Below are 72,089 nucleotides of genomic sequence, written 5' to 3'. Positions count from 1 at the left end.
CAGTAGGTAGGTTAATCAGTTCAGTTCAGTCGCTCAGTCGTGTCCGACTCTTTGCGACCCCATGGACCACAGCACGCCAGGCCACCCTGTCCTTCACCAACTCCTAGAGTTTGCTCAGACTCATGTCCATTGAGTCAGTGATGCCATCCAACCATCTCATCCTCTGTCATCCCCTTCTCCTCCTGCCTTCAATCTTTCCCAGCATCAGGGTCTTTTCCAATGAGTCAGTTCTTCCCATCAGGTGGCCAAAGTATTGGAGTTTCAGCTTCAGCATCAGTCCTTCCAATGAATATTGGTTAATATGAACCATATATTTTAATATTAATGGATTTTATTAGTCACTGGCAAATCTTAGAACAAAGATAAAGAAAATTTTGGAAAAACTATGATAAAATAATACCTATAAACCTATGATAATACTAATAATACTCTGATAAAATAAAATAATGACAAATGTAAAAAGCAAGTACAAAAGATTGAATGGGAGATTTGTAGTTTACCCTGACCGATAGTACAATACCTATGTAGACAACCAAGCTGGCAGGCAGTGACGTCATTTAAAAGAATATATTTTCTCTTATTGAATTTAGAAGAGCAAAAATTGAAACATTTTGCCCCAAAAGTCTGTTTTTCTACATACTTCTCTTTATTAAAAAAAAAAAAAAGGCAGGATAGTGCCTGATCAAAAGAAATCATGAATGGGAAACTCATACTCTGAATTCTTATTTTAATAAAATGTATATGTGAGACTAGCTGGTTCATGCAAGAGATGTGAGTAAACCTGTTCTCAGAGTAATTTGTACTCTTCCTTTTACAAATGAAGCCCATTATCTGGAAAAGTTGTTAATTTTACATTTCCCCTCTTATTAGCATGTTTCCAGGAAAACAGTGGTATTCATGAAAGCATGTCCTATCACACTCTGTTTTCACTTATTCATAACTTTCCCACAAAAAGCTCTCTTTTAGATTAACTTTCTAGGCTTGGTTTCAACACAAAGCTAAATTACTCCAGAGAAGCAACATTCTTTCCAAGCTCAACTGTTCACTTTAGCAGGTGGGTAAGGACAAAAAAGTTTCAGCCCTTAGTACACATCTTCCATCCAGCCTTTTGGATTAGATTTAAGCCTCAGTGACTTGAGAGCTGAAAGCCAGCTACTCTAGGGGCCATTTTCAGGAGAGAATGGGGTTTCATGGACCAAATAATTCTGCTCAAAAAAAAAAAAAATGAAATAGAGCAGTGAAATGGCGAGAAGACCCATTGCCTCATTTCTGTGTAAAACTCACAGGCATTAGCTGTGAGTTATTATCCAGTTATGAAATGAGTTATTATCCAGTTAGGATAGGTTGCATTATGCTGTGATGACCCCCAGCAATCCCAAAAGGGTTTTGCTATTGTTGCTCATTTGTTTGGCTGACTGTTGGCCCTTCTTTGTCTCTCTAGCCCACTACTGCGGATCACCTGGGGTCTCTGGTTCCCCTCATCTTCACTTTAGCACCAAAGTTGATGGAACGGCTTGTCTGGGATGTTGCTGTCCGTGGGCCAAGGAAAGAGAGGTGGTAATTCACAACACTGATAGCCTCTGCCAAGCTTGTGCATCCATTCCATTGGCCAAAGAAGTGAGAACACCAAGCCTCACATCAACAGGAAGAAGAAACATAGCCATCCCCTTGATGAGGTAATTTTCTTCAACAATAATGCAGTCTGCCGCATCGATGTTGCTGAAATAGACAATGTGTGAATCTCTTCAGAGGTATCAAAGGGAATACAAATACCACTCTTAGACAAGTAGAGCCCTTCCTCCAAAATTCAGAGATCCCCTAATCTGGGATCTGTCCTGACGAGGCAAAGAATTCAGAGGGCCAAAGAGAAAATTAATAAATCTGAATGCTGTTTCAGTAAAAAAAAAAAAAAAAAAAGAACACAGTTTTTAAAAACTGAGACACTGTTAGCAGTATTGAAGAAGAATGAGAGAAAACACTAATAATAATATCAGAATACAAAGAGAAAATGGCGACAGATCCTAGAGACATTAAAATGATAATACGGAAGCATAACCAACTTGCCATTCAATATGTAACACAGATAAAGAACAGATTCCTTTAAGGACAAATCTTATCACAATTGACAAATGAAGAAACAGAAAATCTAAATAAATGGAGAAATACTCTATGTTCCTGGGTTGAAGACTCAGTATTAATGTGCCAACTCTCCCCAAATAAATTTGTAGAGTCAATGCAATTCCAATCAAAATGCCAACTGTTTTTTAAGAAGAAAAAAAAAAGTTTACTGTAAAATACAAAGAAAAGCAAGAGATCTATATCAGCCTAAACAATCCTAGACTTAGGAGAACACAATTGGAAGACTCACAGATAAAATTGTTTCTACGACTTACTATAAAGCTTCACTAATCAAAAGAGAATGGTATTTTGGCAAGGATAAAGAAATAGATCAATGGAACAGAATAGATACGAAACAGAACATATACAAAAATATGTTCGCTTGATTGTCATCAAAGGCACCAAGAGTACTCAAGAGGGAAAAAGTATTTTCCTAAAATAACGGGATAAATGGATTTTTGCTTGCTTTATTTTGTTTTGGATAGATGCATGTTAAGAAATGGGTCTCAGCTCCTAAACTAGCATCAATACAAATAATAGTTTGAAATAGGTCAGGAACTTAAATGTAAAAATTAAACGTGTAACACTAAGAAGAAAACAGTAAATCATGTGCAAATCTTCCTGGTAGGCAACATTTTCTCAAAGAATACACAAAACATATTTTAAATGTTTTTATGCTTGTGTATTGTTTCTCCATTTAAATGTTTTATGCTTTTAAACATGCAGAAAAATATCGATATATTGAACATCAAAATAAAGAGAATACCTCTGTTTATAAATGGAAGACATTAGGAAAATGTAAAAGCAAGTCACTGAGTCACAGAAAATATCTTGTATGGTCATGGTGGTGGTTTCATAGCTAAACTGTGTCCAGCTCTTGCGATCCCATGGACTATAGCCTGCCAGGCCCTTCTTTTCATGGGATTCTGAGGCAAGAATACTGGAGTGGGTTGCCATTTCATTCTCCAACACATTTTATATATACATATATGCACATATCTGACATAGGACTTGCATCCAAAATAGAAAATGATCTAAAATTTAATAGTGAAAGATAAATAACTCAATAAAAAATTGGCAAAAGACGAGCAGTTACTTTTAAAAAACAGAGAGAGATGTACAAAAAGCACATAAAGCGCTCAAGTCATCAGGGAAATTCATGCGAAATCCACAACGAGGTATCATTTCTCACCTACTAGAGTTGCTAAGACAAAATAGAAAAACACATGCACACATTAACGTTGTGAGGATACAGAGCTAATGGAACTCTCATGCATTTCCTTGTGGGAGCATAAAATAGTACAATAACTTCAGAAGAATGTTTGGCAGAGCCTTGTGAAATTAAGATGCACCTACACTCTGAATCAGCAAGTTCTCTTCTTTCCATTTATCCCAGAGAAATAAAAATGGGTGTGTATGAAAGATGTGTACAAGTATGTTTCTGTCAGCTCTAGTCACAAAGCACCAAAAAATAGCAAGAGAATGGACAGGCAAACTGTGGTAAGTTCAGTGAAAAACTTCCCAACAAGAAAAAGAAATAAAATAGTGATTCACATGCCAATATGGAGGAATCTCAAAAACATTGAGTGACAAAAAGGCCAGGCACAAGAGTGTATACATTATGAGCTCATATATTTAAGGCACATAAGCAAGCACAACTGAAATATGGTGTTAATAGCAGAAATCAGGGGCTTCCCAGGTGGCGCTAGTGGTAAAAATTCCACCTGCCAAAGGAGGAGACATAAGAGACATAGGTTCAATCCTTAGGTCTGGAAGATCTCCTGGAGGAAGGCATGGCAACCCACTCCAGTACTCAACTGGAGAATCCCACGGACAGAGGAGCCTGGCAGGCCACAGTCCATGGGGTTGCAAAGAGTTGGACATGACTGAAGCACACAGTAGAAATCAGAATGAGGATTACCTATCAATGGTACATTTGTCCCAGAAGAAAATACGAGGAAACTTTCAGAGTTGATGGTATATCTTGATTTAGGTGATTGTTACTCAAGTGTGTGCATTTATCAAAATGTATTGAAATATATACTCGAGATTTGGACACTTCATCATTTTACTATATAAAAATTTGTCTCAAATTGTACACACATCATCTCAGTGCACATGAAACATTCTCCAGGATAGACTACATGCTAAATTATATAAAAAATCTCTAAAATTTGAAAGGATTGAAATCACACAAAGTACATTCACTGACCACAATGGAATGAGATTAAAAATCAATATAAAAAGAAAATTGGAAAATTCACAAATGTGAAAATCAAACAACATTTTACTCCTAAATAACCAAAAACTTTAAAGGGAAAATTAGAAAATACTTTGAGATGAACAAAAATGAAGACCCAACATACCATATGTTTAAGATACAGCACTTTGCCAACAAAGGTCTGTCTAGTCAAGGCTATGGTTTTTCCAGTGATCATGTATGGATGTGAGAGTTGGACTGTGAAGAAGGCTGAGCACCAAAGAATTGATGCTTTTGGACTGTGGTGTTGGAGAAGACTCTTGAGAGTCCCTTGGACTGCAAGATCCAACCAGTCCATCCTAAAGGAGATCAGCCCTGGGATTTCTTTGGAGGAAATGATGCTAAAGCTGAAGCTCCAGTATTTTGGCCACCTTATGCGAAGAGTTGACTCATTGGAAACAACTCTGATGCTGGGAGGGATTGGGGGCGGGAGGAGAAGGGGACAACAGAGGATGAGATGGCTGGATGGCATCACTGACTCAGTGGACGTGGGTCTGAGGGAACTTGGGTAGTTGGTGATGAACAGGGAGGCCTGGCATGCTGCGATTCATGGGGTTACAAAGAGTCGGACCGACTGAGCAACTGAACTGAACTGAAGTAGTATTTAGCTGTAAACATCTACATTTAAATTTTTGTATAAGCATTATTCATAGTAGCCACAAGGCAGCAAAACTGCAAATAGCAAGCAGGTAATGTAAGGATAATTAAGAAGTGACATAGTCATAGGATGGACTATTACTCAGCAATTAAAAGGAATGAAGTACAGATACATAGCATAGCATGGATGAACCTTGAAAACATGCTAAGTGAAAGAAGCCACTCACGAAAGATTAGATATTATATTATTCCTTTTATATGAAATGTCCAGAGCAAACACTGATGCAGAGGCAGAAAACAGATTAATCATCACCAAGGCTGCAGGGGAGAAGCATGGAAAATAACTGATGTGTGTGTGAGTTTCTTTGAGGGATGATAAAATACCCTAAAGTTAACTGTGATGGTGGCACACCATTAGCGAATATATTGTACCAGAAAGCACTGACGTGTACGCTTAAAACGGGTGAATTGTATGGAATGTGAATTACATCTCGATAAGAGTTTTGCACATGCATGTGCAGATATGTAGGCACAAATAGCAAAAGCAAAATTACTGTTCCAAACTCGGTTAAGTAGAAATTCCCTGATTGGGAGTGAACGTTTTCTGAGATAACAGTGTTGTGTAGATCTGCGTTACTCAGGGTGTTACCACGTAGCACAGAAAAATCAGTCGGAATGAGAACGATGACGGAAAACACAACAGAGCCAGGAGTCTTGGTTTGCAGTAGTGTTTAGCTATCAGCTCCTCCGGTGGCTCAGATGGTAAAGAATCAGCCTGCAAAATGGGAGAACCAATTTCTATCCCTGGGTTGGGAAGATCCCCCAGAGAAGGGAATGGAAACCCACTCCAATATTCCTGCCTGGGTACAATCTGTGGGGTGGCAAAGAGTTGGACACAAGTGAGCAACTAACACTTTCACTTTCCACTTGGGAAAGTTGTCTAACATCTATAAACTATGATGATCTCACCTGTAATATGAGGGTCCAAATCACAAAACCTCTGAACTTCCGTCTCCAAAACTGTGCAATTTTTTGTGGTTCTTGAATAACTGGATTTACACTTTCCCTACCAAAATAGTATCTTTCTGTTCAACATGTCTCCTAAATTTTTTTTCCATTTAATACCAAGCTATCTGAAGCCTTTTTCCTAAACTGATATAGATGATGTCTTGCTTCTGAATCAGGACAAACAGTGATCTGTTATTTGAATGCCCACTCTGGCTATTTGCTCTCTACCAATTTTCTTGGAATGGTGTCCAGTTAGAAAGAAAACACTGAGGGGATGAAATGTACATAAGGCTTCGTTTTTACAGCCATAGAGGTGTTAATTTTGGATTTAGCTCTGTTTTGGAGAAATCAATCCCAAAGCATATGATATTTGCTCAGATTTTAAAACATCTGAATACCAGTTGGCCAGTAACAGAGAGATTTGTTATTCACGCTCTTCTTGACACATAATGCATTTCCAAACATAAAATAGCAACCTCCAACCATGCAGAATAAAGTGGTTCCAATGCATTACTAAGAAATTGAATACTGCATCAGTGGGGTAGAGAATGGACTTCGAATGGAGGGTACATTAAATTGTGCGTAGTTGTCCATAATATTGAGTCTCAGGGAAGGATGGGGCCAAACTGTTTAAAATCTTCTCACTCCAGCAAAGGTCAGTGCCTCCATAAAGTGGGAGAAGATGCATTTCAAACCCTTTATTACTAATAGGAGAGTCCATTATTATGTGAGTTATTGATGCTTACGGTGGAAAGTCTGGAAATTGAATTCCTACGTTTCACACATAACCACAGAAACTCACACCAGATATTTTTGTATATTGGTTTTTAAAAAGTTTCTTTTAGAATTATGTCTAAACTCTTTACATTTCTTTTCTTTTCCAATTATTGAATGGCAACAAGAATAGCTAGTATTTTACTTAAGGATCCTTCTTTGCCCAGTGCAAATTTCTCAGTAATGACGTGTGTTTTACCTGCGAAGCACGTATTATCAATTCTTCTGCAGAACAGTTCCTTTCTGAAATATCTGACTATATGACCTGCAAGGGAGAGGTCAGGCTGCCATAATCATGAGAGAGAGAAACACTCTGAAGTTCCCTAAGGGCTGACAATAAAGATATCCTCAGTAGGGAATGAGTTGTCCTTTGGGAGCCCAGGACACTTGAAGACATCACACTATGAGTTCTTTCTGCCTCACCCTCCAGTCTGAATAATTACATACAAATCAAACCAAATCAGAAGGCCTAGGTGGAGAAATGTTATAAGAGGAAGCCTTATCCATTCATCTGCTGATGGACATCTAGGTTGTTTCCATATCCTGGCTATTATAAACAGTGCTGTGATGAACATTGGGGTACATGTGTCTCTTTCAATTCTGGTTTCCTCGGTGTGTATGCCCAGCAGTGGGATTGCTGGGTCATATGGCAGTTCTATTTGCAATTTTTTAAGGAATCTCCACACTGTTCTCCATAGTGGCTGTACTAGTTTGCATTCCCACCAACAGTGTAGGAGGGTTCCCTTTTCTCCACACCCTCTCCAGCATTTATTGCTTGCAAATTTTTGGATCGCAGACATTCTGACTGGTGTGAAGTGGTACCTCATTATGGTTTTGATTTGCATTTCTCTAATAATAAGTGATGTTGAGCATCTTCTCATGTGTTTGTTAGCCATCCATATGAATGGATAAGAAAGCTGTGGTACATATACACAATGGAGTATTACTCAGCTGTTAAAAAGAATACATTTGAATCAGTTCTGTTGAGATGGATGAAACTGGAGCCGATTATACAGAGTGAAGTAAGCCAGAAAGAAAAACACCAATACAGTATACTAACACATATATATGGAATTTAGAAAGATGGCAATGATGACCCTGTGTGCAAGACAGCAAAAAAGGCACAGATGTGTATAGTGGACTTTTGGACTCAGAGGGAGAGGGAGAGGGTGGGATGATTTGGGAGAATGGCATTGAAACATGTATACTATCTGGTAAGAATCGAATCACCAGTCTATGTCCGATGCAGGATACAGCATGCTTGGGGCTGGTGCATGGGGATGACCCAGAGGGATGTTGTGGGGAGGGAGGTGGGAGCGGGGTTCATGTTTGTGATCGCATGTACACCCGTGATGGATTCACGTCAATGCATGGCAAAACCAATACAGTATTGTAAAGTAAAATAAAGTAAAAATAAAAATTAAAAATTAAATAAAATAAATTTTTTTTTAAAAAAAGAGGAAGCCTGACTCTTGAGGCAAGAAAAGTAGGAGGAGAGACCTGGACTCTCCTTTAGACAATGTTTACGAGCTGATTGCAAACGGTTTTTTCTTCTCCACCAGGAAAACTTGCTTGAATGAAACTCTCTCTCTTTGCCTCTCTTCCTTCTTTCTTCCCTACCTCTCTCTCATTTCTATCTTGTGTATGTGTGTGTGTGTGTGTGTGCTCAGTCATGTCTGACTCCTTGCACCCCCGTGGACCGTGGCCCACCAGTCTCCTCTGTCCATGGGATTTCCCAGGCAAGAAGACTGGAGTGGGTAGCCCTCCCTCCTCCAAAGGATCTTCCCGACCCAGGGATCAAACCCACATCTCTTGCATGTCCTGCAGTGGCCGGCGGATTCCTTACCACTGTGCCACCTGGAAAGCCCCTTGAGCATTCCATCTTTTGTACCAAAACACACACAAAATCAATTTAATCCTAAAGAACACTTCAATTATTTGAAGACAAACATCATATCTATTAAGGATTGAACTGTGTCCCCATAAAATGTATATGTTAAAATCCTCAACCACCCCCATCCAGTGCCTCAGAATCTGATGTTTTCGGAAAGAGGGCCATTGCAGATGCATTCTGTTTGTGGTTTACAATAGTGTCTGTATGCTAAGTAGCTTCAGTCGTGTCCGACTCTCTGTGATCCCATGGACTGTAGCCCACCAGGCTCCTCTGTCCATGGGATCTCCAGGCAAGCACACTGGAGTGGTAGTCATTACCTTCTCCAGAGCATCTTTTCAACTCAGAGACTAGACCCAGGTCTCCTGCACTGCAGGCAGATTCTTTACCATCTGAGCCACCAGAGAGTGTTAGTGTTATTTGCTCAGTCCTGTCTGACTCTTTGTGACCCCATGGACTGTAGCCCATCACGCTCCTCTGTCCACGGAATTCTCCAGGGCAAGTACACTGGCTTGAGTTGCCATTCCCTTCTCCCGGGGATTTTCCCAATCCAGGGGTCGAACCTGGGTCTCCTGCATTGCAGGCAGATTCTTTACCACATGAGCCACCAGGGAAGCCCAGTATTTTCACCTGTCCCTCCCCCTATCTCACATATGCCCCATGCCTCCTCTTCTTCCAATGGCAGAGATTCTAGAACCTTCTCTGCACCTAGAAACTACGGAAATGGTTTGCATTCTTCCTCAATTAAGAAAGGAAACAACGCATCTTGCCCTTTGCAGTTGTCTCATCTTCTCAGCCCCAACACACAGATCACCTCATCTCATGACTGAGCTCATCGCGTTTTTCATAAGAAACATCTCATGAAGTAATTTGATAATTTATGACTGGGTGCAAATATTTAGTGTTACTTATGCCAGATTTTGTATGCCGTGTTGAAACTTCAAACTTAATGACAGGCTTTAATTAGAACAATCTAGGGTTCACACAGCTTAAATTAAAGTGAGGTATAAGAAGCATACCAGCTAAACTATTTTTGCTATTTCAGAGAGAAAATATTTTCCTAAAATCATTTTCTCGAGCAGACACTTAGATCACCTGCCTTTAAAGCCTTTCAAGATTGCTTTTCTCATAACCCAGTTCCCTAGTTACAAATCACCATTGTCAGTGGTTTGCAAGGAGTTCAGGGCCTTGGGGTTTAGCAGTTTTATGCTCGGGAACTGTTTTGTCTGGGCCTCCCAGCCCTCCAGGGGTTAAGGCAGCACTGACCTGTTCTGACTCATTTCTACTCTCTCTTCTGAATCTCTCTTGCCAACCCACAGATTTTGCCAAACGTCAGTGTGTTTTGTGAGGAAGCATCAGCTCTGTCCCTTTTATGCTGAAACACCCACCTTCCCGTGAATTAAGTACCTGCTTGTTGTAGTTTGGGCTTCCCTGGTGGCTCATCTGGTAAAGAGTCCACCCGGAATACGGAAGACCTGGGTTCGATCCCTGGTTAGGAGGATCCCCTGGAGAAGGTAATGGCTACCCACTCCAGTATTCTGGCCTGGAGAATTCCATGGACTGTATCATTCATGGGGTCGCAAAGAGTCCGACACGACTAAGCGACTTTCACACTTGTTGTTTAGTCCCTAAGTCATGTCTGGCTCCTTGTGATCCCATGGACTGTAGCCTGCCAGGCTCCCCTGTCCATGGGATTCTCCATTTTAAGTATTATTATTCCTCTCCATTTATCAGAGAAGGCAATGGCACCCCACTCCAGTCCTCTTGCCTGGAAAATCCCATGGGCAGAGGAGCCTGGTGGGCTGCAGTCCATGGGGTCTCAGAGAGACGGACACGACTGAGCGACTTCACTTTCACTTTTCACTTTCCTGCATTGGAGAAGGCAATGGCAACCCAGTCCAGTGTTCTTGCCTGGAGAATCCCAGGGACAGAGGAGCCTGATGGGCTGCCATCTATGGGGTCGCACAGAGTCGGACACGACTGAAGCGACTTAGCAGCAGCAGCAGCAGCAGCAGCAGCAGCATTCCTCTCCGTTTATAGTGTGAAATCTTCAGCTTGAAAAGCTAGATTGTTTGCACATTCGTGTTCATAGCAATATTTTATAACTATTATTCATAATAGTTAAAATGTAGAGGTGAGCCAAGTGTCCACTGACAGATAAATGGATAAGTAAAATGTACTCTATGCATACCATGGACTATTATTCAACCTTTCAAAGGGAGGGAATTCTGACATACGCTGCAGCAAGGATAAACCTTGAGGATATTTTGCTAAGTAAAATAAGCCAGTCAAAACAAGACAGATAGTGAAAACAGCAAGGAGGGCTTACTGTGTACCACAGGGCAGGGAGGTTCCCCTGCAGGAGGGCACGGCAGCCCACTCCAGGATTCTTGCCTGGAGAATCCCCATGGACAGAGGAGCCTGGTGGGCTGTTGTCCATGGGGTCACAAAGAGTCAGACACTCTCAGTCGGACACTGAGAGACCAAGCACATATACACACACATACATACATATATATACACACCTGAATCGCTTTGCTGTGTATCTGAAAACTAACACAGCGCTGCAGAGTAACTATACATCGATCAATCAATCAGTCAATCGCCTTATCTATGTAAGGTAATAAAACTATATCACCTTTCAAAACAATGTTTACCTAAAAGCTTTTAGAAATTGAAAAACAAAATCACTTGGCATTAAAGAAAAAAAATCTTGGGCGTAATAGGGCTGCTTGACAGAAGCTGAGACTCTGCTGCAAACCACTTCCTTAAGAAACAGCTTAAACTGTTTAAATTATTTTACGGAGAATACCTATGACATATATTCTATCTTTAGAATTAGAAAATCTAATTTATATATTAAATGAGTCATAGTTTATAGTAATCTGTGTATTTTTATATGAAATAGTGCTTCCCATTTTTAATAGACGTAAAAGAGTTTTAAACCACTTTGATAAATAGGCTTTTGACCCTCTATCTTTAAATAACTCTTTAAAAAAAAAGGTTAGCTCTTAGGCCAGGTCCAGCTGGGCAGAGCGTAAAATGCAGTGAGCAAATCCATAAATATCCTGTGGATTGAAGCTGTGGAACTGGGCGGCCAAGGTGATTCAGACCCTAGTCGTCCGCATGTTCCCCAACCAACCGGGTAATTGAAAGAAGATTTAAAATGGGCAAAAGGAGATAAAGCGGTGACTCCACTGTCATGAGTGGATGGCAAGCAGAGGTTAGAAAGCATAGACATGGCATTTCTTCTCCTGGATGTGCAAAAACACATGTCAACACTCAGCCTGTATCTGTGAGCAACCCTTCTGCCTCTGGGAGAAACAAAGGTAAATATGGGTGTGGGTAACAAGATATTTCAGGAATACATTGTTCAAACTCGTCTGTTCACCAGCTGCGAGGTGAGGCCACAGCTTATCTTCTAGATGCGCCTGATAACTCTTATGTCAACAATACTTTGACCTAGAGAGAAAAAAAGAAAAACTACTGATTTATAAAAACTGCCTTCACAAAATTATGAGGCTTTTGGTTCCTTAGTCTGATTTTCAATCATCTTCTTTTTAAAAATCTTCTTTAAAAAAAAAAATTTATTTCTTTGGCTGTTCCAGGTCTTAGTTGCCGGGTGCAGATTCTAGTTCCCTGATCAGGGATCGAATCAGAGCCCCCACTTGCACTGGCAGCACGGAGTCTTAGCCACTAGACCTCCAGGGACGTCCCTGTTACTCAGCCTTCTGATCGTATCTATAAGGAAAAGCAATGAGACCAGGCCACGAGAGGGTGGAGATTGGGTACAAAGACCTCAGGGAAAGGAGGACGTGGGTGACCTATGAGGCAAACATGTACAGCATCTGTCGCCTCCCTTGCTCAAGCTCCTCCAATTCATAATACATCTGCTAATTTACTCAGCTAATACATTGTGGTACCTTCTATAGCTAGTGAGGGATTTCCCAGGTAGCTCAGAGGCAAAGAATACACCCATCAATGCAGCTTCACTCTCTGAGTCAGGAAGATCCCTTGGAGAAGGAAATGGCAACCCACTCCAATATCCTTGCCTGGGAAATCCCATGGACAGAGGAGCCTGGTGGGCTACAGTCCATGTTAAGTCGCTTCAGTGACGTCATGACTCCACGACCCCGTGAACTGTAGTCCCTGCAGGCTCCTCTATCCATGGGCTACAGTCCATGGGGTTGCAAAAGAGTTGGACATGACTTAGTGACTCAACAGCAGCATAGCCAGGGGACAGATGAGTCAAGATATTGTCTCTACTTGATCAGTTCCAGAATACAGACTCTCAGGATAGGAAAGCACATTCTTGCTCAGTGATCCAGCTAAGATGAAGCCCTTCTATGAATACAAACTCTCTGCCAAAGCTTAGATCTTTGCCTAAATCTTTGCCACCCCAGAGACAGCCTTCATAGTTAAGATGAATTTGTCTTTTGACAAATCCTGCTGCTAAGCCACATTTTTCCTTGTCATATTTATGTAGTAGATGTTATTTGCTTGTGTGAAATTAAGTGCACTATCCTACATCTATCCCCATTAAATACCAACTTGGGGAAAAAAAAAATCGTTGCATTGTTCTAGCTTATTAAGAACTCCTTAAAGCCAGAAGCGTTCATTAACTCTCCCAACATCGGGTTGTTAGCATACATATGACAAGCAGGGCTGCCATAATTTCACCTGACTTGTCATAAAAATGTTGACCAAGGCAGAGTCATATTCCTGAAACACAAGTTAGCCCGCCAGGCCAAGCCTCTGATGGAAGCATCTGGAGTTGACTCTGCAGGCTTCACCACCAGGGCTTTACTTGCAAGCCATTCTAGTAATTGATTCATTGCCAATCAAATTGTAGGATAAAGGGCTGTAAGAATCCCCACTGATGAAATAGTGGTGAATTTCATAGAAAATAAATTGTTTCTTTAGTCCCCAAATATACACTGGGTCTTAATAGGGATTAATTGTGCTTGCTGACTTACCAAAGACTCTCAGTTCACACCTGGTACCCTGGATGAATCTTGAAGCATCCTGGAATGGATGGCAAGCTAAATGTTCATGGTCCCTGTGTTATCGGCAATGGAGCGGATGGGCCATATTTCTACAACTATGCCCCTTCCATAGTAAAATTCCCTGGACCACTTCTCAAGCAGGTTCAGGAAGGCAGATTTCTCCCCTCCTTGGAACATCTGCTGAGTTCTTTGGCACTTTTGCCACCACAGAATGATAAATACTGGAGGGCCACCATCAGTCATTACCTTATTCTTAGCAGCTAATCAGGTGACTAAAACTTACAGGCACTCAGTTCATATTTACCGAGTGAAAACTGTTTATCAGTGATCTAATGTGTCCAGTGTCGTTCTGTGACTCTGTGAAAGTATTCTCAGGACAGGGAGGACATGTGGATGGAAATGTGAGTTCTTGCATCTCTGGGCTTTATTTGTCCCTTGGTGAAACCTATTTTAAGGATTTTATTTGCTTTGTTCTTTCAAGTTTTCAGCCTCCCATCTTGGCCTTCTAGGTAACAAATAGCATCTTACCTTCTAGCATGAGGCCTCTTTAGGCTTTCATTAAGTGATGGCTCCCCTTGCCATGACTGACTGCAGGCATGAAATTAAAAGACGCTTCTTCCTTGGAAGGAAAACTATGACCAACCTAGACAGCGAATTAAAATACAGAGACATCACTTTGCCAACAAAGGTCCATCTAGTCAAAGTTATGGTTTTTCTAATAGTCATGTACAGATCTGAGAGTTGGACCATAAAGAAGGCTGAACACTGAAGAATCGATGCTTTTGAACTGTGGTGTTGGAGAAGACTCTTGAGAGTCCCTTGGACTGTAAAAAGATCAAGCTAGTCAATCCTAAAGGAAGTCAGTCCTGAATATTCATTGGAAAGATTGATGCTGAAGCTGAAGCTCCAATACTTTGGCCACCTGATTCAAAGAACTGACTCACTGAAAATGACCTTGATGCTGGGTAAGACTGAAGGCAAAAGGAGAAGGGAGTGGTAGAGGAGGAGATGGTTGGATAGCGTCAGTGACTCAATGGACATGACTTTGAGCAAACTCTGGGAGACAGTGAAGGACGGGGGAGCACGGTGTGCTGTAGTCTGGGGGGCCAAAAAGAGTCGGACACAACTTGATGACTGAAAAATAACAAACCCCTTGCAAAGATCACAGGCATATGCAACTGATCAGAAACGTGACTTCGGTCCCTCCTGGCTGCTCTATCCATATAAACAACTAAAGCATTAAGATTTAATGACCAGATCTATGGATGGGAATTTCTGGGCAGAGACCATGGTCTTTCATTTCTATTCACTCATATTTGTCTGCTCAAATCTGGACGATCACATAGCATGCCATTTTGTTTGTTTCCCATGACATCGATTAAAAAATAATCTGCACAAAAAGGAAAAACAAGTGTAAACACAACTCATTCTAACTTCGAAGAAAAATCCTATATTTAGTCTCTTTAACTATGGCCTGTTGTTGGGAAAGGGAAATCGAAAGTCGCTCAGTCACGTCCGATTCTTTGTGACCCCATGGACTATACAATCCATGGAAATCTCTGGGTCAGAATACTGGAGTGGGTAGTCATTCCCTTCTCCAGAGGATCTTCCCAACCCAGGGACTGAACCCAGGTCTCCCACATTGTAGGTGGGTTCTTTACCAGCTGAACCACCAGGGATGCCCCTGTTGTTGGGAGGCAATCCTCAAATAACCATCTCATGCCTTTCAAGACATTTTGTTTAATTTAATTAAAAACTCATTATTGATTCCCTACTGTGTGTGTCACATATATTTCCCTATACTTTCTGAACAACGGGAAAAATGAAACATTCAAATGGTACAGCCTTTTTCTCTAAAAGGAAAAACCTTCTGAGATGAAATCTTGGTGCCTTGGCTAGCAGATGCCGGGGATGCAACTTATTTTTAGAATAATTTTAGGCTCACTACAGAAAACAGTTGAGTGCAATTTCATGAAGTCCTCTGGTTTCCATGGCAAATGGGGCCATTATTTCTTCTGAAACGGAAGGCTTTTACTTACACTTTCCAAATGCTTTTCATATTGTGCCAAAAACTCAAGTCAATCCAGAAACAAGTACACTAGTGGCTTATTGTTAAAAGCAGTTCTTAAGTAAAAATGTGCAGCAGGTCAAAGTGACCTTCTATTCAGGCCCGTGGAGAACACTGAATAATACACTCCAGTCAAAAGGCATGCGTGTATGCAGACAGCGGGACATAGGAAGAGTTTTAATGATCTGAAGCCCTTCATTGTGTTGTGTTATAAAAACAATAAGTTAGACATTCTCCATGAAAGCAGTAATGATTATGTCCTAAGACACAAGATGCAGGCTCTGAGCATCACGTATATGCAAATCCATTTAATACTTAATATGCACTCTGCATATTAAAACATAAACCATAAAAACTATGTGATTTTGTAAGCTCTGCTTAATTTCATGATAGGCGATGATATTTCTTCCTTAGAGGATCCTGGAATTTTTAATATTGAATATTAAATGGATGTTGGAAATGCAACTAATTAGACTAATAAATATCAACATGGTGCTTACATGGCTTACTGGGTGTTTTTCTTGTTAAAAAAAAAATGACACTGTTGCTATGGGAAATTACAAATTAAGACCTCTGGATAAAAAATGGAGTTGAATCACCTTTTCCTTTCGGCATAGACTGTAGTCTACAGTGTCAATTTTAAAATTAATGGAGGTAAACCTAAAATCATGTTAATACTAAATTATAGTCTTCGATTAATATCTATGTTTATGAGTCATCTTTCTGACTGCCTGTTTAACTATACTGACTGCAGCATCTATGGGAACTGTATAGCGACTAACTGGACGACATTTATATGTGGCTAATATGTTTGTGTGTGTGCGTATTCGTCACACAGTCATATCTGATCCTTTGTGACCCCATGGACTGTTACCTGCCAGGCTCCTTTGTCAGCGGAATTCTCCAGGCAAGAATACTGGAGTGGGTTGCCATTTCTTTCCCCATGGGATCTTCCTGACCTAGGAATTGAACTCCGATCTTCTGTATTAGCAGGCACTTTTTTTTTTTTTTTTCTGTCTGAGCCACTAGGGAAGCCCATGCAACTAATTAATATATAACTACTCAAAGAGGGGTTAAAATTATACAAATACTAAATCTATCTTTGATATGTGTCTTGGAAGAACTTATTGGGTTAAGTGAGACGAGCAAGCTCTGTCTGGCTGCTGACCACTGACCAACAGAATCTAGATTTCAATATAGATTGTCAGCGTTAGTTCAACCAGCCATTAATCCTTATTCTATATCCTAAGCTTTGAAGCCAGCTTGCTACTTCCCCTTTCAGGTTCTCTTTTCTATATCAACATAAGAAGCTCTATTTTCATTCTTTCAAGATCTCAAATCACATTGATTGATATAGTAACCCTAAGCTTCTCTTGATCGTTTTCATTTTTCCATCAATAGAATCATTTGGGAGGTAGTTTTAAACCATGGCCCATCCAACACGATCCAGCACCAGCCTAGCTGGGACTCTATGTTACGAAATAAACATAAATCATAAAGAATTGGCAATTCACTCCAAAAACGTGATTCACAAATATATGCTATCTACTCCAGCACCCAGGATGAGCAGATACTAGAACTGACGTGGTTGCAGATAAGAATCATACAGGCGTCAGCGTCATGAAATGGTTTTACTTTTCTGATGGATGTTCTCTTTTTTGCTACACTCTGCATCTCTTTTGCAAAATAATGCCTTTGGGTCAAACTACAGACTGTTAGCCACTTTGAGTAATTTGAATAGCTTTATTTGAGCATTGGACACTTGTTTACTTAATTGGATGGTCTTATTTGATTCAAAACACTTTTGCTCCCCTTTCCCCAAACAAGAAAGGATAAAACCCATAGGACCTGCCAGGTCTGGTGAGGAGCTGGCCATCTCTCCTGCTTCTAACTGGTCTAGATGTTCCAGCCACAGAGAGGCGAGGACAGAGAGACAGAGCGAAAGTCTCCTTCACTTCCTGGGCTCTCTCTGCTGCTACTTTTCTAACATCCGTGAGTCTGTAATGTGGTTTATATATACAATCGAGTATTTATTACTGAGTTGTAAAGAAGAACGAAGTGATGTCATTTGCAGCAAATGGATGGACCTAGAGATGATGATACTAAGTGAAGTAAGCCGGGCGAAGGCAAATATCGTATGATAATCCGTTATATGTGGAATCTGAAAAAAGATACAAATGAACTTATTTCAAAATAAAAATAGGCCCACAGACACAGAAAACAAATTAACGGTTACAAAAGAGGAAGGAGGGTAGGGATAAATTAGGGGTTTGGGACTAACATAGATACACTGCTATGTATAAAACACATAATCTGCAAGGACCTACTGTACAGCATAGGGAACTATACTCAGTATCTTGTAAAACCCAATAATGGAAAAAAATCAGAAAAAGAGTATATATAGGGGGCTTCCTACATGGCTCAGTGGTAAAGAATTCACCTATAGTGCAGGAGATTCAGGAGACATGGGTTCAATCCCTGGTCAGGAAGATCCCCTGGAGAAGGAAATGGCAACCCACTCCAGTATTCTTGCCTGGAGAATCCCAAGGACAGAGTAGGCTAGTGGGCTAGTCTATAGAGGGAGCAAAGAGTCTGACACAACTTAGTGACTAAACAACCACCCCCACCATGTATATATGAGACATTACTTTGCCAGCAAAGGTCCATCTAGTCAAGGCTATGGTTTTTCCAGTAGTCATGTATGGATTTGAGGGTTGGACTATAAAGAAATCTGAGCACCAAAGAATTGATGCTTTTGAGCTGTGGTGTTGGAGAAGCCTCTTGAGAGTCCCTTGGACTGCAAGGAGATCCAACCAGTCCATCCTAAAGGAGACCAGTCCTGGGTGTTCACTGGAAGGACTGATGTTGAAGCTGAAACTCCAATACTTTGGCCACTAGATGCAAAGAGCTGACTCATTGGAAAAGACCTTGATGCTGGGAAATTTGAGGGCGGGAGGAGAAGGGGACGACAGAGGATGAGATGGTTGGAAGGCATCACCGACTCGATGGACATGAGTTTGAGTAAGCTCCAAGCATTGGTGACGGCCAGGGAAGCCTGGCATGCTACAGTCCATGGGGTCACAAAGAGTCGGACATGACTGAACTGAGCTGATAAATATGTGTGTGTGTGTGTGTGTGTATGTATATATACACACACATGAATCACTTTGTTGTACACCTGAGATGAGCTCAGCATTGTAAACCAACTATACTCCGATTGAAAAACATGCTGCCCATCTCTTCAGAGCTCAGGTGTGTCTCACAGGCTCCTATGGGAACCTCTATGCTGCCCATTTTTCTAACACGGGAAGTCTGTCTCTTGCTACATTTCCCTTAGTTCTTTCAGCTTTTCCTCAGTTTCCACCAGAAACTAAGGAGAATCAACCTGAAGCCTGTGACTATCTTTTTGTGGGGAGGTGGGGGAATGTCCACACCATACGGATCTAGCCCAGCCTTCTTGAATCTGAAAGTGAAGTCACTCAGTCGTGTCCGACTCTTTGCGACCCGTGGACTGTAGCCCAGCAAGCTCCTCCACCCATGGGATTCTCCAGGCAAGAATACTGAGCTGGGTTGCCATTTCCTTCTCCAAGTGGGTTGCCATTTCCTTCTTCAGATTTCCTTTTCTTGAATCTGAAGACATCTGTAAAAATGACACTCTGGCTGACTGGTTTGAGGAGCGAGGTGGAGATGGACAAGCTTCCTGATGTCCAGGACAGGGAGTTCAGCCTTGTACAGGGTGAGCTTCCCCTCCTTTCCTTTCTGTACACCCATGTCTCCATGAGGCCTCATCAAAACCTTTCCAAAGAACAAGACAAAAATCACAGTCTGACTTGATTTAGTCCACAGTTTCCCTTCAGTTTCTTTTAATAACTTCCTCATCTCTCATTTTAGAAAATATAATAATAATTCAAAACAGTTTCTAGCCAAGGCATTGTTTAATTTAGGAAGCTGAGTAAATAGATGACCCATTAGGGCACAAAGTCTCAAGTGCAAGAGTCTGGTTGAAAAAAAATAGGAAACATCAGGATTTATGAACTGCTTTGATGGTAAAAATTCAGGGCTGGACAGCATGACAACACATCCCAATGTGCAGAAGGAGGAAGACAGTCCAGGGCAGCCCCGCCTTCCACGCTTCTACCTAGAAGGAACCTTGGGGCAGAAATAAACTGGAGGATGGAAAGAGAAGTAGGTAACTCTTCTTGAAACTCATGAGCTTAGCAAACTCAGTGTTTTCACCAAGATCAAGTGTTTATTTGGGGTGCTGGAGCAGATAAGAGGCAATTCCAAGAGGGGCAAAATGTCTGTCCAACCAGCCGTGGGAAGCAAACCAAACCAAGTGCTCCTCTCAGTCCCCAGGAACCAGGTGAGCACGCAGTGGGGCGAAGGTGGCGGCAGGACCAGGGCTCACCTGCACAGAAGGCTGAGAACAGCGAGAGAGCGGAGTAGAGCAAGCAGGGGGCTCTGGGGCGTGAAGACGAACCAGCCACACTGGCTTCAGCAGACGTTACTGATGTCTGAATCACCTAGAAGGTTCACCAGAGGGGGAGGAGGCAGCAGGCTGAAGGAGGCCTAGAATCCTGACACAAAAAACGGGAAAAATAATATTGGCTACTTCAGTTCTCTTTTAATAAATGTCCTCTATATTGTTGTTTTCCCAACTTGAGAAATGAGACTGGTTTTTAAAACCGTGATGGCTTTTTAAAAATGAGAATACAGAGACTTCCTAGGTGGGCCAGTGGTTAACATCCCTCATGGCCAAAAAAAAGAAAAAAAACCAGAATACATAGGTCTGAATGTGTATATTATGTATGGAATATTTACAGAAGAATACGTAAAAAAACACATTTTCATTCACCTTACAGATGAAATTTGGAGTGTGTAAACACATTATCTTTGGGTTAAGAATTAAATGGTCAAAGTGGGGCATTCAACTTTCACAGGTCATAATGTTATTATTTGGATAAAGGAAAGTTTGTACCATTTGTTTGGAAGCCAGTTTTTAATGAAAGCTTACTGATGTTTATTGCTTTTAGTCCTCATTCACTTCTTGCAGTATAAGAATTTTTTCGAATTTCTGCTCTTTAACCTTCTAACTCTTGTTTTCTCCTGCAAACTTATTATCTAACTCCTTATGCTTCAGTTCAGTTTAGTTCAGTCGCTCAGTCGTGTCCAACTCTTTCCGACCCCATGAATCGCAGCATGCCAGGCCTCCCCATCCATCACCAACTCCCGGAGTTCACTCAGACTCACGTCCATCGAGTCAGTGATGCCATCCAGCCATCTCATCCTCGGTCGTCCCCTTCTCCACCTGCCCCCAATCCCTCCCAGCATCAGAGTCTTTTCCAATGAGTCAACTCTTTGCATGAGGTGGCCAAAGTACTGGAGTTTCAGCTTTAGCATCATTCCTTCCAAAGAAATCCCAGGGCTGATCTCCTTTGGAATGGACTGGTTGGATCTCCTTGCAGTCCAAGGGACTCTCAAGAGTCTTCTCCAACACCGCAGTTCAAAAGCATCACAGTCGAACTCTCACATCCATACATGACCACAGGAAAAACCATAGCCTTGACTAGATGGACCTTCAGTTAGTTTTCAATAAAATTAAGACAACAGTGCTTGCTGGTCAAGGGTTTTGTGCGTGTGGGCTAAGTTGCTTCAGTCATGTCCGACTCTTTGCGACCCCATGATGTGTGGCCCACAAGGCTCCTCTGTCCCAGGGATTCTCCAGGCAAGAAGACTGGAGTGGGTTGCTATGCCTTCCTCCAGGGAAGGATTTTATAAGGATTTAATAAATATCCTTGATAAATGCTTAGTAGAACTTCTGGTGACTGATAAAATTGGATTATTAAATGTATACATTCATAGTGCTAGCTGACTTAACTGCCCAAGTTCTTATAGAGCTCAGTTGGTAACACTGTATTTGGAATTCTCTAGCAGAAAGAATACTTTGGCTCTTCATTGAGGACAAAATAAATTCAGAAACTAGTACAGACTCTGAAAGAAGAGATATGCAAGTGACTGACTATGTACATAAACTAAGATTGTGAACTGTGAGCGGACTGTAAGTAGAGTCAGTAAGAAAGCTGAAGGAAACATGTTTAGGAAGTATTGAAACCAAATGATTAAGAGTATAGACCCTTGCTATTTGCACATAAAAAACATATATATACGTATATATACATGGGGCTTCCCAAGTGGCGCTAGTGGGAAAGAAGCCACCTGCCAATATAGGAGACGTAAGAGACAGGAGGTCGATCCCTTGGTTGAGATGATCCCCTGGAGCAGGGCATGGCAATCTCCTCCAATATTCTAATTCTTGTTGGAAAATTCCATGGACAGAGGAGCCTGGCAGGCTCCATAGGGTCCATAGGGTGGCACAGAGTCAGACACAGCTGAAGCGACTTAGGAGGTACGTATGCATACATACATATGTATAAACAGATAATTTAATGATTCAAGTATATATGATGATGGATACATTTTTGAAAAGAATTCTATTACTTCCTTTTTCCATGTCATAAATGAAAGTATGATCCTCTCACCCCATTATTCCCAACACGAGGTTAATTACATGTTTCTGTTGCCAGACACAAGATTTATTACTACTTTTGGAAGCTATCAAAGATCCAAAAACTAGATGGTTCAGTTTAAGGCAAACGGTGCAGAATATCTTGGATGAAACAGGTTTCTGCTATTTTTTTCATTATTTTGCCAGTACATTATGATTTGTTGAGTATCTATTCTCCACGGCGTTGAGTTTCTAAGAGAAAAATTCTGCGAGGACATGTACACAAGCACACGCTGCTCTCGTTCAGCCTCTAAGTCGTGTTCAGCTCTTTGGGATCCCGTGGACTAGAGCCCAGCAGGCTTCCTTGCCCTTTACCATCTACAGGAGTATGACCAAACTCATGGTCATTGAACTGGTGACACCATACAACTGTCCCACCCCGTTGCCTCCTTCTCTCCCTGCCTTCAGTCTTTCGCAGCATCAAGGCATTTATTTTCACTTAAAATTTCACCCATGATTTTCTTGAAAAGCACTAAAGTTTCCATAGCCTCTATAGAGAACCAAACTGGCAGATAATGACCTCATTGCTTTTTCTGTGTTCCTTTGCTCTCTCCTCCTTTCACTGACACGTGTGCACACACACAAACATGTGTGCATATGCAAACACATACACGCAGCTGCGAGACACCCACTGGCCAAAAAAGTGAAGGAATGTTGTAACCATTACCCATCCCTTCCTGGGGCTCTTTACTGTGCCTAAAATTAGAGAAATCCACACTAAATTTGGAACAGGCTTCTCATTACAACTGTAGTTGATGACCACAGCTGGTGACTTAAAGGGGAAAAAAACATGTTCTGAAGCATTATTGGGCTCCGCCATAGAAGCCAGTCTGGACAGAGGCGTCAGCGACCACCCAGGGTCATTGGCTGGACAACTACTTCCAGTAACTGACACCGGTCAATGTCTTTAAGCATTGCCCTTCTGGGGAACAGAAAAGCCCTGGTTATACACACTTCTCTTTTTTATTTCTAGCTTCTCTGAAGTACAAAGACCACAAATTCATTCTCTAGGAATAATTCCATCCTTCTTTGGGGAGGGAGACTTTTCTTGTCGGCAAGTATTGTTTCGCTCAGTTGCCTCCTGGAGCTCCGATAGACAAATCTGAGTGCTGTGTGAATGAATCCCCTCGTGCGCTTGCATAGAGTGAGCCTGGCTCTGAGAATTCTGGCTCTGAGCATGTCTATTGTCCAAATCATCGAAGCACTGGAGGATTCTGGAAGGCCCCCATTGGGCAAAATCATTCCGAGTCTCAAGTCTCCACAGCACCTTGCAGTTACCTGGCTGAACAAAGACATACTGTGTTTCCAAATGTCTTTCAGTTAATCAATCCATGTTTCAAAGCTCTGCAAATATAAACATGGGCCACTCTTCCAAAGAGATACACTTTAGTATTGCGCTGTCCAAGGAAATTCCTGCAGACCAATGATAACGGTTATAATGTTGTTCTTTAGTTGTTTGGTCGTGTCAGACTCTTTAGCAACCCCAGGGACAGTAGCCCGCCAGGCTCCTCTGTCCATGGGATTCTCCAGGCAAGAACACTGGAGTGGGGTGCCATTTCCTTCTCCAGGGGATCTTCCTGACCCAGGGATGGAACCCAGGTCTCCTGCCTTAGCACATGGATTCTTTTCCACTGAGCCAGGGGAAGTCAGGGATATAAAATAGGCAGGGGTATATTTAAAGTAGTCAGCTAATCGTGTTGCATAGGGAGCAGGCTGTGTCATCTTCACCTGAGTCCCATGCCTGTGCTAAACTTTTACAGCTAAGAGGTCATGGTTTATACCGCAGGAGTCATGGGAATCCCTGGTTCTGTTGAGGATGACGCAACTCCTGTCACATGAGGTTGAACAGCAAGAGAGAAGGAGGACTCAAGGCCCAAAGAAACTGGGAATCAGAAAACCTGAGTTCTAGAATCTGGGACTTGTGGCATGTAATTTTAAGCCAGTTAGATTTCGGAATTTCAGCTCTCCACCTGTTGCAGAGGTGTTACCAATCTTGTTCTACCTACCTTACCCCATTGCTATAAAAACTAAAGGAGACATGTGGTGTGAAGCCATCCTGAAATTTATAAATAATTATAGAAACACCATTTAGGGTAATTCACTCATGCTTGCAAAGTTAAGGCATTCATTCATTTGGCAAACTGTCACAGAGAGCCTGTCATGTTCCCGGCTACACGTGGACTGTTGGAAGGATCTCCACTTAAATGATGCCAACTTCAAAGCCTCTTTGAGTGAACCCCAAATCTGCCATTTCTCAGGGCTGGAAGCCATGCATCTTAAATGTTTCCTCGAGCCAGGCTCCCCACAGGAAAGCTCCATATATATATTTTTGTTCATATTGTTTTATAACTTTCTTTCTGTTACAGAAAAATAAATTCACAAGAGGGATGGATGATATCCATAAGCTTGTTAGGTCTTGAGAGAATAGAATAATGGGTATTAAACCCAGAGAGAAAGGAATGGGACGATCAAGAGATTCCTAAATTTCTCGAGGCACTAAATAAACATAAGCCATCCGAGCACTAAACATTCAAGACATTGTAAGTGCAGATGGGACATGACACACCAACTAGAGAAGAAGTCTTAAATATTTAGGACAGGCTAAATACACATGAGCACTCAGGATCCATGAGGTCATGAGCCAGTCACCCTTGGGTGACACTCATTCTGCCCCCAGACTCATCTGCCCCAGAAATACTGATAAACCCCATGGCTGTTCAGCAGGCTGGTTGGCAAACCAGAGTCATTGTCCAGGCTTACTTGTCCCTGTGACTGTCCAAGGGAGAAGGTGTGTGTCACTGACTCAGGGCACCTTGCTCAAACGTCAGCCCCCACCATCAGCAGGAAGTGGAGAGAGAGAAGGATCATGTGGGCATTGCGTGCCCCAGGATTTAGGCAGCCTGATCCTTCTATCCTGTTTGCATTCTGTCCCGGTGAGTGATCCATCATTTTCCCCTTCCTTCTAGCTGTATGTTTGAAACTGATGGCTACGCTATGGTTCACAAACATTTTCAGTTCTTCTACGGGGTGACAGAGGATGAGATGTTTGGATGGCATCACTGACTCAATGGACATGAGTTTGAGCAAACTCCAGGAGATAGTGAAGGACAGGGAAGCGTGATGTGCTGCAGTCCATGGGGTCACCGAGAGTTGAACACAACTGAGTGACTGAACAACAGCAATGATCAGACTGGCCCTCACATACCCGCTGCCCGGCCACTGCTACAGTGTCCCCAGGCACCGCTTCTCAGCTGACAGCATCTCTTAAACCGTATCAAATCTTCACTAACACTAACACCTTATGTTAATTGAGCTCTGTTCCAATCCCTTTATATCTAGGATTCCGTTAAATTCTCATGAAAAGCCTATGAGGTTGATAGCATAGCTATGCTCCTCGTTTTTCAGATGAAGGAGCTGAGATTCAGAAAGATTAAGCCATGCGCCAAGGTCACACAGCTCGCAGGTGGTGAAGCTGAAATCCAATCTAAGTAGTCTTGTCCCTAGATCCTTGCTTTAACATCCTGTTGAAATCTGTCTACAGCCTGGCCTTTGGGTTTCACAGTCTTTTGATGCCCTTGTCCCCTTGAACTTGTCAACGGAGTTTGCATTTTTGGATTCCCTGCTCCTCAGCATATATTGGGTGATAGTGTGAAAAACTGAGGTTATTCCAAAAGAGAGTATTGAGGGACAGCGACGTGTCTGCATCTAGAGTGTGGCTTTACATTAAGTTCTGAGTGGCTCGGAGCAGCTCAGCCCTCGAGGAAGGTGGACAGGGTGCAGCATGCCCTTGGCAAGCCACTCTTTTCTCTGCCATCCTTCACAATCCAGGGAAACTCAGAGCAGCTCACATGGAAGGAAACTAAACTGTAATATGCAAAGGACTCAGAGGCTTCAGAAGAAACTGCTTATCCTTTTCTGCCCTTTCTAATCTGGCTCCATGAGGCTCCTCCTGGCACTCAGTACACGTGAACACGTTTGATTCACACTCTGTCCAAAGAAGGGGCTTCCCTGGTGGCTCAGCATTAATGAATCCACCTGTCAATGCAGGGAGTTGCAGGAGATCTGGGTTCTTTCCCCTTTGTTGGGGAGATACCCTGGAGGAGGAAATGGAAACCCACTCTAGCATTCTTGTCTGCAGAATTCCATGGACAGAGGAACCTGGCAGGCTATACGGTCCAGGGATCACAAAGAGCTGGACACAGCTCAGTGACACATCCTACAAAGAACCTGGCCTTATTCTAGAGACGAGGAAGTACAGTCCCAGAAACACTGTCACAACCCCGGATGGCCCAGCTCGTAGATCGTAGAAGTTGGTCGTGGACTCAGGGCTCGATGGCAGGCTCGTCTCATTATACCCCATCCCTGGACGCCTACACTGATAAGGAACGCAAAGGGCCTCCTTGTCACACTGCCCTCTCACCGCCTGTGCTGAGACACTCCCTGACGGTGATTCATTCCTGCCTCGGCCCTGCTGCTGGATCAGGCTGAGCCCCGGGAGGTGCAGACATGAGCAGAAGGAAGCACGGGAACCACGGGCACAGCTGAAGGCTTGAACGTGCCTTTTCTCTGAACGTGGCCCATTTCTGTGCGTTGTGAATGGTCTCTGCTCCACCTCCAACCCCACCCACCCACAGTCCTTGAGTGTTCAGATCAGCTTATCCAGCCGTCAGCCTTCAAAAATATCTCCTGGGCCCCATGTGGCCCGAATTCTCAGACATTCCGGAAATGTAGTGCTTGATGGGTACATGCCCACACCTAACAGATCACTCAGGCAGGGCTGACCTGTGGAGCAATTCACCACGCGTGTCATCCACCATCTGTGCTTACCTCTGTGCAAGAGACAAGACATTCACAAGGGGGCAGGAAATTTCCTCCTGATTTATAGACCCCTCACCACTAGTGGGAACAAGGGGCACCGACTTGCTGTTAAAGCAGGGACAAATTATGCCTGCCTGTAATTTGAATTGATTAAAGTAATTATCACATTCTGATTCTAGTTATCAATGAATGGGGCAGAGTTGTTTCTGCGGGTTATGAAACAGTCAATAAAATGAGTAAACATTTCCGAAGACTAAAATCGTACAATTTTCAGAACTTGTCGATTTCTTTAACAAACCCCTTGATGGAAATGTACTGATTAAAATCTAGATCAGTGGACCCTGAAGTATAGGAGAGGGACCCCTGGGGGCTTTGACGTTATTGGAAGAGGTCCAAGAATCCATACAGACTTCAAAAAAGGATAGTAGGCTTTGCACATATATGTACTATACTTCTCAAGCTTCAGTCAGTTCAGTTGCTCAGTCGTGTCCAACTCTTTGCAACACCATGAACTACAGCACACCAGGCTTCCCTGTCCATCACCAACTCCTGGAGCTTGCTCAAACTCATGTCCATAGAGTCAATGATGCCATCCAACCATCTCATCCTCTGTCATCCCCTTCTCCTCCAGCCTTCAATCTTTCCCAGCACCAGGGTCTTTTCCAGTGAGTCAGTTCTTCGCATCATATGGCCAAAATATTGGAGTTTCAGCTTCAGCATCAGTCCTTCCAATGAATATTCAGGACTGATTTCCTTTAGGATCAACTGGTTGGATCCTCTTGCAGTCCAAGGGACTCTCAAGAGTCTTCCTCAAGTTTATACTTTTCAAAATGCAAACTTTGAACAAAATACAAATCTACATATAATTGATGATGAATTATCGGAAATTCTCATTCTTAACCATTTACTTAATCGATCAGTTCTAAAAAGGACACTTTCTGCTTTAGGGAAAATTCCAGGAGAAAAGGCACTGCAAAGGCATCCTCACATTCTGACCCAGTAAGAGTCTCTTTTTCCGGCATCGCACTGTTTGAGTCATTCACAGTGAACCTTTGACATAAATAGTTGGGGTTTCTTCACAGACACAAGTGATTGACATCTGACTCAGTGTGGGAGTTCTTGGCTTTTTTTTTTTCTTTTCTTTTTTCATTTTTATCAACATGAATCAACATTGTGACACTTTTCCAGTAGGTCTAGTGGGAGCCCAGAGCAAAGGTCACTTCCTCTTTGGAGCCGTCCTGACGCGGCGTGCAGAGCGGCTCTGCATTCTCTGCCTCGATGCCCTGCTTCATAAGCCCTCTCTGATATCACTTATCACAAAGCACTTTCACCATCTGCTTTCATATCTCCAAAAGAGGGAGAGAGGCTGAGACCTCACACCTTGGAGACAGGTAGCTCCTGACGCAGGCGTCTTCGTATAGAAGCCTTATAGCGCTCATCCCATAGACTGCACTGACTAATACCGAGTCATCACTATGCGATGACATAAAAACAGTGACCAGGGAGTGGCCACAGGGGACGGCAGCGGGTATTAGGAACAGAACAAAGGGAACATGGTATAGGGTTAAAAAAAAAAAAAAAGTGGTGCGGCAAACAGGGTAAGGAGACCAGAGGCGAGTCAGAGGGGAATTATACTGACTCCCAGTGAGCTCGTCTACCATCCCTGTCCTGGGGTTGTTCATACCAGCACCGACTTACTTCTCTGAAAAACCCAAAGGGGTATATATTATTATGGTCCTCATATAACAGGCAAGCGAACTTAAACACAGATGTTAACTCACTTGCCCCAAATCCCATTCAGTTGATCAGGAGCAGAGAGGGACCCACATCCGGATGAACTTGGCCTTTGAAACTCACTAGGAGCCTTCACAGGGGAGGACGTGGAGCTCTCTAGCACCCTCCAGCCTCCCCAGCTCCTACCACACCCTCCTCAGTCTGAGACAGAGACAGAACTGGGGGGACACAGAGAATAGTTTGGGGGGAGCACTTGTTCTGAGATGAATCACTATATAGTTCTACATCTTTGTGACAAACCCTATTAGGAAGGTGCTATTTTTATCCCCTATTTAAAATAAGAGAACATGGACACAGAGGCATTTACTAATTTGCCCAAGATCACACAGGAAGAAAGTGAGGGAACCATTTATGAGCAAGGACTATCTTATTTATCTTTATTACATGGCAGGATAACACGACGTCTGACTTAAGATAGGTGTTCAATACAGCATTTTGTAAATTAATTAAGTAATTAATTTCAAGGGCAGATGTGTCCTCTAACTAGAGAGTTCAACAGGACAAGGAAAATAGAGAAGCAGAAGGTAAAGATTTCAGCCTCCTTCCCTCACTGTCTCTTCCTGTCTCTCCTCTTCTTTCTTTGAAAATATGTATTGAGCATCCACTATGTTTCAAAATCTCCAACAAGTCTAATAAAATGGGGCTCTTTAAGCCCCTTTAAGTTTATAGTAAAATGGGGACAGAAACGAACAATCAAACAATTGAAATGCAAAGATCCCATGGATACATAGAGGTGTTCATGGGCAGTGGCACTTTATGGAAAGGATGGAGTTCAGGGCTTTTAAGCATGAGCCACCAATTCTCCCTGCTTAACCCTGGAACAAACTTTTCTCCTCCCCCCCCCCCCGCCCCCACCAGAAGACAAAAACAAAGGAAAACTGAAGGATGAGTAGAAATTGGAAGAACAAAGAAATGAGAGGAGGGATTTCACACGGAGACAATAGAACAGTTACGAGGGAAGAACTTGTATGATACAAAAAACCCAAAGTCCTCCAATATGGTTGGAAGTGAAGGAGGCATGTGATAGATTCATGGGACCATGAGCCAGGAAGAGCCTTCTGAACTAAGCCAAGGAACTGGAGCTCATCTCGAGAGCGATCAAGAGCCCTGGATGCCTTTAATCAGAAGAGTGTAACAATAAGCAGATATGCAGTTTAAAAAAATCTCCCTGGCAGACATATTGAAAAAAAAAAAAAACCAGCCATGGGAGCAGAGAGGTGGGACAGGAAGTGGAGCGAGAGGAGGCGGGCACGGGAGAAAGCCAGCTAAGTGGGTGCTCATAGGTATAAACGGGTTTCTTCCAAAAGGCTGTGCTAAAACTGTCATGCCACACTCACGATGCCATATCTCGATATTATTTTTCCAGCTTCTTTTGCATAGATTTCTTTTATGTTTTCCTTCTAAAGCAGAGGAGGAATCATCTGGGCCTTTCTTTTCTTGAGCACTCCTTGGGGAATGCCAATCCTCTCCTGGAACTGGCGCAAAGTCTTAACCAGAACACACATCAACCAGATGACTAGTTTAATCCTTGCAGACACGATGTCTCAAAAGGAGGAACTCTAAGTAACTCTGTCCCCATCTGCAGAATAATAAAGCGGGAGGAAATCGCAGCCCCCAGATTCCCCGTTAATAGTTAATGCTGCACAAGCTGTGGTCACTCCCCCTGAACAATGTCCCTTTGTTATCACAAGCTGCTCCCAGGGGGCGCTAGTGGTGAAGAATCCACCTGCCAGTGCAAGAGACCTGGGTTCAATCCCTGGGTCCGGATTATTCCCTGGTAGAGGAGATGGCAGCCCACTCCAGTATTCCTGCCTGGAGAATCCCACAGACAGAGGAGCCCAGTGGGCGGGCCACAGTCCATAAGGTCACAAAGAGTCCAACACAACTGAAGAAATTTATCACGTGTTAACGCACAGACTCGGCCCCATTTGAACTCTGTAGGGATTATAAGCCACAATGAACTCTGTTCCCCATTTTCCACACCCCAGTGTCATGGAGCCCAGAGGTCACTGTCAGCATTTGGGTGGAGACTCTATCTATGCCTAGAAGCCCTGTGTTTAATCCACTAAGTTCTGCTCGGCTCTAAAAACTGGCAGATTCAACAATGGAAAAAAAACCAACTAGACGGTCCCAAATGGTATTTATTCATCTCTGACAGAAACCCCCAAACTTTTCAATCCTTGTTATCACTGCAATATATAATGATTCTTCCAAAAGTGGGATCGCACACGGAGCAAGCCAAGCGATGCCCTCACTGTCTTCAGGCGGGCCTGGACTAAGCTCCCAGAAGCCATGGCGTCCGTCATGATGGAGACTGACTCCAGATCCCCAAGCCTTGGGCCTCAGCGGGAGAGTCCACCTCGGCTGCCTGCAACGCTTTATTCTTGCACTATTCTTCAGTATAGTATTAGAATTGCTTAAAACTACAGTTATTTCTCCTTGTTAATAAAAGCTCTCTCTTTTCCTCTCTTTCTCATTTAGAAGGAAAACTCCAAATTGCTGCCCTTGAGAGAAGTTGTGAGCGCCCACCATCTCTTACCTCATCCATGTTTAGTTGTTCAGTCCTGTCTGCTCTTGTGCAGCCCCATGGACCATAGCAGGCCAGGTGCCTTTGTTCGTGGGGTTTTCCAGGCAACAATACTGGAGTGGGTAGCCACTTCGTCCTCCAGGGGATCTTCCGGACCCAGGGATCAAACCCACATCTCCTGTGTGCCCTGCATTGGCAGACAGATTCTTTACCACTGAGCCACCAGGAAAGCCCATGGTTTCCTAGTATCTTGTTGCAAACTTTCAACCTGATAGATTTGTTGCTCCCTGTAAAGCATGAAGTTACAAGTTAGCTTCCTCCTCTTCCTCCTTCTCCCCACAGACACACAAGCAACACTTGTGTGTGTGGAGGCATGCCTGTAGGCCCTCACACACCAGATAGACAGAACAATTTTTGTTTGTGCATCTGTTCTGCACAATCAAGAAAGCACGATTCGTGAGCCATTCTTGGGGGTCAGTTAGTCTTTGCTAGGTTGTAAAGGCTTTAGGGGTGCTTCCGTAATTTGACTCTCATCTCCGCATTGTAAACTAGGTGTCATCTCATTTTCTACAAGCGTGCAGGCTTGTGCTGTGCAGAGACTCTCACACGGTTAAGGGAATTGATATGAGACGTTCAGCAGCTGAGTGATACGTCTTGGATGGGGATTCGGCATGTCTTGTTTTCCTGTTCTATCATGCACGGCAGACCTTTTCGATACCCTTTTAAGTAACTCTGACACATCTTTGGGGATCTTCCGTAGCTTTTCTCTGTGTTCTCTGAGCCTCTTTATTCCTCTCCTTACATAGCCAGCCCTGTTCCTTGTAGATCATTTTGCATCAGGGAAATGTTCTTTATTTTCTCTTTTCCGTGATCTTCTCATGTAGCACACACTCAGATACCTATACTTTTGTCTTCTTTCTTTTAATTTCAAAAGGTAACTGAATTTCTTTGTTGAGCATAATGTCAAATTTCAAAAAGAAAAAAAAAAATTTGTCAGGCACTGTTCCTATCTTCAGGGACTTCCCAGGGGTCACCCTGGTAAAGAATCTGCGTGCCAGGAGACACAGGAGGTGCAGGTTCGATCCCTGAGTCAGGAAGATCCCTTGGAGAAGGGCATGGCAACCCACTCCAGTATTTTTGCCTGGAAAACTCCATGGACAGAGGAGCCTTTTGGACTGCAGTCCATGGGGTTGCAAAGAGTCAGACATGGCTGAGTGTTTGAGCACACACGCTCGTGTCTTATATTCCTCCAGGGAGTAAGTGATAACTCCCTTTCTTGTATCTGGGGCACCTGAACCTGTAGAAGGAATTGCATTTTCTCGTAAGAGATGACTCTATTATTGCCATGTTTTGAGTGGGGATAGCCCAGGACTGACAGTGTGTTTCTTGCTTGGCCTGTTTTGTGTTTGTTTGTTTATTTGTTTTTTTCCCCCTGAACGCACTTTTTTTTTTTTTTTAGTTATTCGTGCACTGTTTTCTCATCAGCATGTAAAGCTACCCAGACTAAGTGTGTCTAAGGCTGATGTGCCAACGTTGGCTTCCAATCACCTTCAGTCTCCTAACTTGGCGTGGAATGCTCACATGCAAACGGTCTTTACCGGGATACCAATTACTAGTGCCTTTTTCGACTCTGCTCCACGCTGGTTTCACTCAAAAAACAAAAAGATTTAGCACAAAGACTCCCTGCGGCAGAGAAGATGCCAACCCTCAAATTATAATAATCTTGTCTACATTTTGATACTGGTTTGCTAGGAAAAGCCCTTTTGGGTGATGCTTCTGGCAGAGCAGTAACACAATAATTTGCAGCAGACAGCATGCCACGTAAGACAGGAGGAGCATGCCTGAGAAACAAATAACAAGATTACGGAAGAAAGCAGGAGTCCTTTAAAACCAAACATCTAAATGTCATCTAGAAGCATCAGGCGAAACTCAGGGAGCACAGACTTACAAGGATTTTTTCATGTCAGGAAACAGCTTTCAAATTTAAACAGCTCAGGGATTAATAAGATCTGGAACAAATTGTGACTCTATTCGTATAGATTTGAACTGACAGTTCTTTAAGGCAGGAGAAAGTTCTGGAAAGGGGCTCCTGAGCAGATGCAGCTCCGTCTTAAGGCATATGACTCCATTCGTTTTGGTTCTTTTGGCCTACTGAAATGACTTTTTTTTTTTTTTTTAGGTTGTAGCTTTGTGTTTTTAATGTTTAGAAAGAATGGTGGCAAGGTCCTAATTATTTAAATGTAACTTTTTTTTTTTTTTCTCATTCAGAACAGTGGTTCTCAGCCTAGGGTGGTTTTATACCCATTTCCCAGGGGACATAGGCAAATATCTAGAGATGCTTGTGGTTGTTATAACTGGGAAGGGAAGGCTGTTGGGATCTAGTGAGGAGAGACCAGAGAGGCTGTTAACCATCCTGCAATGCACAGCATAGCCCTCACAATAAAGAATTATCCGGGTCAAAACGTTAATAGCGCCAAGACTCATAAACCCTCCTTTAGACTGACAGAATACACAATTAGGTTACTTTAAACCTTATGATAGATAAGGTCAAAAACATAAGTTATTAACCAGAAACATACACTGAGTTTCAGATGCTTCTTCTATGAAAGTCATGAGCAGTGTTTTCTGTTTCTATAGCTCTCCAGCTGATGTTTATTTCAATCAATTTGAGAAAGAAAATAGCATTTTGTGTGATACAGAGAAATTTTTATGAGGCAGGATTTTCACTCACCAAACAAGCCTAAAGCAAAACTAATATTTAAGATAAGCTTTATTTCTTTATTGATTTTTTAAAATAATTTTTATGTTCATCAGAATTAAAAACTGAATACTGTATGTAACTGTTGATTTTTTCTAAATGATAATGACACATAATAATTCATTTACTTTAGTCAATCCGGAACTCCATGACTGAGAGAATACAAAAGGAACAGATATATATTCCTAGTGAGAACTTTGAAAATAAAGCCTAAGGCATTGAAAAGAAGGAATTCCAAATTACCCCGTCCTCATATTTGAAACCACTTTCTTATCTCAGTAATCAGTAATGGCCATAAATCTTTGTTTGGTGATGAAAATGTCTGTTCTCTTTTTAGTTGTTAAAAATCTCTAAATTGGTTACTTGCTAACCACGGTTTTCATGTCTTTCGCTGTTAAATGGATGGAACAATGTGGGTATTGACGTTTCTAAATTATACCGTATCCGGTTTCAGAAAGGGTAATATTGCATGTTAGAAAGTGTATTGTGTCCTGTTGAAATCAGTCACAATATGGTGCTGTGATACTGTGATTCTCCAAAAGGCTGGGGCCCTTGTGGCCTTGGCCCCTCCATAGTGAGGGTTTGGATGCTGAGAAAGTCCCTGCTGGGGCCCAGGGTGACCACGGGGAAATTTGCAAGGGGTGTTCACCCATGTGGGCACAGAGCCTGCTTCTGTCTTGATTCATTTCTAACATCATGATTTCCCAGGGCAGCTTCTTCAGTTTTCTCTGAGGAGGATTTATGGGCTGTTGCTTAAGTCGTGTCTGACTCTTTGCGAGCCCCATGGACGGTAGCACACCAGTCTCCCCCGTCCTTCACCATCTCCAGGACCTTGCTCATTCATACCCATTGAGTCAGTGATGCTATCTAACCATTTCTTCCTCTGCTGCCCCCTTTTTCTTTTGCCTTCAGTCTTTCCCAGCATCAGGGTCTTTTCCAATGAGTTGACCCTTTGCATCAGGTGGCCAAAGTACTAGAACTTCAGCTTCAGCATCAGTCCTTCCAATGAATATTCAGGGTTGATTTCCTGTAGGATGGACTGGTTTGAACTCCTTGCAGTCCAAGGGACTCTCAAGAGTCCTCTCCAGTAGAGACATCTTAAAAACTACTTCTCTCGTACAACATTCGGTCTAAAATGCTTTTACGAGATCGGACAGGGCTGCGGTGAGAGCAAGGTCGCAGTGTTCTTTGACATGAATCCTGAGCACGCAACAGTGGAAACAAGCTTCCCCGTCTCTGCTTCTCTCTGGAAACACAACCACACGCTCGGTGGTGTGGTCCAGCAAAGCTCTTCAGCTCATGGGGAAGCAGAAGGGACCCTTAAGCACCATCGCGGGCACCTTGTCCAGATCCTCTCACCCTTTTTCTTCTCCCTTTATGTGATCATTTCCTTTGCTTCACTCTCCGGGACTTGGTGATGGACAGGGAGGCCTGGCATGCTGTGGTTCATGGGGCTGCAAAGAGTCGGACGTGACTGAGCAACTGAACTGAACTACATCAAAGTCCTTGCTTTCGAATTCATCAAAACCACATATAAAAAGCCAAGCTTCCAAAGAATCCTCCCTGAAAAGCACTGCAGGGGTGGACACCTCCTCAAAATGGCCTGAAAGGAGCACAATGGTGGTGACCAGGACCTCTCCAGGGTCACGGGTTCCATCACCCTCACCACAGACACCAGCCACTGGAAGATCCAGGATCACCCCATACCATGCTGGCTTAGAAGGAGGAGGTCGTGCCACGCTCCCCGGAACCCCCACTGAGGGCCTGGCTCGCTCCCCTCCCCAGGACCCAGCCTTGGCCTGGGATTCCCCCAGTTTCTGCTTAGGCTTCTGGCTGTCCAGGTGCCCTTGAAGAACTCCTCTCTCCCCTGTGCTTCCAGAGACAAGGCAGGATCTGTGAAGCCTAGTCCAGCAGACGACGCACTATCTCTGAATGAAGGAAATGCGACTGAATGGATAACTGCTGAAGCTTCAGCCTCTAAAGGAAGTTACAAAATCAACCAGGGAAAGCTAATAATGGAGGAGGAAAGAGGTGAAAGTGATGGACTACATAATTATGTTCAGCCATGTCCAGCTCTTGCAACCCCACAGACTGTAGCTCCTCAGGGTCCTCTGTTCTTTGGATTTTTCAGGCCAGAATACTGCAGTGGGTTGCCATTTTCTATTCAAGGGGATCTTCCTGAGCCAGAGATTGAACCTGAATCTCATGTCTCTTGCATCAGCAGGCAGATTCTTTACCACTGAGCCACCTGGGAAGCCTGTGTCCCCCAAATTCGTATGTTAGAATCTTAACCCCTAGTTTGACTGTATTTGGAGAAGGGACCTTAAGGGGGTAATTAGGTTAATTAGATACACTCTCAAGTAAAGCATTTGCCTACAATGTGGGAGATCCAGGTTCAATCCCTGGGTCAGGAAGATCTCCTGAAGAAGGAAATGGCAATCCACTCTAGTATTCTTGCCTGGAAAACCCCATGGACGGAGGAGCCTGGTAGGCTACAGTCCATGGGGTCGCAGAGAGTCAGACTAACCGACTTCACTTTCTTTCTTTGTTTTCTTAGGTTAAATGAGGTCATGAGGGTGCAGCCCTGATCCAGTAGGACTGGTGTCCTTATGAGAACAGGAAGAGATCTCAGGAACACACACACACAGACAGAAGAAGCCAAGAGAAGACACACTGGAAATGTGATTGTTCCTAACCAAGGAGACATACCCCAGGAGAAACCATCCCTGCCCTTCTAACACCTTGGTCTCGGACTTCAAGGAGAGCTGACTGTGAGAACATACATTAAAACAAACTGATTTTGCAGTCTGTGGTCTTCCCTTCCAGCAACCCAAGGACACTAATCCTGTGTGCCAACGTGGCGTGAAACTCTTCGCATCTGATCACCTTTCACTACCCATGGTGTCTTTTTAGATGGTTTGTTGGCAAAATAAATCACTGAAACAATTCCGTGTGGACTCCTTGACTCAGCTCATTTTCTTCCTGTGACTTGGATCTATTTAAAAGAAAAATGAGCTATGAGTTATGTCTGATTTCTACCATTTAAAATCATTGACATGCTAGACTGATGTGAGGCAGCAGATAATCATTGAATTAAAACATAAATATCTTCAAGATGTTAGAATAAAATTCTTAGCTTGGATCATCAGAAATCTCTGTCTAGTCTTTTGCAGTGCCGAGTGTATGTTTCAGACATCAATAAATTGATAGCTTAGCTGTATCATCCTTCTTTGGCAGGCTTGTGGTATTTTGACATGATCTTTCTGTGGGCTCTGAGATGCTTCTGAGAGACTTTTCATCACTCCATACTTCACACCCTATTATTAATTGTTATTCACTTTCTGGCTTGCCCGTGACTACACATTTGGAGAAAGTAGGGGCTATATTGTTCCATTTCCTCATCTCTCCAGTGACTGGAGATGCTACGCACCTTCTAGGCTTAGATGAAGTCATGGATGTATGCAAGGCACTTGGCACCACAGCTGGCGGGCGCCGAGGACTAGACAAATGTTATGCACCCTCTGCTTTCTTATCATTATTGTAATCATTACATCATCCCTCGCTTTTTACAGCTTCGCCAATCACAGTGCCTGGGCCATGATCGTGCCTGGGTGTTTGTGGCATGAATGAATGAAAATCATTCGAATATAGATATGCAAAGTCAGTCCTCCGTGGATCCTAGGACCTCTGAGCACAGGGAACGTTTCTGTGTATTTTTGATCTTGTTCTTTACCAGACTATCTCAATCAACATTGGTCAGAATTCAGTGAAAAACTGGAGGGTGTATGGAGGTAGAGGGAAGACCACTACCCCAGAAGTAACCAAAATGCTCTTGAGTCAATTCCTTCCCAATTTAAGAGCACTCCTTTAAGACTTATTCTTCTATGTGTGCACACATGCTAAGTCACTTCAGTCGTGTCCAACTCTTGGCGACTCTAAGGACCATCGCCCTCTGTCCATAGGGTCCTCCAGGCAACAATACTGAGTGCTTGCCATACCCTCCTCCAGGGGATCTTCACAGCCCAGGGACTGAACCCACATCTCTTGCGTCTCCTGCGTTTGCAAGCAGGTTCTTTACCACTAGCGCTACCTGAGAAGCCCAGTATTCCTCTCTGCAGCTTTATAGATAAGCAACTTCCGGTTTCCCAGGAGGTTTCTGTTATAGAAACCTCAGGTCAAATTGTCTAGCTTTTTACTCTGTTGATCAAAGAATAGGTATACAGCAAACGTCAGCTGGAATCTTCTTTTATTTTCTTATTTATTTTAGCATGTCTCACAAGTTGTACTTATCTGAATTCAACAAATTTATGTTGATCTGTTAAAGGTTTATTCTTAAACCTTTAACAGAGTGATCTTTTAAACATCTTCAGTGATTTTTAAAAAATAATATTACAGCTTTGATGTGATGTCTGACAAAATATGCAATGTTGCTGTTGTCAGCCTCTAAGCCACATCCGCCTCTTTGCAGCCCCATGAACAGCAGCACACCAGGCTTCCCTATCCTCCACTGTCTTCCAGAGTTTGCTCAGGTTCACGTCCATTGAGTCAGATGCTATCTAACCATCTCATCCCCTGCCACCCTCTACAATATTAACTAATTAGTCAATATTACACTGCATTTATTTACATACCATCTAATAAAATTCATAAAATGTAATGGCAAACTTCATCTTTCTCCATCTAACAATGATATACACACTGCTACTTACTGTTAAATAATTATATTAAAAATAATGTGTTTTTCTCAAGAAGTCAACACCAGAATTACATATTGTATCATTTTTCGTTTGGGTACTGAAAGCATGCACATGCGTGCATTTTAAATTATAGACTGAAATTTAACTATAATTATAACATCAAATATGTTTTCATAAGCGGATGCTTGTAATCCTTTTTCTGAAAAAAATGGGTATATTTTTATAGTTTTTGTGTGCTGTTTCTAAATTAGGGGATGGGAGTTTTCAGACTGCTCTTTGAAAGCTCTTTTCTAAAAATAATACACTGAGGACATAGAAAGGCTTTATTCTCAACAAATGAAAAGACAATTTGGATATAATCATCACAACATTTTCCTTTTTTCAACATTTGTTTTTGAAAATCCTGGAGACACCCTGAGATGCCATACAAGAATTTGGATTAGATGAATGCAAACTATTGGTCTGCTGATTCGTTCCTGCTGAGCCTAACTTGCAGGATTAGTATCACTTTTGTACACTCCAGGACTTACTGTATTCGCCCATCACTGTTTAACAATAACATGTGCAGAATAAAGATTGTGCCAGTGTGTGTCAGCGACCTTCAGCCGTGTGCTTGATTCTTGGTTATAACCATCTCCTTGCAACCAGGAAAGAGCGATTCTTAAATAACCCACTCTAAACAGCAACAAAAAATAAAGCTGCAAATCATTATTTCATTCACCATTTTACAAAGCAGACTTTGAGATTAAAAGCATTGCTGTCTTTGGTAAAGGAAACCCTTGGGAGCTTATGACTCATCAGCTGTGCAAACCTCCCAGATTATCCTTGGTTTCTCTCTGAATCAGTCCGGTGTTACAAGGACTTGCAAAAGTTGACCGCCATTTAAAGTGGATAAAAGGAAGACAGCTGTCCGAATTCTAATTCCAAAAAGAAGAAAAGAAATGCATGAGATAGAGGATTACAGAGGACAAATGCAGCAATAATTTTTATTCTGTGAGTCAGGCTTTTGTCTGATCCATCTTGTTTCCCAAGTGCTATAACCACTTTACAAAGATATGAAGATAAAATCTGTGAATGGTCTTTAGAACTATTAACACTACGGCTGTTCTTTGTGTGTGTGTGGCAGGGGAAACATGTCAAGATCACAAGAGCACCGTACTTCACTCCTAAAGCTACAAGTTCTTAGGACTAAGATGACAGTCTGTCTGGTAGAATCCACACAAAATAAAGACCTGCTAACGTATGGCAAGACCAATACAATATCGTAAAGCAATTAGCCTTCAATTAAAGTAAATAAATTTAAATTAAAAAAAAATAATAAAGACCTGAAATAAATTTCAACTCCATCTTTCCTCGGACCACTATCTTAAAGCTTACTTTCTTGTGGTACTTTGGCCAACTCCACTGGGTACCCTACACCTTCAAAATTTGAGTAACATAATGTTCATCTTTGCTTCATCCAGATCTTCAAGATCACTCACTGGCTCCTTCCACTCATCACAACTTTTGTATTTTCCCTTTAATACCGTTTCAATGTTTCTCCCATTCAGCCCTGAGTACTTCTTACCATACATTTCCTGCTGGTTTTAGTTCAGTCTGTTATGGAATAAAGACTTTTCTTATAGTTAATTTCAGCAGCCCCAATTCTGGGTTTCATAGAAGTTGAAGCCCACATAAATTTATGAAGCACCATATTTTCAATCCTTATAACTGACTATAAAGTTCAGCTCCTAAAATAGCTTTTGCTTTATGCAATATGTGGTGATTCAAATGTAGCCATTCATCGAAGCATATTCTTACCAGATTTATCTCCTCGTTTAAAATGCTTCCTTCATTTTATCATGACTCTGCTCACAATGCAAGTCTCTGAATTTCAAAGCCCTCCAGCTACCAGTTCTGGAAAAGGAAATGGCAATCCATACCAGCATTCTTGCCTGGGAAATTCCATGGGCAGAGGACCCTGGTGGGCTACAGTCCATGGGGTCACAAAGAGTCGGACATGCCCGAGCGACTAACACTTTTCACTTTTCTTTCTCTCAGTTAGTTACTCTCTCGACGCCTCATTAACAAGAAGTCTAATAGTGCCTTTTTTTCCAATTTATTTATTCAATTTATTTTTATTGAAGCATAGTTAATTTACAGGGTTGTGTTAGTTTCCAGTGCACAGCAAAGTGACTCAGTTATACATATATAGACATATATTGACTATATAAATATATATACATAGATATTCTTTTTAAGATTCTTTTCTGCTATAGGTGATTACAAGGGTACTCTTCCTTGTGCTACACAGTAGGACCTTGTTGGTTATCTATTTTATACATAGTGGTGTGTGTTAGTCACTCAGTTGTGTCCAACTCTTTGTAACCAGCCAAGCTCCTCTGTCCATGGGGATTCTCCAGGCAGGAGTGGGTTGCCATGCCCTCCTCCAGGGGATCTTGCTGACCCAGGAAAGGAACTTGGATAGCCTGCATTGCAGCAGGTTCTTGACCACGTGAGCCGCTGGAGAAGTATATACAGTGGCCAACCCCGGACTCCTGATTGATTCCTCCCCAACACTTTCCCCTCTGGTAACCATAGATTTATTTTCTATGTCTATGAGTCTATTTCTGTTCTGTAAATAAGTTCACTTGTACTGAATTGTGAATGTTAATCACATTTGAAAAATACCCCAACTGGTGCACCTGAGCGGCACACTGCCCTTATGAATACCCGGGCTGTTGTCCCTGGGAAGAGGAATTTGCAAACCCAGGGCCCAGGGCAGAGGCATCACGAGTCTTTTAGGCCCCGGCTGTGGCTGCTCCTATTCCTTGAGATCTTTACCTTCTATGCCATCTCTGCATTCAACAGTCTCGCTCCTTGTATCACTGCAAATGAGAAAATAAGCGTACAGCTCCAGCAAAACTGTGTTGCAAACACATTTCAGGTTTTCCTTGCATATGGTGGCCTGTCATTAGCATTCTCTAGGTAAAAATCTCCGTTTATCACAGGGACCTCCTGCTGACCCAGCATTGAAGTGTCCAAAGCCATTGCCTCTGCCTTGAAGTGGAAATGTTCAGATGGGTGTGAGTCATGTTTGTGGGGAGCTACATGAAGGTGAAGCTGGGAAGCAGGACTGTCCTCCTGTTTCTCATTTCAACTCAAAGGCCACATTTTCACTTCTTTATCAGGAAGCATGCAGCTCACCCTTGGCAGTGAACCAACTTTAGCGGCCCCAAGTCCCCATGGGATTCCTGCAGATAACATCAAACAGGACAAGCAGAGCAAAAACTAGGGTGAAATTGAAAGTATCTTGGGGAAGTAAAACCTTAAATAGGATCAGAGGTTTTTATGAAAATGGTAAATAATGTAAACATAGCTGGTTTGGAGGAGTTTAATAAAATATGTATAAGCACAGATAGATAAAATCAAGCTAAGCTTAACTAGTAAAACTCAGTTTTGGTCTCTCAAACAGGTGACTTGGTATTATTAATTTGTTTCCTTGATTTATTGGAGTATAGCTGCTTTACTATTGGAGAGGAAATAGCAACCCACTCCAGTATTCTTGCCTGGAAAATCCCATGGGCAGAGGAGCCTGGTGGGCTACAGTCCATGGGGTTGCAAAGAGTCGGACATGATTGAGTAACTTTCTTTCTTTTCTTTTTGCTTTACTACTGTGTGTTAGTTTCTACTGTACAGCAAAGTGAATCAGCTATATGTGTACATATATCCCCTCTTTTCTGGATGTCCTTTCCAATGTAATATTACTCAAAAGGAACTAAATTGGGTCATTTGTAGAGATGTGGCTGGACCTAGCGACTATCATACTGAATGAAGTAAGCCAGAAAAACAAATATAGCATAAAATTAAAAGACTCTTACTCCTTGGAAGAAAACTAATGACCAACCTAGACAGCATATCAAAAAGCAGAGACATTACTTTGCCAACAACGGTCTGTCTAGTCAAAGCTATGGTTTTTCCAGTGGTCATGTATGGATGTGAGAGTTGGACTATAAAGAAAGCTGAGCAGCAAAGAATTGGTGCTTTTGAACTGTGATACTGGAAAAGACTCTTGAGAGTCCCTTGGACTGCAAGGAGATTCAACCAATCCATCCTAAAGGAAATCAGTCCTGCATATTCATTGGAAGCACTGATGCTGAAGCTGAAGCGCCAATACTTTGGCCACCTGATGCGAAGAACTGACTCATTTGAAAAGACACTGTTGCTGGGAAAGATTGAAGGCAGGAGGAGAAGGGGACAACAGAGGATGAGATGTTTGGATGGTATCACTGACTCAAAGGACATCAGTCTGAGTAAACTCCAGGAGTTGGTGATGGACAGGGAGGCCTGGCATGTTGCAGTCCATGGGGTCGCAAAGAATTGGACATGACTGAGCGACTGAACTGAACTGACTGAATGCGTATACGTGGAATCTAGGAAAAAGAATGGCATAGATGATCTTACTTGCAAAACAGAAGCGGAGATACACATGTAGAGAGCAAACATGGATACCAAGGGGGAAATGGGGATGGGAGAAAAATTGGGAGATCGAGATTAACACATATGCATAATATGTGTTATTTTAAAATCAAAAATATGGGGGCAATGACAAGTGTTTAAGAAAGTGAAGATTCAGAGTCAAGAGCAGGTAGAGGGAGAGAGGGATGGGAGTAGAATCCTTTGAAAGCAAAGCCACATCAGGAGGCCAACACAGAGGGGAGTGCTGTGGATCAGGTCAGGGGAGCAATAACAGGCAGCAACACTCACTGAGAAGGCCAGACTTGTTGGGGGACAGCTGCTGTGCTTTCAAGCTGATCGCTGAGCCCAAGCAACCTGCTGCAATGAACGAGCCTCAAGCTCCTCACCCTCAAACCTTCATGTCCCCTTGATGGATGCTGAAAATCCCTCTAACAGAAGTCTGTCTGAGATCACCCAATAGTACTAAGATCTAAAGTGCTTCAAGGGTAACTCTTGCAAAGTTCACAATCAGACAAAATTAAATCAGATTTAAGGTTTTCGTATAATCTCGGAACCTGGGAGCCCAAAAATAAGCAAAAGAGGAGGCAGGGTAGAGGACCTCACTGTAGGAAGTTTGAGTTTATCGCGTTTGCTTATTTGGGGAAACTTATGTAACTTGGTCTGCCAAGAAGTGAGAGCAAGTGTTTCATTTCTTCATTAAGAACCCATTTAGTGAGCACCTACTATGTGCTGGATCTCCTGCTAAAGCCCTGGGCGTGTACTGAAGGACACAACGTGCACATCCCCCATCGAATGAGAAGGTCACCTCGATACACAGACCTGTGACTATTAAAAGCTCTGGAATCCCATAGGTGACATGCCCTGAGTGCACACAGGATGGGACTTCTCTGCAGATCTGTCTCCATCTTCTCAGATTACTGCCACTGGTTTCCATCACCACCACTTCCTACTCCAGTACCAATACAGAGAGTCACCAAATACACACAAGCAGTTCCAAAGGTGCTCAGCATTCATCTTTCATATTCTTCAAGATCCTGGTCCAAGGCTACTCACTGGGAGGAGCCTCCCTCAGATTGCTCTCAGGAAGATGCCTGGGGTACCTGAGGGCTGCGTTTGGGCTGCTCTGGGTACCAGTTGTGTTTGTAGGTAAAGGGCCTCTGTACAGCAGCGATGCTCAGCATGGCCCCATGACTGTGCTAACCAGCCTCGGAACAGCTGGGCTGACAACGAGTTAGTTGCTGTTCAGTGGCCAAGTCGTGTCTGACTCTTCGCAAGTCCGTGGACTGCAGCACATTAGGCTCCCTTGTCCTTCACTGTCTCCTGGAGTTTGCTCAAATGATGACCAGTTTAGTCCTTATTTTATTCTACTATTGATAATGGTCCCTCACTGTCATTCCTCAGTAAGATTCCGTGTTATTCTTCAAGGTGTTCAACCTTTTATTACTTACTTCATGAAAAAAAAAAAAAAAGGGTCAACGTTGTGGCATTTTCAGAGGACATCCCCATTAAAAAAGAAAAACGAAAGCCCGCTCCTCCACATTCTAAAAAGCTAAGGAATAAATTGAAGAAAAAATGATCAAATATGAAGGCAAAAATAGACTTGGAGAGACTGGATGTAACTCTAAGCACCAAATGGACTTGCTAATCCTCAACACCCCACGAGGCAGCACTGAACTTCGGCAGACCTCAGGTTGTGGCCACGTGCACATGAATGGGTGCTCAATGTTTCTTTTGAAATTCTGGTGTGATCTTTGACTAAAAAAAAAAAATAGAATCTTGGGAAGCTGTGGATCCAAAAGAGCCTGTAAAGCTTACAGCTTTACAACAGCCCGTCACCAACGCAGGAGCCCCAGTGACGAATGATCCTTACTTCTCCCCAAAGAGAACTTATTCTATGGATCTAGCAGGGGAAATTGCTGTGTGATGTTTTACATTGTGTGGGAATGCTTCTTATTATTTTTAGAAATTTTCTGTTTGTGAACTGAGGATGAAAAATTGTATTTTGCCTTGAAGATGTTTCAGCAATAACCGCAGAACTAAAAAGTCAATCTTTGTGTGTTTATTTCTTGTTATACAAGTGTGACAAAATCGAATTTCCCATATTGGGGTGTCTATGATAGCTAAATTTTTTCCTTGACATATGTAGTAGTTTATAATTTCAAAAAAAAGTACTTTTGTAGGACTCACATAGTTTCAATATTTTATTAAATTTTAATTTAGCTTCAGACTATATCAATTGCTCATTCAGATAACTTTAGGAGGTAAGGAAGCATCTTACATATTTCTTTGCATGAAAGAAACGATCACAATCATTATGATATATTGAATCAGTTCTTATTGACCAGCCCAGATACACTGGTATGGATGACAGACCCTTAACATATCAGATCATATTACCTCTAATTTCTTCCATGTCATGCTTGAGTAAAATACAGAAATGCTTTGCTTTAAAGGACACATTATGGCAAATCAGAAACCTTTTCAAAACTGGCTGCCCAACAGCAAATTTGAATAATACGGATGAGAGGCTCAACCACATTAACCTTTTGAATTCCTCCACTGAACAAAGAATTTTATGCCAACAGGATATGATTAACCATTTACTAAATTTATAATCATAAAGTGACTCATGTGAGGCTGAGAGTATGAGTTTTGATAAAAGAAAGCAGGCTGTAGTGGATGAATGTAATGACAGGAAATTTACTGATAAAGTTAATAAAGCCCTGGCGACATACATTCATGACTGAGTCATTTGGTTATTATCTGGTAACTACCTTGAGAGTTCATTTTTTTCAGGAGTCTAAGCTTCTGATTTAGACAATAATAAAATAAGGAAATTCTCCCTTGTGATTGGTGGAAAATCACATGGGTGCGACTACCACGTTTCTATAGTTTCCCAGACCCAGTCTCCACGCCCGCACCAGCCTCCCCGGTAACCCCACCTTCTGCAGCACCCGGCGTGTGGGGCGCTGTTCGAAAGGCTGGCTTGTCCAGGTAAAGGGAACTCCGGGGCGTCGTGTTCAAGGGGAGCAGTCTCTGCACACACTCCCAGCTGAAAGGACAGAGAATCCTTTTTTCATAGGAAAGACTGTACAAAGTATCTGAATGAACCTTAAAATTCTTTTTAGAAGCTGCCAAATGATCTGCCATTTGTTTTCCACAAGAATCAAAACCTCAAGAATAAAAGCCCAAAATGCACATAAAAGCAACATCTCCAAATATAAGCCAGGGCTTTTGTCCCATAGAATCAGTTTCAAGGAAAAAGTCCGCCAACCAAAAGTAATTTTAAAAATCCAATCATTCCTTGAGTTTCTTGAAGACTATTATTAAAAGAGACCCAACGCGCAGACCTCAGCAAGGCTTCAAGACTGCTTTGCCCTCGCCTCCAGTTCTCAGATTTCCTGAGTTGTTTTGCCCAGTTTTGCTCACCGATTCCCCCCAACTCCCCACAGCCTGACCCTCCAGCCGCCCAGAGCCCTGCCCTCACCTCCTTCTCCTCCCGTCCCCCAGCCCCCACCACTTCTCCAAGCCCCTGCATCACCCTTCTCACAAATCTGCTTCTTGAATACCCAGGAATATTCTCGAGAATATTTACCTTTTGCACACAAAGGAAGAAGTGAGCAACGTAATTTCCTTTCCTTCTGCTGCAAATGAAGGGCAGAGAATGTCATGTGATGGTTTAGCGTTCATGCATGCTCAGTTGCTCAGCCGTGTTCTACCGTCTCCAGCCCCTATAGACTGTAACCCACCGGGCTCCTGTGTCCATGAGATTTCCCAGGCAAGAAGGCTGGAGTGGGTAGGCTTTCCTATCTCCAGTGGATCAAACTAGGGTCTTCTACATTGCAGGTAGATTCTTTACCATCTGAGCCACCAGGGAAGCCCCTTAAGCGACCATAGGTCTTCCTTTTTCCCTAAAAATTCAATCTTGAAAAAACAGAAAATTCACATGGGCAAACCCATTATGCAATTTTAATCAATCTCATAAAGATATAAAATGACCCAACCAAAAGACATAATTTAGGTGACAGCCAAATTAATATTTTAAACTAAAGAAATTAGAACATTTCAAGACATATATAATTCCTATTATAAGACTAAGACCAGTAAAGTCCCTATCTCAAAATAGGAATGAATTACATGTATTAACAAAAATACATCTTCCTCCTGCAAACAGCGCAGGCTTAACCCTTAGATGGAGCTATTTGAACTCATCACAGTAAAATAAAACATATTTTTCACAAGAAAGTTGCATTTTACATAATCAAATACAGTGGATGTTTTTGAATGTTACTTCCATGAGTTCAACCTTTCAAGACATTGGGTATATACATTAAAAAATAAAAAAAGCTACACGGGAATAATATGGCTCATAGTATTTTGGGTCAATTTTGCAAAAGCGATGTGGCAACTATAGACAAAGCTTATGGGGAAAACACGAATATAGAATTTGGAATGCCTAGGGTATAAGAGCTCTTAACACATTATGACAACTTCCTGGTCTCTTCTCAGACCAAGTGTAATTGTATTCAGATAGTTTGCCACCTGTACTCGTCCTTTCTGTCGATTCCTTTTCCTTTCCCCACATTTAAAACAAAAAAAAGGCCTCAAACAGCTCTGCAGTATTTTGGCAATTCAGGGATTTTTAATCTGAGGTCATGGTCATATTCCCTGTCACAAGCACTTTGCCCAGAACATTCACTGATACTCAGCTCATTTTCCTGCTCTGCAGGTTTTCCTCCTGTTTTGAAAAAGTCAGTAGAAGGAGGCTGGGCACGTGAATTCGCTCCACACAGATACAGTCACAGAAAAGTCCTACTGCAATCCAATCTGCTGTGAAGGCTGAGCATTAGACTATATTTCTGAGGTGTCTGGTCCTATAAGTGGAAAGGGTCATGGAGTCAGCCTGGGCTTCAAGGCAGGAGAACCAATCCCGAGATCCCCTTCTCACTGGAGGGTTTTGAGACTGTTCTAAATCTCCTTGCGCTCCCAGAAGTCAAAACGGTGGTGCTTCTTTCATAGAAGAGGTATAAGGATGAAGCAAGACAACATGTATGCAATTGCATCAGACATAATAGAGCGCCAGACACATGCAGAGTATTGTAAGATGCGTCTGTGGGTCAGTGGCGGTCCTTCTGTAAAGTGGACAATGGGAGAAGCCCCGCTGGACCAGTCTCTAATTGTTGTTCAGTAGCTAAGTCATGTCTGACTCTTTGTGACCCCGTGGACTGCAGCACGCCAGGCTTCCCTGTCCTTCAGTAGCTCCCGGAGTTTGCTCAAACTCATGTCCATTGAGTCGGTGATGCCATCCAACCATCTCATCCTCTACCTCCCCCTTCTCCTTCTGCCCTCAATCTTTCCCAGCCTCAGGGTCTTTTCCAATGAGTTGACACTTCACATCAGGTAGCCAAAGTATTGGAGCTTCAGCTTAAGCATCAGTCCTTCAAATGAATATTCAGGGTTGATTTCCTTTAGGATTGACTGGTTTGATCTCCTCGCAGTCCAAGGGACCTTCAAGAGTCTTCTCCAGCACCACACTTAGAAAGCATCGATTCTTCGGTGTTTAGCCTTTTTTATGGTTTAACTCTCATATCCACACATGATTACTGGAAAACCCATAGCTTTGACTATACGGCCCTTTGTTGGCAAATTGATGTCTCTGCTTCTTAAGCTGTTGTCTAAGTTGGTCATAGCTTCGTCTGTGGGTGTCTCTGGGTGGCCTTGAATATGACATCTAGAATACACCTGCCTATAAACACCCATCCAGAACACAGGCCTCCTATCACCATTATTGGGCCTGGACACCATTTATTCATGCCGGCTTCACTCATGACCCCATCAGCTTGCTCACCTCCATTCAGACGAGGGAATGTGCCAGGGCCCCTGCCTAGACCCTGATTGCCCCAGAATGACCCAGTGAGCAGATGCCACCTAGGCCCCTCTGTTGTAGGCATGTCCCGTCAGAGGCCCTGCATGCTGCTTCCCACCTCCCTGTTCTTTTCAGTAAAAGAATATAAGCTTAGTCTTGAGTGGAGGATAGAAAGACAATTGAAATAATTAAAATGATATGTAACTCAGCCATGAAAATGAATGAAATAATGCCATTTGCAGCAACATGCACGGACCTAGGGATGAACATCCTGAGTGAAGAAAGCCAGACAGAGAAAGACAAATATCATATGATGTCACTTATACCTGGAATCTAGAAAGAATGATACAAATGAATGTATTTATAAAACAGAAATAGACTCACAGACATAGAAAACACATTTATGATTGCCAAAGGGGAAAGGGCAGGGAAGGATAGATTAGGAATGTGGGATTAACATATACACAGTACCATATATTTAAAATGGGTTTCCCAGGTGGCTTCGTGGTAAGGAGCTGCCCGCAAGTGCAGGAGACACAGAGACGCGGGTTCGATCTTTGGGTCGGGAAGATCCCCCAAAGAAAGAAATGGCAACCCTCTCCTGAATTCTTGTATAGGAAACCCCATGGACAGAGAATCCTGGTGGGCTACTGTATAGCACCCGGAATTATACTCAATATCTTGTAATATTCTATAATGGAAATAATCTAAGAAATATATGTAAATATATATCTATATATACATTTATAACTGAGTCACTTTGCTGTGCATCTGAAGCTGATGCAACATTGTATATCAACTATATCACAACAAAAATGTTTTAAATATATAAAAGTGATGAGCAAAAAGCAAAACAAAAACTTGCCCATTATTGAGTGTTTCCTATGGGCTGGGTAAACGGCGAGGTGCTTTACATGCATTATTTCAGGTTATCCTAGCTGTACAATGTGAGATAGGTAATATGGCTAAATCAAGAAGGAGGAAACCTTCCTCTACCGGTGAGTGGCAGAACCGGATTGGCCCAAGTCTACACTTGGTGCTCCTAGCACACAGAGTAGAAGTCACTTTTCAAGTGTAGACCTGAACAGCACCTCCCTGGGGAGGGAGCTAGGAATACAGACACTCAGGCCAACAGGTCCAGTCTGAATCTGGACATTCCCCCCCGGGGGATTCACAAGCTGGCTAAGTTTTGGGACGGCCCTATCTGAACTGTATTTCAAGACAAGAGGTAAGTGGATAAACAAGATCTGAGAAAGAGAAATCCTAGCATAGGTCTTCGAGGGCTGTGACACCTAACAGTCATGATTTGATACAGACAACAGCAGTCTAATACATTCTGTATGGAATGTAGCATCACTAACTAAATGACCCCTTCCAAACTTTTAATGTAACCATGAGAAAGAGTCAGCCCACTTCCTGTAGAAAGGTATTGATCTATGCAGAGAAGAAAAAGGTTCTGAGCAATTTGATTAAAAATAAAAGATTTTACCCAGAGGTAAAGAGACCGATAGTAACACCCACAGGCCTTGCATTAGTTAAACGTTTTCACTCAGATGGTCTTCTTTTTTTTTTTAAGAGCATGTTGCTGAGAAAGAATAAAATGCAGAGACTAATGACTCTGGCAAAAGATTCTTCTCATTCATCGATTACCACCTGTGCTGGGTTTTTGGACGTGTGTCCTAGCAGACGTTCAGACTGCCAAAAATGAAACTACGCATAATACATGGGGCAAAATCATGCTATAAAATTAAAAAGGTAATAAATTTAAAATCAGTAACACTAACGTGTTTCCTTGTATCGTACACTTTGTGTATTACCCAGAACAGGGTCGTGAGACGATCGATGATGTAGGAGTAAAATGTAAGAATTCGTTATAGCCGTATAGGAGCGAGCAAAAAAAAAGAAAGATGCCTCAGACCGCTCTAGGAGTGAAAGTGTGACTGAGCGTGCTGTAGTGGACAGGAAAACGAGTTGCCAGATCAGGTAAAATGTTTTTGCAGATTTAATCCACTCTGCAACTGGAGTTTTTGGGTCCTTCCCAGGAGGAAGCAAAGCTACATTAACTGGGATTAAAATAGATGACCAGGCACACTGTCCCCCTCGGTCTTAATCCCTCCTGAGCGAGATGGGGTGGGAAGGAGGCAGGTGAGGAGGGAGAAAGGCAGGATGGGGGGACAGCTGGGGACCAGCTGAAATCAAAGGGCAGCCTGAAGACAGTAGGGGGGAGGCAGGGGCCCTGGTCAATTTCTAGCAGCGCTGTTTTTCTCTGGCCTGGAAAAGAGGAAGAAACAGCTGTGTTTTGAGCCTGGGTCCCCTGTTTAAACCCCAGGACTGGCCATAGCTCATTTGTTCCCTAATGAAATCCAGAGTGGACACTTTTTATATTGAGCATTCTCAAAATCTCCTGTCCAGCAAATAAAATTCCACATCTGGCCCTGCCGAGAAGCCCGATGCATCATTTACAAAAACGCAGGGATACCGTGAAGATTGATTCAGCCAGTAAGAGGCCGTTTTCAAATCTTTCCTGAGCTGAAGCTGAGGCTTTACTTAGAATAGCCCAAATACTCGAAAAGGAGGACTTTCTTTCCTCTGGGAGGAGCCACAGTTTTTCTTGTTTGTCCTGTAGACTTAACTTGGCATACGGAATAGTATTTCTCTAAATATTTTAATTTTATTAAGCATGCATTCTGAAGGCACATCCTTTTTAGGTTGTTTACTTATTGTTCATGGGTAGAGTAGGTGCTTTGTTGTTGAGTCCCTAAATCACATCTGATTCTTTGCAACCCCATGGACTACACCACATCAGGCTTCCCTGTCCTTCAGCATCTTCTGGAGCTTGCTCAAACTCATGTCCATTGAGTCAGTGATGCCATCCAACCATCTCATCCTCTGTCATCCTCTTCTCCTCCTGTCCTCAATCTTTCCCAGCATCAGAGTCTTTTCCATTAAGTTGACACTTCACAACAGATGGTCAAAGTATTGAAGCTTCAGCATCAGTCCTTCCTATGAATATTCAGGGTTGATTTCCTTTAGAATTGACTGGTTTGATCTCTTTGCAGTCCAGCGACTGTCAAGAGTCTTCTCCAGCACCTCAGTTCAAAAACATCAATTCTTCAGCACTCAGCCTTCCTTATGGTTCAGCTCTCACATCTGTACATGACTACTGGAAAAACCTTTGCTTAAACCATTTACTTTGAATATATGGATCTTTGGTGCAGCTGCTTGATTTACTTTAAAGCCCTAGAAACTGGGCAGGAAGTACCTAGGGCAGGAGACTTGGGGCATTAAGGCCGCTTCCCTGTGCCAAATTTCTCATGGATCCGCAGGTCAGATGCCTGGGTTGGCTGGTGTCTCTGCTCCAGGTCTCATAAACTCAAAGTCTGGGGGTCTACCAGACTCCTAACTGAAGAGCCTGGGAGAAGAATCTTCTTTCTCATCCATCAGGATGCTGGTGGAATCGAGGTCCCTGCTATTGTGGTACTGCCTGACGCCCCTGCTTCACTGCTGACCATCAGCTAGACTTGCTCTTCATTCCTAGAGGGTTTTCCCTGGTCCTGTCATGCAACCCCCTAATTCAGAGCCAGTAACAGGACCCCAGATTCCGCCTGCTCTTGGACTCTCCCCAACTCCCACTCCAGCTGTGTCTCTCTATGTCTAGCTGGAGAGAGGACACTTGAGGGCCCATGTCACTAAGCGAAGTCCACCTAGAGAAATGCCAGACCATGTAACTATTTTATGGTTCTCAATTCCGATTACGTCTGAGAAGTCTCTTTCACCATGTGCTATAACATACTCAGGTTCCAGGGATCAGGGCATGAGCCTTAGGGGGTTGAGAGTGTTTAAGGGCATTATTCTGCCTACCTTCAGTCTGGGAATAAGGCCAGGTGATAAACTGTTGTGCACCATGAAGGCTGGGGCTACTTCTGGGCACCCCCTACCAGTGGGGCTGTCTTGAAAGGAAAAAAGATGTCCCAACGAAGATTCTTTTTTTTCTGGATTCATCTTATTACTATAACTGTACATATTTTATCTTAAAAATAGCAAAAAATCTTGCCTTTATGTTTAATACCGTGCATCTATATATAGATGAGAGAGTTGGACTGTGAAGAAGGCTGAGCACCGAAGAATTGATGCTTTTGAACTGTGGTGTTGGAGAAGACTCTTGAGGGTCCCTTGGACTGCAAGGAGATCCAACCAGTCCATTCTGAAGATCAACCCTGGAATTTCTTTGGAAGGAATGATGCTAAAGCTGAAGCTCCAGTACTTTGGACACCTCATGCAAAGAGTTGACACATTGGAAAAGACTCTGATACTGGGAGAGATTGGGGGCAGAAGGAGAAGGGGACGAGCCAGGATGATATGGCTGGATGGCATCATGGACTCGATGGATGTGAGTCTGAGTGAACTCTGGGAGTTGGTGATGGACAGGGAGGCCTGGCGTGTTGCTATTCATGGGGTCAAAAATAGTTGGACACGACTGAGTGACTGAACTGAACTGAACTGAACTGATGCTTGTATAATATTATGCATCTAATACTATGTTTTTTGTGTGTGTTCTTTTCTTAAAATAAAAAATCCAGGAGTTATATTATGATTCTAGCTTTTTAAATTGAAAACATGAAATTTAGAAAGGATAAATAAGTAGTCTAAGTTTTCATTGTAAATGGCTGTAGAGACAGCCCTTGAAAGCAGGCAGTCTGAACGCCTATATAGAGTTTACTGTGTTGTATCAACTTGCACAGAAATGTTATTCATAGAATCCATGACATAGTGAAGTCATAAAAAAAAAAGTTGTAGGAAAAAAATACCTCCTAGTGTAGTTCTCCATGTTTTACCAACATACAAAAATGCCTCTCTTAAATTTGGTAAAAATTGAAATAAATGAATTTTTAAAATACTAAAAATGTTTCTTCCAGATTATAAAGTTTAAACAATTTTTTAAAAAGAAGAAGGGAGAATTCTATACATTCTCTAAACTTTATCTACTGAAACCATCTTTCTAAGTTCATAAGGTAAAAATTTAATATCAAGTGCTAAACATTTTTTTTTTCTGGATTTTTCATTTTCTAGGTTTTTCTTCGAGACTAGAGTTCAATCCTTGGGCAGGGAACATCTTCTGGAGAAGGGAATAGCTACCCACTCCAGTATTCCTGCCTGGAAAACTCCATGAACAGAGAAGCCTGTTGAGCTATAGTCCATGAGGTTGCAAAGAGTCAAACACGACTGAGCGACTAACACTTTCACTTTCAGAGTGACTTCTAATACATCAATCAATGTCAACAAAACACAAGTCAAACAGACAAACGCAAGTATATGTTAAACCAAAATTAATAAGAAAACAAATGATAGAGAAATTTTAAGTTTTTTTGTAACATCTGTTAGCTAATATTATTATTCAAATGGCTAATCACAGACAAAATATATTTTGTGAAAAGTTTGGGACATTTAGGAGTCATCCTAGAAGGAAGGACGTGAAATCTGTGTCATGGGTATTTCTCTGTAATTGCTCAGCCTCCAAATGTCAGATTAAAATATTGATAAATGAAGAAATCCGTCTTGGCTAATACCACGGCCCCCAGGAAAGGAAATAGCCTTTTATACAATCCAACCTAAAGATACTCGAAACAAGAACTTATACAAAGCATTTGTTTTGAATGAGACTTTTTCAGTTTTCAAAGATCTTCATGAGCATTCATTTAAAAAAATCTTTCCTAATGAGAAAATGTAGATTAGATACGTGTATTTTTAGAGAGCACAAAACCTTCTTGGTTAAGTATCAAGTAAATAGTTGATACAGGACTAGAAATTAGTTATTGTCAGTAATTAGTTCTGTACAAAAGATTTCACATAAAATGTGTCAGAAATCATACTAGGGGAAACATAATAACGCAAGAATAAGAGAATGTGATTTACAAACCATTTGCAGGTTAGATGGAATCTCTTCCTGAAAGAATTGAGTTCCTCTAATTAATGTCATAAAATAGTAAGAACCAGAGTGATATGAGCTTTAGCTATCATTTTAAATAATTAAAATGAAATGGAACAAATAATAATTAATTTAAGATAATTTTGCACTGAAACTGTCAGGGTTTGGGATAAGGAAAGAGAAGGGAAGGAGTTAAGATTAGGGAAAGAATAGGAACAGTGCTGCCTGACTAGGCACCAGACCCTCAAAGTTAGCCTACACTTAGAGAGCAGATAAACACAAGACATAAAATTGTCTCTGATTCAGTTTTAAGTGAAATAAATAGAGAAGAAAAGACTTCTCTTCAAATAAATCTGACATGATGCAGGGAGAGAATAAACACTGATTTGAAAATATATATATATGTATATATATATTTTATTAATAGAATGTACTCAAGTTGTGTCTGACTGTTTGTGGCCCCCGCTGGACTGTAACCCACCAGGCTACTCTGCCCATGGGATTTTCCAGGCAAGAATACTGGAGTGGGTTGCCTTTTCCTCCTCCAGAGGATCTTCCCAACCCAGAAATTGAATCTGGGTCTTCTTCGTCTCCTGCATTGGCAGGTGGATCTTTGAAAGTAGGTATCACTGGTGAAGAGACCTGGCTGCTGGGAAAGAACTGGAACCTGAGACCATCCCATAAGCAATGGTAGGAAAATGGTACAAGCTGTTGTGACTTGAAAGAATGTGGAATAAGACAGACGACTCTTTGAAAACCCACTGTGTCTCCATGCCACGCATTTTCCCCACCATATACTCAGGAAATATGTTAGTACTTCCAAGAATTACTCACCTTATAAAATCACAGTCAGTTTTTGATACTGATGAAAGCAGGGGGATCCTGCAGGCATCTTCCCAACTGTGTTGCTCCACTCTGGAGCAGACATCAGTGGGCTAAGTCTGTTCTTAGTCAAAGTCACAGTTTCTATAGCAGGCAATTTTTAAAAAATCTTCTGATTCTCTATAAAATATTGGTATGTTTTATTTAATGAAGCCTTTATTTGGCAATTATTTGGTGTGTGATACCAGGCAGATATTATATAGTTTTGTATCTTGATGTGTCTGCCATAGAATGTAACATAAAGAAAAAAATTATAAAAACAGTTGTGATATGACTGCCTTATATTTAGCTCATTGTAGCCATATGTATATCAGACATATTTTTCATTAGAATGAAAAATCAATGAAGGCAAAGGTATTGTTTGTTCGGTTCATCTAAAACCTGGAAATATACCTGGCATATAGCCTGTTGACGTTAGCTGTGATTTCTTCATTGAAAACCCAAACAAAATATAAGTGACAATACATGCAAATTTTATACACATAAAATAAGTGCTTTTAAAATTTTCAATAAAATTACAAACGGAATTTTAAAGTAACCATAGAAAATTATGAAGTCGTCTAAGACCTTCAAACCAATACTACTCCCCAAAAGGTTTGCTGCTCACCTGGAAGGACAGCACCCTGTCATGCTTTTGGAGATAAAATGAACACTTTTGTAGAAAAATGCATACAAGTTTAAGGTGGGTTTTATTCATTCTTCTTCCTTTCAAAACAAAATGAGCAGTGAAAGCAGCTCTTTTGCCCTCCTCCTGTTTGCCCATTTCTGGCCCCCTTTAACCTTAAAATAGCCTAATTATAGGAAAGAGATCACTCGGCATTTGGACCCAATTCTGGACTTATGCTCGCCTGAATACATACTGTGCCTTTCTTAGTCTCTTCATCCTTTTCCTAGATTAAAAGAACCGAGAAAAAGAAATTAAGTAGTGAAAGAATGACTAGCTCTCTACCCCTAAGTGCCCCTTTAGCAATCCTGCAGGCCGATCACACGGGCAAGACAACCTTCTAAGAGAGAGTCAGCCAGTCTGCACAACGGAGAAGAATGCAGAACCCAGCCTCTCGCCTCCATGACTTGCTGAGATTCTCTCCTTCTCCCATGTTTCCCTTTGAAAACTGTCCCAACTGAGCTACGTCTCTAGCGTTGTTCTCGGGACACGAGTCCACATCCTCCCCAGATTTCCAGCTTTTCTGATGAAAGCATCTATCCCTTCTACAGATACTAGCTTCTCAATCATTGACTTCAGAGCGGTGGTTGTTCAGTCGTGTCTGACTCTTGCAACCCCATGGACTGTAGCCCTCCAGGCTCCTCTGCCTGTGGGATTTTCCAGACAAGAATACTGGAATGGGTTGCCATTTCCTTCTCCAGGGGATCTTCCTGACCCAAGAATCGAACCTGGGTCTGCTGCATTGCAGGGAGATTCTTTACCAACTGAGCTATGAGAGAAGCCCTGACTTTTGAGTGGCGAGCCCCCAAACCTGAGCTCACTTGCAGCAACAGCGTGCCCGAGGCACCGTGCCCTGGGTGAGACCGGGTCATGGGGCATGAGGGAAGAAACAGAAGGGGACATTTCTCTGAAAACAGTGTGTCCCTCAGGAAGGCGATTATTTGACTAATGAGAGCTTTAAAAACAGGAGTGTTTTTCTCACATAAAAACACGTTAGAGTTGGCGCATTCTGGTGTTATTTAGCCACATCATGATTTTGAGTGGGCATCTCTGTTATTCCCTTGGCCTTAGCCTTTCCCTGTGTCTGTGAGATGACTGTCCACTGCATGAGTCAAAGCTTAAATGGAAGAAGATGTGACTGCTGTCAGAACAGGAAAACTGGCAGACGTTCCCAGGAGTTTTTTTTTTTTTTTTTTTTTTTTCTAAATATATTACATGACTGGAGAAGGAAATGGCAAAGGAAAATACGGAGAAGGAAACCCACTCCAGTATTCTTGCCTGGAGAATCCCACGGACAGAGGAGCCTGGAGAGCTCCATAGGGGAGAGTTGAGTCCATGGGGTCGCAAAGAATCGGACACGACTAAGCAAGTAACCACACACATTACATGACAGGAAAGCCTCTTCCAGATGCCTCATAAAATTAGGTTCTGTAGGCAAAGAAGAGAGGGTCCCCAGGTGACACAGTGGTAAAGAAACTGCCAGCCAATGAACTAGACACAGGGCACCAGGGTCCAGGCTCTGGGTCCGGAAGATCCCCTGGAGGAGGAAATGGCAACCCACTCCAGTATTCTTGGGAAAAATTCCATGGAGAGCAGAGCCTGGTGAGCTTCAGTCCATGGGGTCTCAAGGAGTCAGACACAGCTGAGCACCTGAGCAAGCAGATGAAGAAGACAGTGAGGGACTGAGGTGGGCAATAAACAATGCTTGTCGCAAGTCATTGGCAGGACAGACTGTGCCATGATTTGCCATGCTAAATAAATGGGGCTTTATCGAGTAGTGAGTGGATACCCGTCAAAACACGCGTGTAGGATATCCCTATGACAAGAGAGATCTGAGTAACTTTTCAAAGTCACGTACATGACTAGTTCACTGTAATTAACATTTCTTAGTACTAGTGGCCCTGATTGGCTAGGAATAGGGGTGGTGATCACAGAGTTAATTTCGGGTAGGCCTCTATGAAGACTGTTTTGCTCTCACTATGTTGCTAAGTCGTGTCTGACTCTTTGCGACCCCATGGGCTGCAGCATGCCAGCCTCGTCTGTCCTTCACTATCTCCTGGAGTTTGTTCAAGTTCATGTCCATTGAGTCAGTGGTACTGCCTAACCATGTCATCCTCTGCTGACCCCTTCTCCTTTTTCCTCCAGTCTTTTCCCAGCATCAGGGTCTTTTCCAGTGAGTTGGCTCTTTGTATCAGGCAGTCAAAGGATTGGAGCGTCAGCTTCAGCATCAGTCCTTTCAATCTGTGAAGATGCTGATGGTTAACCATGGTTAGAAGACACCACTGCTTATTCTGACTGAGACCAGGCTGGGTCACCTTCAGATACCAGCATGAATTACAGAAAGACTTCATTATTCATTAGAATCAGAAAGTCAGTTCTCCTTGGAATGACTTAAGGGGGCCAATTAGGCTGGGATAGATAAACAACCTCATTCCCATCCACGGTGCTTCATGCTGATCTTGGAGGAGGCGACAGTAAGATAATATATTCACTGCACCCCTGGAACTTAATGGAAAAGGCTCATCATTGCTCTTATTCCACTAAATGCAATTCTTGAAATGATTTTTAATTCTCTCCATTTACTTGAAGTAGTTTATTGGATTGTACAAGATGAACAAGGCAAAAATTAATATCTTGAGAAAGGATTTGGAGTTACATAGATATTTTACAGGATTTTTTGTTGATTTCTTGTTTCTTTTTTTTTTTTTTATTCTAAAATTAAATAGTTTAAAATTTACTTTATTCAAGTATATTTGATGTATGCATGCTAAGTCACTCAGTCATGTCCAGCTCTTTGCAACCTCATGGACTGCAGTCTGCCAGGCTCCTCTGCCCATGGGGATTCTCCAGCCGAGAATACTGGAGGGGGTTGCCATGCTCTCCTCCAGGGGCATCTTCCCACCCTAGGAATCAAACCTGCATCTCTTATCTCTCCTGCATTGGCGGATGGATTCTTTACCAGTATTAATTTATACTGTACAGCAAAGGGATTCAGTTACACATAGATGTTGATATATACATACTTTAAAAATTCTTTTCCATATGGTTTATCACAGAGCATTGGATACACTACCCAGTGCTATACCATAGGACTTTGTTGTTTATCCATTCTATATACAATATAAAATTAAATGATATTGATACTGCCTCTATGAATGCTAGCAATTATCATCAAAGGGTGGGAAAATAGAGGTAAGTCAAGAATGGATATTTACCTTGTAAACAATGACAATCAGAATACATTTTAATATAGCACTCCTTTTTGGTGATAGTTTTACTATAACATAACTCAGCTATGCTTCTCCCACTAAGTCACTTCAGTTGTGTCCGACTCTGTGCGACCCCATAGACAGCAGCCCACCAGGCTCCACCATCCCTGGGATTCTCCAGGCAAGAATACTGGAGTGGGTTGCCACTTCCTTCTCCAATGCATGAAAGTGAAAAGTGAAAATGAAGTCCTTCAGTCATGTTCGACTCTTCGGGACCCCATGGACTGCAGCCCACCAGGCTCCTCCATCCATGAGATTTTCCAGGCAAGAGTACTGGAGAGGGGTGCCATTGCCTTCTCTGCAGCTATGCTAATTGTTTGTAAACAAACTATTTTACTATCCTGGATTATGTGCTTTTGACATTACATTTATGAGAGAAAAGTTTGGGGTTTTGATCACTATCTTGAAGTTCTAATTTTTAAAAATGCTTTCAAGAACATTTTTTGGTTTGAAGCTGATATGACTCACGTGTTTGAATAATATACATAAAGTAACACGGAATCAAGGGACCTGCCATTCTAGGTCATGCTCATATTCAGTGTGCATATGAATGCTCTCTTTCACAATTTTGCTGACGGATGATAAATTAAAGAGAGATTTACATTGGCAATTAAATCAGAATTTACTGTGAGTAAATCATAAAAATGGAACAAGGAAAATGACTTTTAAATTCTGAATTTGCCTTTCATATCTGGCAGGAGTTGGTTTGCAGGTAGGAAGGACTCCTGCTGTGGAAAATACTTCCCTAGAGTACAGCATGGTTTCAAGTGCCCTTCCAAAGCCTATTCCTTTCAACTTTTAATTCTTTTATATTGGAGTGTAGCTGATAAACAGCTATATCTGGAATATAGTTGTAATAGTTTCTCTACAGCAAAGCAGTTTTGTTAAAAATAAAGGGACTGCCCTGGTGGCTCAAAGGTAAAGAATCTGCCTGCAATGCAGGAGACCTGAGTTTGATCCCTGGGTCAGGAAGATCCCCTTGGAGAAAGGAATGGCTCCCCAGTCCAGTATCCTGGCATGGGAAATCCCATGGACAGAGGAGCCTGGCAGGCTACAGTCCATGGAGTCACAAAGAGTTGGACATGACTGAGTGACATAGATATACATGTATCTACATGTATCTATTATTTTTCAAATTATTTTCCCATTGTTACATAACATGGAGCAGAGTTCCCTGTACTGCGTAAGTAGGTCCTTGTTGGTTTTTCATTTTAAATATAGCAGTGTGTCTGTGTCAACCTCAAACTCCCTAACTTGTAAACAAGCATGTTTCTGATACAGTACAGTCAATACTCCTACCAACCTTATGTTATGCACCCCAGGAGAACTTAATGCAGTTAAATAATCTAATACATCAGGCTTCACTCCTCTCACTAATGTTGACAGCTGGGTAATACCCCACCAAACTGCCTGCATTCTATTTCCGGGGAAATCAGTTCAAAGATATGGTCTCTTTTCTATGCAGTGACCATGTGGCTGAGGTCTGTTTAATGGAAGGGAGGGAAGTAACAGTTTCCTAACCAAACTGGAAACAAGTCAGAAATCTGCCAACAGATAATGGCTAAGCAATTGTGGAACTCTCATACCATGGAAGATGACTCAGCACTAACAGAGAATTAACAATTAATAAATGCCGCAACCTAGATGCATCTTGAAATAGTCCTGCTGAGTGAAGTCCACAGAAAGGAGTGCATGCTGTATTATTCCATTAAAATGAAGCTCTTGAAAGGAGAAAATAATCTCTAGTGACAAAAAGCAGATCAGAGGCTTCCTAGGGAGAGGGTGGTATTACAAAGGTGCTGGGGGAAACTTTGGGAGTAATAGCCAGGTCCTCTATCTTGATTGCACTCATCTCACATGCTAATAAAGTAATGCTCAAAATTCTTCAAGCCAGGCTTCAGCAATACATGAACCATGAACTTCCAGATGTTCAAGCTGGCTTTAGAAAAGACAGAGGAACCAGAGGTCAAATTACCAACATCTGCTGGATCATCGAAAAAGCAAGAGAGTTCCAGAAACACATCTATTTCTGCTTTATTGACTATGCTGAAGCCTTTGACTGTGTGGATCACAATAAACTGTGGAAATTCTGAAAGAGATGGGAATACCAGACCACCTGACCTGCCTCTTCAGAAACCTATATGCAGGTCAGGAAGCAACAGTTAGAACTGGGCATGAAACAACAGGATGGCTCCAATAGGAAAAGGAGTCAGTCAAGGCTGTATATTGTCACCCTGCTTATTTAACTTCTATGCAGAGTACATCATGAGAAACGCTGGGCTGGAAGAAGCACAAGCTGGAGTCAAGACTGCCAGGAGAAATATCAATAACCTGAGATATGCAGATGACACCACCCTTACGACAGAAAGTGAAGAAGAACTAAAGAGCCTCTTGATGAAAGTGAAAGAGGAGAGTGAAAAAGTTGGCTTAAAGCTCAACATTCAGAAACTAACATCATGGCATCCGGTCCCATCACTTCATGGCAGATAGATTTGGAAACAGTGAAAACAGTGTCAGACTTTATTTTGGGGGGCTCCAAAATCACTGTAGATGGTGATTGCAGCCATGAGATTAAAAAACATTTACTCCTTGGAAGGAAAGTTATGACTAACCTAGACAGCATATTCAAAAGCAGAGACATTACTTTGCCAACAAAAGTCCATCTAGTCAAGGTTATGGTTTTTCCAGTAGTCATGTATGGATGTGAGAGTTGGACTATAAAGAAAGCTGAGCACTGAAGAATTGATGCTTTTGAACTGTGGTGTTGGAGAAGACTCTTGAGAGTCCCTTTGACTGCAAGGAGATCCAACAAGCCCATACTAAAGGAGATCAGTCCTGGGTGTTCATTGGAAGGACTGATATTGAAGCTGAAACTCCAATACTTTGGCCACCTGATATGAAGAGCTGACTCATTGGAAAAGACTCTGATGCTGGGAGGGATTGGGGGCAGGAAGAGAAGGGGACGACAGAGAATGAGATGGTTGGATCATATCATCAACTCGATGGACGTGGGTTTGGGTGGACTCTGGGAGTTGGTGATGGACAGGGAGGCCTGGCATGCTGCGGTTCATGGGGTTGCAAAGAGTCAGACACGACTGAGTGACTGAACTGAACTGAACTATGTTGATTATAATGTTGTCTCCATAGGCTTACATAGGTGTCAACTTTACCACATGGTACACTTTTAATATCAATAACCTCAGATATTCAGATGACACCACCCTTATGGCAAAAAGTGAAGAAAAACTAAAAAATCTCTTAATGAAAGTGAAAGAGGAGAGTGAAAAAGTTGGCTTAAATCTCAACATTCAGAAAACTTAAGATTATGGCATCTGGTCCCATCACTTCATGGGAAATGGATGAGGAAACAGTGGAAACAGTGTCAGACTTTATTTTGGGGGGCTCCAAAATCACTGCAGATGGTGATTGAAGCCATGAAATTAAAAGATGCTTACACCTTGGAAGGAAAGTTATGACCAACCTAGACAGCTTATTCAAAAGCAGAGACATTACTTTGCCAGCAAAGGTCCATCTAGACAAGGTTATGGTTTTTCCAGTAGTCGTGTATGGATGTGAGAGTTGGACTATAAAGAAAGCTGAGCACTGAAGGATTAATGCTTTTGAACTGTGGTGTTGAAGAAGATTCTTGAGAGTCCCTTGGACTGCAAGGAGATCCAACCAGTCCATCCTAAAGGAGATCAGTCCTGAATATTCATTGGAAGGACTGATGCTGAAGTTCCAATACTTTGGCCACCTGATTCGAAGCATTGCCTTACTGGAAAAGAGCCTGATACTGGGAAAGATCAAGGGCTAGAGAAGACAGTGATAGAGGGTGAGATGGTTAGATAGCACCACTGACTCAATGGACAAGACTCTGAGAAACCTCTGGGAGATAACAGATGACAGAGGAGCCTGGCACGCTGCAGTCCATGAGGTCTCAGAGAGTCAACACGACTGAATGACTGAACAATAGCAACAATGAACCAGAGTAAGTGTGAAGTCGCTCAGTCGTGTCTGAGTCTTTGCGATCCTGTGGACTGCACATAGCCCACCAGGCTCCTCTGTCCATGGGATTTTCCAGACAAGAATACTGGAGTGGGTTGCCATTTCCTTCTCCAACCAGAGTAAGGGGCAGGCTAAACATGCATCCTTGGTATTTAAAATGCAAATTTGAGGTATGAAGATGCATATGTGAATGCTAAATGTTTGAAAATTACTTTTAAAACTTTGCTAATCTGAAAGACTTCCCTGGTGGTCCAGTGGTTAAGACTTTGCTTTTCCAACGCAGGGGATTCCTGGCCTGGGAACTAAGATCCCACATGCCTCACAGCCGAAAAAATCAAAAAATATAAAGCAGTAGCAATATTGTAAGAAATTAAAAAAATAAAACTTTAAAAAACGTTCAGCACCAAAATAAATAAAAATAAAACTATACTGATCAGCACCTCTTTATCATATAAAGCCCAGGTTCCTTATTCTCTTTAGATTTTATGGACCAACACCTCTTTCCAACACACATATACCCTACATTTTAGCCACGCTATGCTACTCACCATGCCCTAGGTCGATGATGTAATTTCATGCCTTAATTTTGTTCTTGTCCTTCCCTGCATTTACAGCTGCTTTTCTCTAGCTTCCTCTGCTCAGAGGAGCTTCCAATTCCTTCTGGTGCTTTCCAAGTCGTGTCTAGTTGTTCGGTTAAAGTTTTAGTTCCAATAGCACTTAGTCGACATGGAGTCTAGAATTTATTATACGATTTTAGGCCAAGGATATTTTCATTTATCCTGTGTGTCCAGCCACTAGACTGGTCTATAGCAGCTGCCAGGGATCCTCAAACAACCTGTAGATAAAACAGTCAAAGAATGCACGATCTTATTAAAGATTTTAATAAAAAGAAATTACTTTTGGCAAGATACATGTGACAGGCGCTTCAAACCAAGTATTTGTAAACGTCATGACAGCTCCACAAAATAAATGCCATCATCCATTTTTTGGATTAAGGCATGGAGGTTCAGAAAGATAAATGATGTTCCTAAAACCCTGGTCAGAACTGAAAGCCAAGTTTGCTCCTGATTCCAAGTCTGCAAGGTGAGGGTGGCGAAAGGATCTTCCTCTGTGTTCTGACCCAATGACTTTTCAATCCATGCTCCCTTCCGTCAGCGTCCTTCTTACACAGTTTATATTCTGGAGTCAGATTTCTTGGTCGCCAGCTCTCAACATTTTCTTCAGAACATTCCACATTTGTTTTTGGAAGGGGGCACATGCCCAGACATCAGCATGGTTTTCTCCTAACACTGCCCTCAACCCACGTGTACGCGGACCTTCAAAAGACCCCATTGTTCTGAGCACTTTCAAGTTATATGTATCTGTCTTCACTATTAAAGTATGCTTGGAACAAAAACATGTGAAATATTTGCCAGAGACTTGGGACACTGGGAAAAGATGTCTGCACATCCCCTCATGAAGATGATTTAAAGACATATCTAAGCTTTTACTGAGGCAACAGATGTTGGGTGCTGAGTTAAAAGGGTGGCATTAACTGAATGATCATTACCTGAGGTTTTCACAGGAAGATGGCAACCAGATTATGCAAGGTAAATCCAGATGATTTAAAACAATCATGGGGTCGCAGAACGTGTAAAAGAGGGGTGTCTTCAGCATCATTCCAGCTACTCAAGCTGGAAACTGGAACTTGTGTGGGACTTTTTTCTCTCCCTCATCCTCCGCACCCTCCTTCAGCAAATCCTGCAGATACACCTGGACATGTTCTCTCCTCTGTTCCCACACAAGCCCACCACCCCTGCCAAGCTATGCTCCTGTGTCACGTGGCACAGCCGTGATCTCCTGCTGGAGCAGGCAATTCCGTTCTCAAAGCCTTCCCTCCGGTCTCCACCTGGAAGTCCTTTCAAACTTCAAATCAGATTAAGGACCGCCTGCTTGAACCTCCAGAGACTTCCGATCAAGCGTGGGATGAAAGCTCAGCCCTCTCCCGTGTCTCATGACATCTTCTGTGGCCTGGCCCTGCTGGCCTCCAGACCGTATCTCCTCCTCTGAGCCTGGCAGGGCCATCTGAGCATCTGTTTACAGGTTCGAAGAGCGGGCACTGTCCTGGCTCGTGGTGGCAGTGCTTCAGGGTCTGCTAACTTCACAGCCTCTTGCTCTGTGCAGCCATTCATCTGATGACATTTTTAGGCACTTGGGTTTTCTACCTCTGCTCTAGTTGATTTCAAATTCTGCCAGGATAAGGCACCTGTATCCCTTGTTTAGCCATTATGAGGATTCTCTTGACCCTCATTCTAGCCAGGCCCATCCCCGGTGTCCAGGAGCCTAGAGAATAGGGACTCAAAGACCTCACAACTCCTCTCTAGGGATCCACTCCGCTTCCTTGGACCCAACTTCTCCAGGCTCCGGTGCCTCTCTCTGGCTTTGATTTCAGTGTTCAGAGCAATATCAGGGCTTCCTAACTGGCAATATTTCCTTGGCACTGATTGGCCTTGAATTTCCAAGTATAACTTTCTCTAGAACTTCCAGACTCCAATCTTCTCTGTCTTGTTGACCTTTTCAACATGCTACTCCTCTCCTAGAAATCACTTCACTTTTTTAGGTGACAATTTGTTCTAATATCCTCGGACATACATAGAACTCTATCTATGAGTATATTTATTTTAACTCTTAAAAGTTATTGTTATAATAGCTTCTTGTGGTTCAGTTGCTCAGTCATGTCTGAATCTTTTTTCAGTCCCATGGACTGTAGCCCACCAGACTCCTCTATCCATGGGATTTTCCAGGCAAGAATACAGGGGGAGGAAATACAGGAGTGGGTTGCCATTTCCTTTTCCAGAGGATCATCCCGACCCAGGGATCTAACCCTTGTTTCCCGCATTGGCAGGGAGTTCTTGGCCAGGGAAGGCCCTGTTGTTATAATTAGGTGAAGACAAATTACTCTGAATACTAACAAATAATTAATGTTTTGCAACAAGGGTGAGAATGAAACAGTTTATTAAAGCATGTTCTATTTTCTTTCCTGTGAAGGAAACAATACCATGTTGGTGCTGCTAAGGTAGTTCAGTTCAGTCACTCAGTCGTGTCTGACTCTTTGCAACCCCATGAATCGCAGCATCCAGGCCTCCCTGTCCATCACCAACACCTGGAGTTCACTCAAACTCACCTTCATTGAGTCGGTGATGCCATCCAGCCATCTCATCCTGGGTCGTCCCCTTCGCCTCCTGCCCCCAATACCTCCCAGCATCACAGTCTTTTCCAATGAGTCAACTCTTCGCGTAAAGTACCCAAAGTACTGGAGTTTCAGCTTTAGCATCATTCCTTCCAAAGAAATCCCAGGACTGATCTCCTTGCAGTCCAAGGGACTCTCAAGAGTCTTCTCCAACACCACAGTTCAAAAGCATCAATTCTTTGGCGCTCAGCTTTCTTCACAGTCCAACTCTCACATCCATACATGAGTACTGGAAAAACCATAGCCTTGACTAGACAGAGCTTTGTTGGCAAGGTAATGTCTCTGCTTTTGAATATGCTATCTAGGTTGGTCATAACTTCTCTTCCAAGGAGTAAGCGTCTTTTAATTTCATGGCTGCAGTCACCATCTGCAGTGATTTTGGAGCCCAAAAAATAAAGTCTGACACTGTTTCCACTGTTTCCCCATCCATTTCCCATGAAGTGATGGGACCAGATGCCATGATCTTCGTTTTCTGAATGTTGAGTTTTAAGCCAACTTTTTCACTCTCCTCTTTCACTTTCTTCAAGAGGCTTCTTAGTTCTTCTTCACTTTCTGCCATAAGGGTGGTATCATCTGCATATCTGAAGTTACTGATATTTCTCCCAGCAATTTTCATTTCAGCTTGTGCTTCTTCCAGCCCAGCATTTCTCATGATGTACTCTGCATATAAGTTAAATAAGCAGGGTGACAATATACAGCCTTGACGTATTCCTTTTCCTATTTGGAACCAGTCTGCTGTTCCATGTCCAGTTCTAGCTTTCAATTGCAAACTAAAAAATTGATTCACACATATTTTGTGGATTTAACTTAGATGTGAAAAAACAACAAAATCAACTTAAAGACATGTGCTTTAATTTCAAAATATGTGATTAATATTGAATGGACTGAAAGTGAAAGTGAAAGTCGCTCAGTTGTGTCTGACTCTTTGCGACCCCATGGGCTATACAATCCCTGGAATTCTCCAGGCCAGAATACTGGAGTGGGTAGCGTTTCCCTTCTCCAGGGGATCTTCCCAATCCAAGGATCGAACCCAGGTCTCCTGCATTGCAGGCAGATTCTTTAGCAGCTGAACCACAAGGGAAGGATTAACTCGTCATTAATGATTTGTTTAAGAATAGAAAATTCTTTCCATTATGTTTTAGAATAAGGTGAAACAAAGAAAAAGCCTTAGAATTTTAAAAAGTAACAATCAATCCCAAAGCAAGTTGCTTCTCAGAAGTCTTCCAGAAACTTGAGACAGTCTGAAAAATTCAACAAGACTTGCCCAGAATCTACAATACTGAAATAACTTAGTTTTATCTGTATTAGTTTAATCTCTTCTTCAAGTGAAAACCGACGCAAAGTTCAGACTGTCTGCCATACCCAGCCTCCAAGCCATCTCATGCTTGTATGACATCTCTATTAAGATTGTAAATTCCCAGAGCACAGTATCCCCCTTAGGTAATTTATTCCAATACATTCATAGGTTTGATCTCAGCTGTCACTCAAAAAGACCAAGAAGATTTCCAAAATTAAAAATTAGAACTCAATTAATCTTTCACATAACGTCAACATGTTTCATATTTCCTTTAGTGAGCCAAGAAATTTTGGAAGGTGACATCATGTCTGCGAAAATGTCACACCCGGCAGGAAAGATTCTTTGACTAATTAGAGTAGCCCTTTGAGGTGATACTGTGCAGAGAAAGTGCTGAAAATGTGTCGTTGTCCAAAAAGGGACAGAGAGGCTCACTTTGCTCCCACCTTACACAAGATTTGAGGTCCTCTGCTCAAGAATGCACGATCTCGTGGAATTGCTCTGTCTGGGGGGGTACCTAGGACACATAGCTTATAGAAATGTTTCTCCTTCTGCTTTCCAGAAAGAGAAAGGACATCATATCAAGGGCAAGAGAGTGAGAAGGCAGGTGACTAAATGTGGATTGAGGACAGCAAACATAAAGTGCAGCAAATGGTTGGTATCATTTTTGGAAAGTCTAATGAATTCCCCATTCATTGCAGTCATAGAGGCTGGACACAAACCAGCATTTCCTTTCATGAAAATTTTTCCTGGTAGAAGGCTGCAGAGAACTGTTGCTCAGAGGGAGCTAAAAAGGCAGGCTTCTCAAATCTCAATAAAATATTATTATATATTGTGGCTTATTAAAAACATTTATCAGTTCTTGGCTATGAAATATTATGTTTATCACAAAGATATTAAACAGCATAAATATTTTGTTAAAGACTTTGCTTTGTGTTCATTTCAGTGCTAAAATAAACATGAAATAAAGACGGAGGTTAACATAGGAAATCTTTTTTTTTTCTCTCTCAGAACCACTTCGCTCTACAGGAATACTGCCAAAAAAGAACTTGTCTTCCAATCTCTAGGTCCACCTCATTCTTTTAAGGAAATACATTTTTAAAAATAGCGTGTAGTTTGTATTTTGAGAAGCTTACATAATGCATAAAATATATGTCGTGTTTCCTGCTTAGCTATCTCATCCTTTTATGTTAATACAAACAGATTTCCTCTGTGGATCACTTTCAAATTTGTTTCCACTGAACCACAGGGACTCTGGCCAAGCGTGTCCCAAGTTTCCAGCTGCCCATCAGCATCTGAGCATACTGTCTCCCCAAACCCCTCCATGCAGGGTGCTCGCAGCCCAGCTCAGCACAGTCCTCCTCAAGCCTGCTTCTCTGTCTTAACTTCTTATCACATCTCCTTTCCTAAACCCACGTTCCACAGCCCGTCAACCTTAATTCTAACTTCACAATGTCTCTCTTGTAGCCATCTTTCTCCTTCTTGATTCCATATCAATTTCTTTAAATATATATATATAGAGAGAGAGAAGGTGAGTTGATTTACAATACTGTTATTTCTTCTGCACAGCAAGGTGACTCAGTTCCATATGCATTCATATTCTTTTTCCATATTCTCCTCCATTACGGTTTATTATAGGATATCGGGCATAGTTCCCTGCACCCTAGGGTAGGACCTCGTTGTTCATCCATCCTATACATAAAAGTTGACACCTGCTAACCCCAGCCTTGCAACCCTCCCTCCCCCCACCACGCTCCCTTGGCAAGCACAAGGCTCTTCTCCACGTTTGTGAGCCTGCTTTTCATTTCATAGATATGTTCATTTGTAGTTCAGTTTAGATTCCACATGTAAGTGACATCGCATGGTATTTATCGGCTTTAATCTTCTAGTTCATGTTTATCTCTGACATTGATTTTGAGAGTATTCATCTGGCTGTCTCACTAACTCTCAGTTCAGTCGCTTAGCCATCTCTGACTCTTTGTGACTCCATGGACTGCAGCACGCCAGGCCTCCCTGTCCATCACCAGCTCCCAGAGTTTACTCAAACTCACATCCACTGAGTCGGTGATGCCATCCAATCAGCTCATCCTCTGCTGTCCCCTTCTCCTCCCACCTTCAGTCTTTCCCAGCATCATTTCAGTTCAGTTCAGCTCAGTCGCTCAGTTATCTCTGACCCTTGCGACCGCATGAACCACAGCATGCCAGGCCTCCCTGTCCATCACCAACTCCTGGAGTCCATTCAAACTCATGTCCATCGAATCAGTGATGCCATCCAACCATCTCATCCTCTGTTGTCCCCTTATCCTCCTGCCCTCAATCTTGCCCAGCATCAGGGTCTTTTCCAATGAGTCAGCTCTTCACATCAGGTAGCCAAAGGATTGGAGTTTCAGCTTCAGCATCAGACTTTCCAATGAACATCCAGAACTGATCTCCTTTAGGATGGACTGGCTGGGTCTCCTTGCAGTCCAAGGGACTCTCAAGAGTCTTCTCCAACACCACAGTTCAAAAGCATCAATTCTTTGGCGCTCAGCCTTCTTCACAGTCCAACTCTCATATGCATACATGACTACTGGAAAAACCATCGCTTTGACTAGACGGACCTTTGTTGGCAAAGTAATGTCTCTGCTTTTTAATCTGCTATCTAGGTTGGGCATAACTCTCCTTCCAAGGAGCAAGTGTCTTCTAATTTCCTGGCTTTTAATTCCACAAACTCTATCACCTTCCCATTCTAGTCAATCCCATCTGTCCCTTCACAAAAATGGAAAACTGCTCCCTCATCTGCTTAGAGGCATCCTCTGGTGACCCTTGTGCTGACAGTTGTAGTTCAAGTTCACGTCTATGGCTTCTCAGGCTTTGTGTAACCGGGATGCGTAGGTTACTTCCCACTCTTGCCTTTCAAGTGTTTGAAGCCATTGCTTCTCGTATTCTGCTCTCCTGCCTCCGTGTGTTGGTTCCGATGTGGTCGCTGCCTAAATGCCCCCTCATCATCCGTAGGCATGCTGATTCTCCAGACTCTTCAGGCCCTGCGTAAATGCCACCTTGTCCCTTCACCTTCCAGGATTGTCTGGCTCTCTTTTCTGAACTGAAATAGCAATTGAATAGGACTGCTCTGGCATTTTGGCCTTCTCAGGTGGCTCAGTGGTAAAGAAATGCCTGCCAGTGCTGGAAATGTGGGCTGTATCCCTGGGCAAGGAAGATCTCCTGGAGAAGGAAATGGTAACCCACTCCAGTATTCTCACCTGGCAAATCCCAAGGACAGAGGAGCCTGGTGGGCTACAGTCCATGGGGTCGCAAGGTAGGACACAACTGATGTGACTTAGCGTCCATACACCCACTCTGTCATTTAACATATTCCATCTGGTGCCACCGTCATTCCTGTATGAAATTCATCTTCCTCCCACCAGCATCTAAACGTCTTGAAAGATAATATCTTATTAATTTTCAGGCCCCATTTGTCTTAGAAACCAAAAATAGCTCATTACATTAAAGATGCTTTAGTTCATATTTTAGCCCATTTTTTTTTTTATCTCTAATGAGGAATAATAAATATCTTTTTATCTAGAAAGAAGTCAATTCTTTGATGTTTGTCTTACCAGAGATTTTCAGTCAGGTGAA

The sequence above is a fragment of the Capra hircus genome, chromosome 12 (assembly GCF_001704415.2).
Source record: "Capra hircus breed San Clemente chromosome 12, ASM170441v1, whole genome shotgun sequence".
In the NCBI taxonomy this organism is placed as follows: domain Eukaryota; kingdom Metazoa; phylum Chordata; class Mammalia; order Artiodactyla; family Bovidae; genus Capra; species Capra hircus.
Note: the sequence above shows the minus strand (reverse complement) of the source record.